The 72,089-nt window shown below is 33.8% G+C and overlaps 2 protein-coding genes across 5 annotated transcripts; both read right to left on the bottom strand.

Annotated features, from left to right (window-relative positions):
• Positions 1-46,140: 46,140 nt before the first annotated feature.
• On the bottom strand, positions 46,141-69,370 carry LOC140054784 (uncharacterized). Of its 4 annotated transcripts, none has more exons than XR_011846574.1 (13): positions 69,133-69,370; positions 67,603-67,759; positions 64,484-64,620; positions 64,240-64,375; positions 63,958-64,053; positions 63,009-63,139; positions 53,217-53,308; positions 52,038-52,197; positions 51,518-51,616; positions 51,080-51,238; positions 50,651-50,746; positions 49,260-49,397; positions 46,141-46,377 (listed from the first exon to the last, which is right to left on the bottom strand). XR_011846574.1 is itself a non-coding variant. In XM_072099875.1 (13 exons), the coding sequence occupies exons 1-12, from the start codon at positions 69,328-69,330 to the stop codon at positions 49,323-49,325; spliced, it is 1,536 nt and encodes a 511-aa protein (XP_071955976.1). In that variant the 5' UTR covers positions 69,331-69,370; the 3' UTR covers positions 46,141-46,377; positions 49,278-49,322. The 4 variants fall into 4 exon arrangements, 3 of the variants coding, with proteins under 3 accessions (XP_071955976.1, XP_071955975.1, XP_071955974.1); XM_072099875.1 differs by having other exon boundaries at positions 49,278-49,397; XM_072099874.1 differs by lacking the exon at positions 46,141-46,377 and having other exon boundaries at positions 48,389-49,397.
• Positions 54,748-56,106, bottom strand: LOC140054840 (uncharacterized protein YqhO-like). The gene is made up of 4 exons (XM_072099936.1): positions 55,909-56,106; positions 55,298-55,454; positions 55,005-55,141; positions 54,748-54,894 (listed from the first exon to the last, which is right to left on the bottom strand). The coding sequence occupies exons 1-4, from the start codon at positions 56,104-56,106 to the stop codon at positions 54,748-54,750; spliced, it is 639 nt and encodes a 212-aa protein (XP_071956037.1).
• Positions 69,371-72,089: the final 2,719 nt, after the last annotated feature.

Raw genomic sequence — 72,089 nt, 5'->3', positions numbered from 1 at the left:
GCTAATAGGCAAGCTGCAGTACCATGGCCTCTAAAGAGAGAACATAGGATTATCGGGACAGAAGAATTCATCAAACATGGATTGCTACCATTGTAAACAAAATGAAATTATTATCCATTTTAAATATGCTTTCATTTTTTTTTTCTGACATTTTGTTTTAACAAAAGTATCCCTACTTCAAAGTTGTATTGTAAACCACAGTATGCAGGTTACCTGCTGTATGTTACAATACAAAAACATTAGGCCATATGAAATTATTAAACAACCAATTGTTATTTTTTATCTTTAAGATAATTAAAAGGAGTGTCAAAAGTGCTGGGTATCCATGGGCCTGCTGGCAGATCACCTGATGCATCAATACCAAGTAAAGTACATAAAGTCAACACACATCAGATTCCATTATGCTTAATTTGTGCAGCCATCCTTGAAATGTGCATTGATAGTATCTGTTTCAAGGGATTGTTCCAAATGATCGAATGTTATTTCTAAAAACCTTTCTTTTATGCTTACAAAAAAAAACTCTGGATAAAATATATTAAACAGTCTGTTCCACTCGCCAAACTTTTAATTAAGAGTGCCTCACAAATTTTAACTGGATTCATTTGTAATTAACATTTTTACCAGAAGCATTAAAAAAAACCAACACATTTCTAAAGCATAATGGGTGATAGTTATTGTTAAGGTTAAAAACAAAAGAGTTGTATGACTGGCTCTAAAGTTGATTTTGAATAAATATTTTGAAAATAGAAAAAGTTTATTTTTTGGGACAATTATGTGTTTTTAAATGAAACACATTATTTTTTAGAGTGTCATGCCTTACTGCTTGGCCCCTATACACCGCTCGATATTTGATATGTAACTTTAATAGCACAATGAAATTATTCACATATTTATCACTTGTCTTTACCATTGTTTTTCCACAGATAAATCTTGATTTTAAGATCACATATATGGAGATGACATTTCAGATGGATTTTTATCTAGATGGAACGTTTTTCTTTTAGAACCTATCTTGAAATACGCAAAGAATCAAACCAATGCAAATGTGGTTGGCATTCTTAAAAGTTTTGAAGATGGTGGAGATTGTAAGTATGCTGCCGTGCACAGCCTAGGAGTAGTACACAGTATTACATTTTAAAAAGACGATTCTTTATTTAAATATTTACAATACCTATTCACAAGTCAAATGGCTTAAATTGAAAAGTTAGGTATATAAACTAAAAACATAGTACTGATATCTTGTATGTTTATTTACAGGTGACATATGTGCCCTAAAGGTTTTAGCCCTGATGCTGCCATCTTCAAATGCACATTGTACAAAGAAAGGCAAAGGAAAATCAAAAGGAGCCAGTAGGGAGGAATCACTTGACTACCTTATCCAACATCAACCAGTAAGTAACAAAATAGAAGGTCTTGTTTAAATAATTCTTGATTCACAAGCAGTAACAATAATTGATTCATCTTTTGTGCCTAAATAAATTTGCTGTTAACAAGTTTTGTTTCATTCACACATACAGTACATTTTGTCAAATGTCCTATTATTAATGCCCTATTATGTTTCATCAATTGCGTAGTTTCATTTTTATTTTATGTACCTGGTTTATCAATTTGACATAAAGTACACAAAAATAAATGTACTTTTTATTCTCTTATTTTGATTAAACAAATAAGAAAAACGATATTTCTTCTTATTTTTACAGATTGGCACCAGTGTAGACACGTTTGCCAAAAACAAGAGTGAAAAGTTCACCCAACCATTTTTGTTGGTACTTCCACAAATCCGGAACAATATTTTCTTGTCTGTGACCATTGTGCTATCGAAGCTAGTTCGGCAGTAGTGTTAGCTTTTGATTTAGTTTTTAAGTCATTTTATACTTTTAATGTTTCTTTTCCTGGCTGCCTTTACTCTTTTTATACTTATTTTGCCACGACTTCGTATAAGTGCAGCAAAACTTTTACACCGCAAGTGCGAACATTCAATGCAATTTTAAATACAAATTAAATGTAATCTTAAAGTTGCATTCTCTGCAATTGTTGTTTTTTAAAAATAATGCATATATATAACTTTAAATTGTCCATCTAAAAATTATTTTTTTTAATTTTTTTTTTGAATATGTTATTTTAATGTCACATAGTTATTCACTCTCACAAAAAATTGGGCCTGAAAAAAATTTATTTACCTGAGAAAAATGTAATTTAAAGCAAAAAATGGTCAAATTGTCTAGAAGACAATGAGTTTTTGGGTAATTTAACTGTTTATTTTGTCTTTTTATAGGTGAAATAATTTTTTCCCCCGTTTTTTTTCTTATGGAAGTGAACAACTTCATTAAAACTGCAAAATGGCCTATTCAAAGTTCGATTTTAAAAATCTTTATTTTTCATGATTTTGGGGGACAATACATCTTTAAACCAGGTCATTTCTTGTCTTAAATGTACTTTCTAAGGTTAATTATGATAACAAGATGCATTATGGGATTTATAGCGGGCCGCTTTAATAAATTATTAGAATCGACTTACTTTTCCCATTTTTAACAGTTTAAAGATGAAAAGGGTTATCGAAATAGGATCATATATTATTTATTTTTACATAAAATGTAGTCTGTGACCTTAAATTAGGTCGAAAAAACGTAGAGAATGCAACTTTAAATATTACAGCCATTTAAGGTAAAATACGTACGTAATACATTTTTTAACTTTTGTTTTACTATTGCTGGTTTGGTGTTGTGTATAAAGTCAAAGATTGCCTTACATTCATTCAAAATTTGTATTAATCTTTGTATGCTTTAATTCAAAAATTGTCTTTCTTAATATACTTTTCTCTTGATTTTGGTTAATTTTTAAGCACTATAGTTGCCCAACATATTGTGCTATATTACATTGAACTTTATTATTAATTAATAAATGCTACTATTTTAGTGAAATTAAAGTTTTTTCTATTTCATTTATCCTGTGTGCGTAATCAGTCATCTACAGCAGTACACTAGTAGTAACAATTTTGCACTATGAGATGAGAAAAAAATAATATTTGATTTTATAATCCATCTTTGGTCGTATTATTGTTAGAGATATTTCCTACATTGAACCAGCAGATTTAAAGTACATTTTAAGATTTCACTACAGTACTGCATTTCAAAAAAGTGAAAATACTATAAAAGAGTGAGCTCTCACTCTTTTTAAAGAGTGACTATCACTCTTTTTCCACTCTTTCAAAGAGTGAATAGTTCCACTCTTTGAAGAGTGGTCCTTAATACCATCAAAAGAGAGAAAATTCACTCGAAAAGAGTGGATTTTCACTCTTTTACATTAAGAGAGTAAAGTATAAACTAAATGCGTTTAATATAATACAATAATATTATAATTCAATATAATAAAAAATGATATAATAATATAATATTTTGAATACTTCAGACAGCTGAGGCTTGCCATATTATCAATTCAACAATAATATATGAACGTTCTTTATAAAATATGATCTTTCAGGTCTACACAAACACAGGTGACTTTGATGTTGACATGGAAGCGGTTGATCGATTTATTAATCCCGAAAAGGTGTCGGTTCCAGAAGCTAGAGGAAGCCCCATAAAAAAGAAGGCTTTCCATAGAGGGACCCGTCCTAGAGGAAATTACCGCAATTTTCAGACTATTTATAATACAACTTCCGCCACAATTTCCAATCCTATTAAAATTTACTATTCAACTATTTATTACGTAACAACGAAATTATTCTGGATGTATGAAAAATCGGGGGAAAATCAATGCGTTAGAGTTTCGTTTTCATAATTTTCCAATTAAATCTTTTTACATCTTTGGTTATAACATACAATTTCTCATTCTAAAATAAAAATCACAATGTTGCCTTAAAATAATTCTATTTCTCTTTTAGATCGGCCAACTGACCGAAGCGCCTATGTATACACGAAGAACGCTGATTATGGGAACAAAGGAGGCCCCCATGAATATCACACTATGCCGCCGTTGTCATAACACAGAAGGCCATGCCTCAAGCACATTATCAACTAAATTCCCGGTAAATTGCAACCCCATGCATATACCAAACACATCATTATCAAAAAGTATGGAATTGAACAAGTTCTGGGACCACTAATAAGGGATATTCAGATACTAGAGACAGAATGTATAACAGTCAAACTTGATGGGAATATCATTTCTTTGGGACAATTTCGTTTGTGGCTGCAGACAATTTAGGTGCTCAATGAAGTGTAGATGTTGCAACTCCAGAAAGCACAATATGCACAATAATATGATGAAGACATATTTCGGTCAAGGGCGAACAAGGAAACCTGGAATGAGGAAGCTGAAGCTGGTAGCAATAATTTGGATTTAGCTTGTATTTATGGAATAAAAAAGAACTCTCCCTTTAACCAGTTGCGCCATTATCATATGTCTCAGGGGTTACCCTCGGACCTATTTGAGGGAGTAATTACTTTGATTCTAAGAACATTAATTGAACGCTTTGTCCAATGAATTGAATCATAAGCAACGTAAAATCGATGTACTTGCATTTTACCTACGTTGAATTGAGCATTGGTATTGCAAGTTTTAAGTATGTAGAGGTTGATAAGAAAAATGCTATTCCTAAACTTGAACAATGAAGAATAATTCTATGTCAGTAGACTCATGTTGATGCTATGGTAGACTCATGTTGATGCTATGGTAGACTCATGTTGATCCTATGGTAGACTCATGTTGATGCTATGGTAGACTCATGTTGATGCTATGGTAGAATCATGTTGATGCTATGGTAGAATCATGTTGATGCTATGGCCATGATTGGAAACATTGAGTCCAGTAAATAGAGGTTAGTTACTCTATATATAAATAATAAATAAAGAGTAAGATAAAATATAAAGTTAAAGTAATTCTAATTCATTTTGAAAACAAGCATGAACATTTTAACCCTGGGTGGTGATGACACAGCAATGATTATTAAAATCATATGTACAACCTCATCCAGTGAAGAAAAAAAAATCTACTTGATTGCTCTCATATTTTATATTCTAAAATATATCATGACAAATTGTGTCATAAAACCTAGACTTTTTTCAAAACATCTTCAGAAACGGTTAATACTCGCAAAATTTATGATGGTGTACTGTTAAATTTATGGCAGATAAAACCAGTGAAAAAAAAAAAGCTGAATACAAATTCACTTCATAATTACACAACTATGAAGAATAGAGAACTGGATCTTAAGAAAAAGGAGTTAGAGGTTAGAAGGCAAGAGATGCAATTGCAGAGGGAGGAGGCGGTTTTCAGAAGAGAGAGAGAAAAAGAGAGGGACGCACTAATAGAGCGTTTGAAGGCATTTGCCAATAAATAATTTATTTATTCTCACTTCAACTTATAAACATTAATAAACATTAAGCCTATTCAACTAATAAACATTAAGCTTAATTAAGATTAAGATGGTGTTTCGTCATGGTCGTGTGAAGACGTAGAAATTTCAGCTCCGCCATAAACCTGATTTATTCCGCTAATAATTCACAACGTATACTGTATACTTTGTGTAATAATTTGATTATCACTACTAAAATGAGCGTAACAAGATCAAAAGCAGCGGAGCCAAGGCCAGCCTGCACCATCATGAGGACTGTGTTGGAGCATATGGGAAATATAATTTTGTTTGCAAGGACTACCAATAATCCTGGTAGCTTAATAATATTCAATCGAAACACTTGAACAATCATCACAATTTTCCTGGACAGTAATATTTTAAAAAAACAAAAAAAAATAAATAAAATAAATTAAAAATAATGTTTTTCAGGGAAAGAACATTTTATTGATCAAATTTTAATTTGTTTAGTCTGTAAATCAACAATGTAAATATTCATTACTATTATAAAAGGGTCTTTACGTCACAATATTTTTTTTATCTTCTAGTAATGATCCTATTATGGTTTCTTTATATCAAATCTATTTTATATCTTTTAACTATTTGTTAGTTATACTGAGCCATTGATGAAATAAATTTTGTTGAATTGAATTGAAATTGTAATTATTTGTATATTAATTAATCTAATTAAATATGAAAATTAGCTGCATAGTAGATAGACTAGTTATAATTTTAGTAATTAAAAAGTACTTTTAACCTATGGTAGTAGTAGCGCCATAAATATTTTGCAATTGATAATTATGTTGAGGATCTATTATAGTTTTCAATTAAGTGTAATGTGATTGGTCTGTAGTGTGTTTATTATCGTCCTATTAACATTAAGTAATTATCATGAATTAAGGGGAAGATATCCAAAACCCCACGTTACAACTGGTTCCCACACCTATTTGAACCCAACGTAGCCAAGCAGGAATATACAATACACCAGAGAAGGAGAACACACACACATACAGTAAAGAAAAACTACATACGACTGATAAACATGTGATTATAGGAGGACAAAACTACTAACGTTTGAGGAGCAGAAGGAAGTGAGATTGAAGTGAATTAGATCTGAAAAAATACACGTCCAGCCCCAATTTCAGGAAACTGAGGACAGAAAAGAGTGAGAAGTAAGTCCTATAAACTTGGAAAATTTAGACCTACTTTCTCTTGTTTTCAAAATGTTTTTACGTTCGCATACCATCACAGACACTGACTCAATGGCTACTGCTCAGTGTCAACAGAGACAGGCTAGTCTTCTGACCCAACCATTAACAACTGTCATTACCTCCACCTCTTTACTTACCCGTCCCCTTCCATTGTTTCCTTCTCCTCCTGTCTCGCAATCTCCCTCCGTCACACATAACATGCCCTTTAAGATTGACTTAACCCCATTTTTTTAGGTAACGGCACTGAAGATTTTTGTGTTTGGTGCTGCCGACTGAAGTTGCATTAGACGCCACAACCCTCCAGCTACCCTATTGAAAAAAGTGTGGATATTGCCATCCCGTCTTGCTGACGCTGCTGTCACCTTCTGGGATAATCTCCCATCCCAAACAAAGTTTACCTTTACTGAAGTCAAACATCAAACAAAAAAAAACAACAAAACATGTGGCACCTCGACTGCAGGTTTATGCAGACATTCTCAGCAGAAGGGGAAAATTTTTAGGCAATTCCGGGCAGGACTTGAGCATGGTGTTTCAAATATTTCTGAAGCTTTAAAAGTCGCTCAAAACATTGAATATTCCCATGAAGCTAGTAAATTGTACCCACCCGCCTCAATTCCCATTAATTCAGTAGGTTTTAGAGACTGATATGTTACGAAAAGAAATTAGCAATTTAAAATTGAGAGTAGCCCAGCTTCTGACAGACCGAAAAAGTCGTAAGGATTCATTTGAATCAGATTCTAAATATCCAAATTATTCAGCTCGTTCCTTTAGCCTCAGAAACCATAGTCCCCATCCTTACCGACACTACCAATACCTGTCTTTATAATTATCGACACCCTAGCTCACATCATAATCGTAACTCCAGTCCTTACCGCCCCAATCGATATAGAAGTCCCAGCCCTTCTTATAATCGCTCCAACCAGTTTCAACGAAATAGATGCAGTCCTAGTCCTTATCGTCGTTATCTTTCATACTATGCCTGGACTGACAGGTTTCTCGGACGCAAAGAAGGCACATCCAGTCCCAATCGCTCCCCCTACAGCACTGGAAGAGGAAGAACCTCTTACTGATCTTCATGCTAGGCCAGTGGGCTATATTCCCCCGCAAATGTTTCTCACTTTCTGGAAAAGTCAACAAACTAACATACTGACCAAGGCCAAGAGAGAGGAGTTGGTGGCAGGTCTTGCATCTGATGCATCGGTAAAAGCCTTCTTTGAGGCTCCGAAAGCCGACCCGGATGGAAATGAATGGGTAAAAAGATATTGATAAGCAGGAAAAGAAAAAGCGAGTTGTAGCAAAAGCTATGGGAAGTACTTTTCCAAAAACTACTATGTCAGGAACTCAAATGGAAGGGAAATTCTTTTCGTCCCTATAAGAGCTACAGATCTAAACAGACCCAGCAATTCCTTTTGAAGCAACACAACGCAATTCGAGTTCCAAGTGTGCCCATTTAGACTCAGCTCAGCACCGCAGGTTTTCACCAAAATGATGAAGCCTGTCATGAGTCACCTCCGACATTGGGACTCAGGCTAGTGATATACCTAAACAAAATTCTACTAATGATTCATACGAGCAATGTATAGCTCAGAGGAACATGGTGGTCGAATGGTAAGACCAACTTGGTCTGCTCCTAAATTTGGAGAAATCGTCTCTGATACCAGTCACAGAGATCAGGTTTTTGGGTCACATGGTCAACTCAGTGACCATGAAATTATCGTTGCCGGAGGACAAGCTCCTTGTCAGCCCTTTGTTGCAACGCCAGCAAAAAAAACACGGACCGTGAGTGCCAGATTTCTGTCCAAGATTCTAGGCAAGATGAAGTCCTCGACCAGTAACAAATGCTTCCATGTCTGGGCAAATTCCTAATGAACTGCGCCACCTGATAATACGAGGCATAGTTAACAACATGGTATCAATTGCACACAATTCTCCGTGGACAAGACATGTAAGTGATGATGCGCAGTTGGATCTCGCCTCCTGGAAAGCTTATATAATCTCAATTATACTTCAGGAATTATACTTCAGGTATTAAATTTTGTTAGGAATTTCATGAGCAGAAAATTATTGTTGAATATTCTGATAGGAAAAGTGATTTGCCAGTATCGGGAATGGGTGTTCCAGGTGAAATTGCCTGAGTACACAGTGTACCAGGATAAAGATGTAACAAATGCTTCTATGTCTGGGCAAATTCCCGATGAACTGTGCCACCGAATAATACAAGGCACAGTTAATAACATGGTATCAATTGAACACAATTCTCAGTGGAACAGATTGCCAACCAACGACGAGATTATGGAAATGGCAAAAAGCGTGATTATTACTTATCCCTCTTTGAAGGACGAGGAAACAAGACATGCAAGTTTCATTTTAATAAGTGATGATGCGCAGTTGAATCTCGCCTCCAGGAAAGCTTTATAATCTCAATTATACTTCAGGTATTAGTAGCCTTGCATAATTTTCAATTTAATTACAGAACAGAGGTGGAGAAATTGTAAGGTCCCATCTCATAACACCACATTTAACTATCAAATTTACCATATTTTATGTTTATGGGTTTTTTTTTTTTAATAGATGGCGGTTTGACTAACGATGATCTGAAGCACCTCTGCTATGAGGCATTAGGGGAACTTATCCCAACACCAGGAATAAAAGGCATCCTTTTAAGGTCCAAAATATGGAAAGTTTTATCCATTGTATTAAGTACTGACAAAATATTATTTTATTTTCATCTACTGTTTTTTCAGTAGTAGGCCTATGGGTACGCCTATTGGTATGTATTTAAATTCAATTGTTCAAACAGTAAATTATACTGTACATCAAAAAAGTCAGAAAATCACTTAAGTAACACATTATATAACAGGTTATGGACTTTTAAAACATAATAAACCACATTTTTCCCTGAAACGCTTGTCACACATGTGATATATTCATTTTCTATGTGAAAGGAAAATCACATATGGATAAATAACATTTGTCTTATATTTTTACACCACAAAATCTAAGATTGCACGCAATCCTAGTCACATTTGCATTGACAGTAAAAGGAGACATGTCACATGTAATCAGCATATTGTTTTCCTATAGATGTTTTAATTGAATATTTGTAAATAAATTTTGTTAGGAATTTTATGAGCAGAATTATTGTTGGATATTCTGATAGGAAAAGTGATTTGTCAGTATTGTATACCGTCTACATCGTCTATCCGCACAAGGGAATGAGTGTCCCAGGTGAAATTGCCCGAGTACACGGTGTACCAGGATAAAGATGTAACAAAATGCTTCTATGTCTGGGCAAATTCCGAATGAACTGTGCCACCGAATAATACAAGGCACAGTTAACAACATGGTATCAATTGCACACAATTCTCTGTGGAACAGATTGCCAACCAATGATGAGAATATGCAAATGGCAAAAAGCGTGATTATTAATTATCCCTCTTTGAAGGACGAGGAAACAAGACATGTTAAGTTTCATTTTAATAAGTGATGATGCGCAGTTGAATCTCGCCTCCAGGAAAGCTTATATAATCTCAATTATACTTCAGGTATTAGTAGCCTTGCATAATTTTCAATTTAATTACAGAACAGAGGTGGAGAAATTGTAAGGTCCCATCTCATAACACCATATTTAACTATTATCAAAATTACCATATTTTATGTTTATGGTTTTTTGTTTGTTTTTATAGATGGCGGTTTGACTAACGATGATCTGAAGCACCTCTGCTATGAGGCATTAGGGGAACTTATCCCAACACCAGGAATAAAAGGCATCCTTTTAAGGTCCAAAATATGGAAAGTTTTATCCAGTGTAAGTACTGAAAATATATGATTTTATTTCATCTATTGTTTTGTCAGGCCTATGGGTATGCCTATTGGTATGTATTGAAATTCAATTGTTCAAACAGTAAATTATACTGTACATCCAAAAAGTCAGAAAATCACTTAAGTAACACATTATATAACAGGTTATGGACTTTTAAAACATATTAATAGCCCACATTTTTTTCTGAAACGCAAGTCTTTGTCTGTGTAGAGCATCTTGTGTATATGTTTGTCTTATATGTTCTAAGTGCAGTATATGGAGAGCCATCTCGATAGTGCTTTGCACTCATGGCAATCCTCAGGGTGCTGCACCGCTGTGTTGTCATATATTGTTGTGCCTGAAAATTGAATAAAATAAAATAAAATAAACACACATGTGATATATTAATTTTCTATGTGAAAGAAAATCACAAATGGATAAATAACATTTGCTTGATATTTTTACACCACAAAATCTAAGATGATGAGCAGTTGAATCTTGCCTCCAGGAAAGCTTATATAATCTCAATTATACTTCAGGTAGTAGTAGCCTTGCATAATTTTCAATTTAATTACAGAACAGAGGTGGAGAAATTGTAAGGTCCCATCTGATAAAACCATATTTAACTATTATCAAAATTACCATATTTTATGTTTATGGTTTTTTGTTTGTTTTTATAGATGGCGGTTTGACTAACGAAGATCTGAAGCACCTCTGCTATGAGGCATTAGGGGCAGAATTATTGTTGGATATTCTGATAGGAAAAGTGATTTGTCAGTATTGTATACCGTCTACATCGTCTATCCACACAAGGGAATGAGTGTCCCAGGTGAAATTGCCTGAGTACACGGTGTACCAGGATAAAGATGTAACAAAATGCTTCTATGTCTGGGCAAATTCCGAATGAACTGTGCCACCGAATAATACAAGGCACAGTTAACAACATGGTATCAATTGCACACAATTCTCTGTGGAACAGATTGCCAACCAACGATGAGAATATGCAAATGGAAAAAAGCGTGATTATTAATTATCCCTCTTTGAAGGACGAGGAAACAAGACATGTTAAGTTTCATTTTAATAAGTGATGATGTGCAGTTGAATCTCGCCTCCAGGAAAGCTTATGTAATCTCAAAATATGGAAAGTTTTATCCAGTGTAAGTACTGAAAATATATGATTTTATTTCATCTATTGTTTTGTCAGCAGTATGCCTATGGGTATGCCTATTGGTATGTATTGAAATTCAATTGTTCAAACAGTAAATTATACTGTACATCCAAAAAGTCAGAAAATCACTTAAGTAACACATTATATAACAGGTTATGGACTTTTAAAACATATTATGGGTATGCCTATTGGTATGTATTGAAATTCAATTGTTCAAACAGTAAATTATACTGTACATCCAAAAAGTCAGAAAATCACTTTTAAGTAACACATTATATAACAGGTTATGGACTTTTAAAACATATTAATAGCCCACATTTTTTTCTGAAACGCAAGTCTTTGTCTGTGTAGAGCATCTTGTGTATATGTTTGTCTTATATGTTCTAAGTGCAGTATATATATATACATTTTCTATCAGGTCGATGATTCATTAGCACCAGAGATGAAAACCCAGAAACACTGTCGTGTCAGACACTACATGTTCAGTATTTACTCAAATGTACTGTACTTCTGCTGCCGGCCTCATAGACTTCCTGCAGATGTCTTTAAACAAATCCATCATCTACCAGATCCTGTACCTGATGGTTGACACATACCTACAGTTTGATGCAGTTTATGGAAAGGTACAGTATATCTATTAATACTAAAATCAATCACAAAATAAATGTATTCATCACAGTATTGTTTATTTAATAAATACACTACCTTTTTTTATTCTGCAGAAAGATTCTACTGACCCAGGAAGTAAGGGTCATGGCCTCTCCTCTAACCCTATTGCTCAAACAGCAAAGTATTGTTATTCAGTGCGAAGAATGCCTAAAGTGGCATTGTCTTCACGCTTAAAGCACAACCTAAACGTCAAGACAAGAAATTGAAAATTCTCTACAGCAGTTGTGGTGCAAGTCTCCAAAATATGGATGACAATGCAGACAAACAAAATGGAATTCGGGAGGTAAATGTTCGCGTAAACATTAGCTGTAACACCCAGATAGAGTTTACATTATTCAGTATTTCTTTAAATATTGATGTGATTTATTTGAATTCCTGTCATATAGGTAAAACATGATATGTAGAGGAATACACATGCATCATTGATGATAAAACTAGCTGTTGAAACTGAAGATGTTGATCTAGTTTTGGATCTGCGCCATCTTAACAAGGGTCGTCCTGGTGATACTTTCAATGATTTTTTTTCAAGAACTGGAAAAGTTGGTAGAACAATTGACTGCTGCTGATGATAGACGGGCATGGTGTTGCTAACATGAGTGCCTTCATAGGTATACGGAATGAGATAGAGCAGGTTAAGAAAAGAGTTCCTGGTCCTATACCATCTGAGGCAACAGTTACAATTTAGCCGATGGTTTCAGAACTAGAAGAAAGAATTGGCCGAATATGCCTCAAAGAAACACCATTCACATTATGTAGTTCTGTTTCACTCTTAATCTGTAACAAATATTAAGCCAATGTTTGGTGACGAGGAATATGAGGAATTTCTAGCCAAATCAGCAGAGATGACTCGGTAGCTCAATCTCATTCAAGCACGGTCGTGTTAAGAGCGAGCTCCGCTAGGCCCCGATAGTTGCTTTCAACTCAAATATTCTCGCCTACACCATTGATTGTAAAAGGGGACTACAGTAGATGCCGATGACCTATCGCAACCGGCCTGAGCTATGACTGGAATTAATTCGCTATCACAAACGCTATTTTATGCTATACCTGAACAACTTTTATTACATTTTAACCTGCTGTTTTTTATGAATTTTAACCTGCTGTTTTACCGAATCTTAACCTGCTATTTTTTTAGTATTGATTGTTTGTATTATAGTTTTACCGGTAGTTTTACAGTGAAAGTTTGGACTCTGTAACTGTAACTGTAACTGTATTTCGATTGATTGTGTATCTGTGATGTTTTTCATTTTGGTAACCCTGCTGAACATTGGATAAGGGTACTAACTAAGAATCTAGCTATTGACTTTTAACAACCAAACGACGAAGCGAATTCACTTGCATTCCATGACCACCTGGACACATTGTCATTTTGTTACCGCATAACTCGATACATTCCGCTGCAGAGCAAGGATGTGCTGGCCTTTGTTTTCGTCAAGCACAATTGGTGAGTGTACTTTTCCTTTCTATTTGTGTATAAGGATACATCATATGGCGGGAAGTATGAATGGTATTTTTCTGGCGCTGTCGCTATATGTTATGGTGTTGAAAAGATCACACCATCATCCTGAACATGAACAAGTCATTCATAAGTTATGCCCTTCTTCAATTTATCTGGATAACCATACATCGAATGATTTTAAGAATGTAGTCGGTGAGTGTTATACGTACCTATTTACATCAACCAAAAAATTCTCGCATTATGATTATAATTTTCATCGGAACCCCAGACAGCTTGCATGTAGAACTTTAATTATCTGCTTACTATGGTGTGGTGACATCGAATCCAATCCTGGACCAGCGAATGTACCTGTATCAAACAATTGCTGTGGTAAATGTCAACGGCGCGTCACTACCAGAAGCATAGCAATATCGTGTGATGAGTGTAATAAGTGGACTCATATAAAGTGTACTGATGGTTTCATGACGCCCAAAAGATACAAGTACATTGTAAACAACAATACTGAATTTGATTATGTATGCGTGGAATGCAGCTGGAAACATCTCCCATTTGATTCCTGTGGAAATCATAACGATGACATAGGATTAAGAACGCCACCCCCATTATCTAATTATAATGTCGCTCCTGAAGACTTCATGCGGTTTAAACAGAAAGGAATACACATTCTACACTTAAATACAAGATCAATGATCCCCAAACTACCGGAACTGCGCGATATTGCATATAAAAGTAAAGCTGGTATTATCTCCATTAGCGAAACATGGATTGATGATTCATGGATTGATGATTCGGTATCTGACAACGAAATTAAAATTGAAGGTTACTCAGTTCTACGAAGAGATCGCGACCGCAAAGGCGGTGGCGTATGTACGTATATAAGGGATGACATCGCGTTTAACCGGCGTTCAGATATTGAATCCGACGAAGCTGAAGTACTTTGGATTGAACTGAACCTGCCTAAAACCAAACCCATTATAATTGGAACATGTTACAGACCACCAAAGCAAACGAACTTTCTAACTCTGTTTGAAAATATGTTATCTAAAATTGGATGGACAGTGAATTAATTGTTGTTGGCGATTTTAATATATGTACTTTAACAAAGTCATCTTTATTGAATAGCTATAATCAAATTCTAAGTATGTTTAGTTTAAGTAACAAAGTAACTGAACCAACTAGGATATGCCCTACAGTTGCTTCATGCCTCGATCATATATTATGTAATAATGAGAATAAGATAAGCCAATCGGGTACAATCGCAACAGGTCAAAGCGATCACTTAATGACATTTTGTACACGGAAAACTATTAAACTTAAGTTCAATGGACATAAAAATGTATATATCAGATCACTAAAAAACTATACCGTTGATTTAGAATTTAGAAACATACTAATAGATATCGATTGGTCAGTAGTTACCTCTATCGGAGATGTAAATGAAGCTCTGTATAAATTTAATGCATTACTTTTGGCTGCTATTGATTCCATTGCCCCCCTTAAACACATTAAGATGAAACAAAGAACGGAACCATGGTTAACTAGAGAAATAATACAAGACATTGAAACCAGAGATAAATTATTAAATATGTATAATAAAAACAAGAATAATACCGACTTATTAATACAATTTCGCAAACTAAGAAATAAAATACAGCGCGATATAAATAAAGCTAAATCAAATCATTTGTTAAACAAGGCTGAAGAAAATAAAAATAACCCTAAAAAATTATGGAAAATGTTTAAAGGTCTAGGCTATAGTAATATGTACATCTAAGGATAGTGCTAAAACGGTTATTGACCTGCCCAATGGTACTAAATGTTTCGACCCAGCCAAAATTGCTTCTTGCTTCAACGAATATTTTACTACTATTGCAGCCAATTTGGTCAGTAAACTTCCATCCCCTAAGATTAAGAATGTGTAGACTGTACGTCGTCCAAACTTAAGGATTTCTATAGAACCGTTAGTGGAAATAACTTTATGCTCAACTCAGTGGATGAAGACTTTATATATAGTGAATTAAACAAACTTAATGCGACAAAAAGCACTGGTGTCGATAAGATACCTGCCCGCTTCATAAAAGATGGGGCTGAAATTCTAAAAGTTCCCATTACCTACATAATTAATTTATCAATTAGTACCAGTACAGTCCCAGAAGACATGAAAAAGGCCAAGGTCATACCTCTTTATAAAAAAGGTAGTAGAACCGATATTGGAAACTATCACCCTATAAGTATACTCAGTACAATGTCTTAAATTTTAGAGAAGGCTGTTTTTATTCAAATCAAAAAATACCTTACTGAAAACAACGTATTGTATAAATATCAATTTGGATTTCGAGCTGCCTTCTCTACTGACACATGTTTGATAGACTTAGTTGATTCCCTTAAAACCCAAACTTCTAAGGGAAATTTCTCGGGTATGGTATCATGACATTTTATGTAATAAGCTTAAATTAATGGGTATTGGATCTATTGAATGGTTCAAATCTTACTTATCAATAAGAAAGCAAATAGTAACTGTTGATGATCATTGCTCTCAATCTTGTACTGTTACATGCGGGGTTCCTCAAGGAAGTATCTATCCTTGGACCCCTTTTGTTGTTATGTTTTGTTAATGACATGGTAACTTGTATTGATCCTGATTGTAAACTCCTTCTATACGCTGATGACAGTGCAATTGTGTGATTGGCTTGTAGACAATAAATTAACAATTAACCTGGATACAACTGAGTGTATACTATTTGGTTCTAAGAGAAAAACTAAAAATGTTAACAATTTTAATGTCTCAACAAATGGTAACAATATCAACACTAGTAATTGTGTCAAGTATCTGGGTATTGAAATAGATCAAAATTTAACGTGTTCTGAATATGCATGTAAAACCATTAAGAAAATTAATAATAGGCTTAAGTTTATGTACCGCCAACGTAAGATACTAAGTTGTAAGAATCGTAAACTATTATGCTCTGCTCTCATCCAATGTGTTTTTGATTATGCTGCATCTTCTTGGTTCTGTGGAACCAGTAAAGCTATCCAAAGAAAACTACAAATTACTCAAAACAAAATGGTTAGACTCATAAAAGGAGTTGAACCCAGAAGACATATAGGTGCTGATCAATTAGACGATTATGGATTGTTAAATGTAAAATATCGAGTAAAGTTCTTGCAAATTAGCCAAGTTCATAAAATATTTATGGGCAGAAGTGCTTCATACCTAAGCGAAAACTTTCGTAGAGTTAATAACTTACATGGTCACTTCACTCGTGGTAGTAAACTCAATTTTGTTGTACCTAAAGTCCAAGGCATAGAAAGTAATACATTCTATTTTAATGCAATCAGAGAATGGAATAACCTTCCTGACTATATTAAACACATTTCCAACACATCTAAATTTAAAACTGAATTGAAACAGTATTACAAAATTAAACATAGATAAATTATTATTGTGCCATTACTGTATATCAGATGTTTTGCTTATATGCTTATAATTTATGAACCCCGTCTTATAATGTTTGTTTTGTTAAAATTATAATTACTATCTTTTTAGGGACCACATTAGAATTAAGTTGTTTTACTTTAAACAACTTTATGTATTTTCCTGTGCATCGTCAGACTTCATTAATCCCGCCATTTTTATTTGCTTTTTTGATGTATTTTAATATTTAAGGTGATTATTTATATTATTGATGTATTTTTAATGTTATATATTGAGATGCCAAATAAATGAAAGAAAAGAAAAGAAATAGATGAAGATCTTCCTGCAATGCAGAAGGCTGGCAAGCTTACAAAAACAAATCTGACAGACTGCGGAAAACAGCAAGACAGTAGATGCAATCGGCATAAGAGCAACTGACGTCATTTGTTTGCGAAGTCACAACTCCAGACAGTATGTAGGCGAGGTTCTGAATAGGACGAACAACTAGAGAAAGGTAGAGTGGACATCTGGAACCAGTGGACCTCAAGTATCTCCAACCTACAGTATGTTAAAGTTCCTCATTGGATGAAGTTAGAAGTAGCTGTGAACACCCAACTGCACATGTACAGTTCGGAGAAAGGTTATGCAGCGGTACCATATTTCAGAACAACATTGAGAAACAATGATGTTGACGTAAGCTACGCTATAGGAGAACATATCAATTCCACGACTGGAATTGCTGGAATTGTAAGAAGAGAAATTGAAACTAGCCGAGACAACATTTTGGTCCGACTATCAGCTGCCAGTAATTTACTGTAAATGTTACAAGTAATTGTCAATAGTGTAGTACACCAGGGTAACCCTCTATTCTTTTTAGAAAGATGTACTAGGTTCTTAAAGTACACACAAGCAGTGTGTGTATACTGGACCTAAGGTTTAATCCTTATCCGAGAAAATTTGGTCCTAACACCAGAATATTGGAGATAGTGAGCTATGGTTTGTGGCGTGGAGCCTTAACGCTTGGCCATACACCGTAATTTAACACAATAACAACATACACATATTGCACTTGCCTTTTATTGTTTTTCCATAGATAAATCTTGATTTTAATATTAAATATAGAGATGCCAGTTCAGATGGATTTTTATCTAGATGGAAGGTTTCTTTTAGAACCAATATTAAAGTACGCAAAGGATCAAACCAATGCAAATGTGGTTGTTGGCATTCTTAAAATGTTTGAGGATGGTGGAGATCGTAAGTGATAACATTTGAAGACTTTCGGGCGTGGAAACATGTAACCAGAACATTTTCGTGCACAGCCTAGGTGTAGTAAACAGTATTGCATTCTAAGACGCAGTAACAATGATTGAGTCATCTCTTGTAGCCTAAAGAAATTGATTCAATTCACACTTACAGTGCATTTGCCAAATGTGGTTAGTTATAATATTGTTATTGTTCATACTTTTATATACAGTAATGTCATTCCTGTTTTTATAGTTGGCACCAGTGTAGACATGTTCGCCAAGAATAAGAGCGACAGATTCAATCAACCCTTTTTAGCTGTAGGTCCTTCTACAAAAAATGACAAATTGGAAAGGATTGAAAAAAAAAGTCCCATCAAAGCAGTAACCATACTGACCCACCTACTAAGAATTTAAGAACCTCATATGACTTTTATTTTATGACACATTGTTTTTTTTTTGTAAATGTAAAATAGGAGCAAGAGACAAGAAAGAAAATCATTATTCTAATTGTGAGACAATTGAATGGTAACAAAGTATTCTGGCTAAGTGTATAAAGAGGGGAGAAAGTAAGAAATTATTGACTTGCTTGCAGCAGAGAGCTGGGTATCACCAACAGTGTGATACAAACTTCTTTGTTTGAAAGCAGGAGTAAACTTGCACCAGTACCTGTCGAGGCCGAAATACAGGATATTGCTGCCCCTAGCTTGTCAATATCATATACATGTATTGTTAAATCAAGATATGTGCAAACCAAGCCAGGCAACTTATTCAACACCAAATCAATGCAAACCCCAATAAGTGATATAAACACAATTTTAACTGAATCACCAGCAGAAATTCCAGAAAATTTACCAAACTCTGAGTCCGACCCTAATCTTTGTCATCGTCATCGGAATTGGGTGATTACTCAAGTGATGATTACGAGCCAGAAAATGACTTTGAGAAGATGTTGAATATGATGAGGATGATTGTGACAACTACCTATCATCTCATGCTGAACCTCATCGTGAACACAAATTCATTGTTTATGAATCATTGCATCCGTGAACTTCTTTCAAAGTGCAATACTTGCAATGCAACTACACTGGTGAAGATAGCCGAAAAGAATGGATGTGCGGCGGTGTTCCACACAATCGATGATGTACAAGCAAGATTCTAGAAACAATTTGAACGTATTGTCCAAGAAGAAGAAAGAGAACCCCTAACTTACACAAGTGAACTAACACAACTCATAAAAGCCTTGACAGAAAAACTAGGAACAAGTGACACCAGGCACCCAATAAAGTTACCAGGCTTGCCTCCACCCAAATAGAATAGCACGCCAAGGAATTTACATTCGTGGAAAATAAGAATGGAGCAATATTTTGAATCCTGTCAAGTCAGAAATGATAAAGAAAAGTTGGTAATACTACTGAATGGCGGGTGGGTGCTGATGTAAGTCCATTGAGTTTTAAGATTAATGGAGGATAAATTTGAATTAACATTTTTAAAGCAACAATTTGTTGATAATCATCGGAATCAGGTGATTGCTCAAGTGATGATTACGAGCCAGACGATGACGATGACTTTGAGACAGGAGAAGATGAATATGATGAGGATGATTGTGACAACTACCTATCATCTCATGCTGAACCTCATCGTGAACACAAATTCATTGTTTATGAATCATTGCATCCGTGAACTTCTTTCAAAGTGCAATACTTGCAATGCAACTACTGTACACTGGTCAAGATAGCCGAAAAGAATGGATGTGCGGCGGTGTTCCACACAATCGATGATGTAGAAGCAAGATTCTAGAAACAATTTGAACGTATTGTCCAAGAAGAAGAAGAAAGAGAACCCCTAACTTACACAAGTGAACTAACACAACTCATAAAAGCCTTGACAGAAAAACTAGGAACAAGTGACACCAGGCACCCAATAAAGTTACCAGGCTTGCCTCCACCCAAATAGAATGGCACGCCAAGGAATTTACATTCGTGGAAAATAAGAATGGAGCAATATTTTGAATCCTGTCAAGTCAGAAATGATAAAGAAAAGTTGCTAATACTCCTAAATGGCGGGTGGGTGCTGATGTAATCCATTGAGTTAATTAAAGATTAATGGCCAGGATAAATTTGAATTAACATTTTTAAAGCAACAATTTGTCATCGTCATCGGAATCAGGTGATTGCTCAAGTGATGATTACGAGCCAGACGATGACGATGACTTTGAGACAGGAGAAGATGAATATGATGAGGATGATTGTGACAACTACCTATCATCTCATGCTGAACCTCATCGTGAACACAAATTCATTGTTTATGAATCATTGCATCCGTGAACTTCTTTCAAAGTGCAATACTTGCAATGCAACTACACTGGTGAAGATAGCCGAAAAGAATGGATGTGCGGCGGTGTTCCACACAATCGATGATGTAGAAGCAAGATTCTAGAAACAATTTGAACGTATTGTCCAAGAAGAAAGAGAACCCCTAACTTATACAAGTGAACTAACACAACTCATAAAAGCCTTGACAGAAAAACTAGGAACAAGTGACACCAGGCACCCAATAAAGTTACCAGGCTTGCCTCCACCCAAATAGAATGGCACGCCAAGGAATTTACATTCGTGGAAAATAAGAATGGAGCAATATATTGAATCCTGTCAAGTCAGAAATGATAAAGAAAAGTTGCTAATACTCCTAAATGGCGGGTGGGTGCTGATGTAATCCATTGAGTTAATTAAAGATTAATGGCCAGGATAAATTTGAATTAACATTTTTAAAGCAACAATTTGTCATCGTCATCGGAATCAGGTGATTGCTCAAGTGATGATTACGAGCCAGACGATGACGATGACTTTGAGACAGGAGAAGATGAATATGATGAGGATGATTGTGACAACTACCTATCATCTCATGCTGAACCTCATCGTGAACACAAATTCATTGTTTATGAATCATTGCATCCGTGAACTTCTTTCAAAGTGCAATACTTGCAATGCAACTACACTGGTAAAGATGGCCGCAAAGAGTGGATGTGCGGCGGAGTTCTCCGCTGAGTGTGAACAAAACCATTTTACAGACATGGGGGTTGCAGCTCATGCTGGAAAAATGGCACATGGTAATGTATGCATGGCTGCAACTACGGGTACACTATTCAGTGGAAGGAGTCCAGAGAAGATAGTTTTGTTTTGTATTTAAACATCTGAACTTGTTATGCTTCACTAAAAGGACATTTTTTTCGTTTACAACATGAATATCTAATTCCGTCTATCACATGTTTAGAACCGAGAACGGCAAATGGCACTTGATTCGTGTAGAGGTACTGTACACAATAACTATTAGAGGAGATGGCAGGTGTGACCTGATCATTCTGCCAAATATGGATCATACACAATAATTAACCTGGATACACAGCTACTGTACTGTAGTTCAAGTGAAATATTGTTTTTGATTTCCACTATATCATACATCACTGCCATATTAACATATAACAGAATAAAAATTAACTATACAATCAAACATAGTAATGACAGACAGACAAATGCCATGGAATTGGAGAGTTTGAAAAGATGCCAGGCAACCTTAGATAAGGAAGGAATTGAAGTTGATGCATCAATGGTAAAATATAATCAAAGTACTAGTAAAATCAACAGTTAAGATCCAAAACAAAATTTCTTTCAGGTCACCTTCCTATTGATGACCACACACATAGCCTATAAGGCCTATATGGCCGTGATTATTTATTTAATGATGGTTTTGTTTGATACAGTCAGGTGGAATCCCAATTGTAAAAATGCTACACATAACAGTACTTAGTAAACACAGTATTAACATTATTTCATTTGAAAAACAGCAATAAGGAGGATTTTAAGACTGTTTTACACTATTATAAAAAATGTAACATAGGCCCTTAGGACGGAGCCCATGCTACACACAGTGGCTTACAAACATACCATGTTAAATTTCCTCCTCTTTGCCCCCTTTCTGTTGCAACATCGTCTTCTACATCACTTTCCTCATCGGATAAATAAGTGTCCAATTCCACAGTCTTTCTTATGAACAGGCAAATTGTATTGAGGGCACAATAATCTTTGTGGTAATTGAATAATGATTGTTTTTTTTTGTGTGTGTTATTTACCTCCACCAAGGACATATACAGTATGTAGACGATCACATGTTTTTGCCTTTTGTTTGTTTGTTAATTGTTCCAGTTTTCAAACGTTGTTTGAATAAATTGTGTTTTAATAATCTACAATGAGCCCGAAAATTCTGCATCCTGAGAGCATAGTCATTGACAGAAGTTAGGATTCTACGAGTATAACAACATTTTAAGAAATTTTACCTAGAGAGTTATTGCAGCCAATATTTTTGAGATTATTAGAAAGAACAAAAAGGAAACTCTTACCAGAGCACTGAGAGCGTGGAAAAATCAAGAGAAAGACAGTGAAATGGAACTCCTCAGTCAAAAAAATCCAAAATACAAAGAATTGTTTGAAGCAGTTGAAGAGAGTTATGGAGAGCTTCTTAAAAAGATAGAAGAAGAAACTGAGTTTGAAGAAGAAGATGGATGGAAAGGTGTAAAAACAGAATTTATGACACTAACAGTACACTGGTGTCCCCCAGGGATGTGTTCTTTCTCCTGTTGTTTTCCCTCTGTACACAAATGACTTTAAACGCGAATAAGACCAAAGAATTAATTTTTGATTTCAGAAAAAAGAAAAGAGTTATTGATATTATTATTATATAAAATGACCAAAAGATAGAAACTGTAAAAGAACATAAATATTTAGAAACAACGGTAGATTGTGAATTAAACTGGAATGCAAATACTGTATTAACTGTTAAAAAATCTAATCAACGGCTGTACCTTCTTATCTCAGAAAGCTGAACTCTTTCAAAGTGAATAATGATATTCTTAGTGTTGCAACTTTCAACTGTGTTGTTTGGTACAATAGTCTGAGTACTAGTAATAAAAGAAACTTGACCGTACTATGAAAACTGCTATTAAAATTTTACTAATATACAGTAGTTTTAATGTATTGTATTGATATTTTTAAATGTTTTATATATTGTATGTGTTTTTAAGCATCAAGGAAAACAAATTTCATGTTTGCCTTGTTGTGTTCATGAAAATAAAGATTTATCTTACCTTATCTTAGATAAAAATCAATAAAGATTGCACTAGCATACCAAGAAAATAAACCTAGAGAAAGTACACAAGCAGTTAATGCCAATAATGTGACAGTAACACTATCTACACTAAAACTGAAGAGAATGGAGTTGCCAATATTTGAGAAGTCAAATCTAGATCAATTGGCATTTGCACTAGGGCCAGTGGAGATGCATATGACAATATGGGGAAGAGACTGGATGAGAGATATGGAAAATTGGAAGAAGCAATAATTAGTGAAGACAAAAAAGAAGTCAAGGAATGAGATAGAAAGAAATTACAAGAGTTCATTGATGTGGTAGAAAGTGGAAAGTGGAATGGTGGGTCTGCCCATCAAACCATGTAGACATATCCTCAGATGAAGAAACAGATGAAAACTATATAGACTGGCGTTACGTAATTGATAATGACGATCTCTACAAAATTACTGGCTGTCAACCGCTAGAAGAATTCAACTGGATCGGACATCAGTACTTGATAGAGTTGTACAACAAAGTCAACTTACTAGATGCAACTTCATGGGAGCCTGCTTCAACAGAAATTTATAATTCCCAGCAATGTTTTAACTGTATATATGAACTGTTTTATAAGTTGTTTTGTGACTGTGCAATTTGGTAGTAGTCACTCTCATACTGTACATTTAAAAGTAACACATCCAAATGCCCAATTAAAGTCAATGGCTACCGGATGTCTCTGTAAGACGGTTATTTGAACCAGTACCAGTATCAGTTTAGTAAAAATAAAACAAGGAGGTGAAATCTATAACATTAAAATTAAGATTTTGAGAGAGCGAATAAATAAAAAATAAAATAAAATGCAGACTAAGCATCAAGAGAAAGAGTGTAGAGTATGCCGTAGAATGCAAGAGAATTAGCCGGAGGCAAACACCTACAGTAAAGCAGCTGCAGACATCCAGAGGATACCAAGTATAACATGCTTATTGCATGGAAGTGCTAAGAATATTAACACAGGTGTGCAGATCATGTAGAACTTAAAGTTGAAGACAGAGTAAACATGATAAAACAGCATGTTTCTGCCTAAAGACAGGACATATATACTGTAGTGGCAAACTGCTCGATAAAGAAGCAATGTGGAACAGATGGGTGTACTAGAATACCACGATGGAGGCAATGAGGTATTAAGTTACACTAGTGGACGAGAGCAGCAGCGAGGTGGTGATAGCAGCATATGGCATCGACAAAACCACAGCTTTGGGACCCACAATTATAAATTAGAAAAATGATATACTTGTAGAACAAAATCGCGACTTGTTACGATTCACAAAGAAACCAGAGGACTTGCCCCATGTAACATCGACGAATATTGCCAATCAACGAATTATAACATCACAACTACAACAACAACATACAGTATAGCAACTAAAAAAGATTGTTATTGTTTAACATCCAAAGACAATTCCTGGGTGGAATTAATTAGACTGGAACATTAGAACTGGACCAAATATTGCCACTTTTAAAGACCAACTGACATCGAAAGTAATTCCCAAAAAGCACACTTCGCTATAAATTAATATTTATGCACATGACCCTTACCAACGTACGTGATAACCAGAGATGGTGTTTGTACTTTACAGATACAGATACAGGGTACTTCCGAAAGTTTATTCCAAATTATGCTAAGATTGCAGCATCACTACTGGGAAAAGACACTCAAATATAATCAAGTGGATATCTGAGGGCAAAAGTTACACCACAGACAATCACAAAAGTGTATTTTGTAAAACTTGATAAAGAGGTACAGTAAGTTTAATTTTCATTTTTTAGAATAAAGATCTTGCAACTTAAGTACAACCAATATACAGTAATCAGACTATCCTGACAACACCAATTCTGATGATAATGAGAAGATTGAAGAACTTTTAATGCAAGGAATTTTGTCATGATGACACTAATAAAGATTTGCCAACTCAAGTAGAACCTGTAATAAAAGAAAGAAGCCTTCCATCGCTGACAACAACATTCTAATGTTGATGAGAAGTTTGAACAGCTTGCAACGTGTTGTGCAAGGTAAAGGTATGTTGTCTATGACACCAACAAAGATCTGTCAACTCAAGTAGAACTTGCCAATAGAAGAAAGAAGCCTTCATCACTGACAAAACCATGTATTTTGTCCATGACACTAATAAAGATCTGACAACTCAAGTATTGAATTTAAAGAATGAAAATCACAATATTGTTTCCCTTTATTGTTGTTTCTGAAAAATGTGGTTCCTGAAAAATGATTAAATCATTACTAAAAAACTGTTTGTACTTTGTTCTGAGGAATATTGAGGGCGCTATATATATATAGCATGTAAAAATGCCGTTTTGGTGTAGGAATAAAATATCAAAAAGTTCTAGCGTATCAAATTATTTGAGTTTTCTTCAGTACAAAAAAATGGTAGCAGAGTGAGGTTAGAATAATTTAAATACAGTACAAATTAGGGCTAAAAAATGCTAGCTAAGCCTAGTTGCAACGAACCAGCGTGAGTGAATGCTTCTAATAAGGGTGCAACCATCACACGGCAGGCAGATCAACTGTTTGTATGTAGGTAACATAAGCGATACAAAAGTATTAGTAACTATACAGGACAGTGTTGAAAAGATACATAATTTTAAAAAATGGAAGACATGGAAAACGTAAAAAAGATCTCAAAATACTAAGAAATAGGAAAGGACAATTAACGAGGACTATAAATACAGTACACTAAATATTTTGTGTCAGAAGGAGGAAAAGGAGAGAGACTGTGACATTGAATTAAGAAAAGACTTGATTTTGAAAACAACCCAAACTAGGTATTTTAAACAGTAGAAGAACCACACGCGTTGATGGTGGAAATGATAGATTTGGAGGATGAAGATCAATTTGAGGAAGCAAAGAAGTGGGCATTTGTACACAATTTTGAAATAAATAGCAAGTAAGTTAGTTCAGATCATGCAAAATGACACCCAGTACCTTCTACAGTTATATAAAAAAAAAGGCAAAGGCCAGTATAGTAACGTAGGGTTATAAGCAGGCTTTAGAGATTCTTAAAAATCAATTGGGCAGCCCTATCTAGTTTTAAACTCATTGATGTTTAAGTTTAACAAACAGAAAACAGATTGATGAGGGTAAAATGAAGAGTTATGGGGACTAGTCAGTGATAAAATGTCAGGTAACATTAAGGTACAGATATGATTTAAACAGTACTTCCAATCTGTTGAGAATCCATGGGCTACTGTTGCATAGGGAATACTTTAATCAAAATAAAAGATTAATACTGTTCTACAAAACTCAATCTCATTATTTACAAATTTCCGTAATATTTTAGGAGAAACCATTCTCCGTCCTCAGCGGGTGTTGGCTGACTGACGACTGATTGACTCCCTACTTCTGGACGTACAGTAGATGGTGTCCTACTCGGTGTTTCTAGTAGAGTTCATAGACTTTTGAAAGTTCATGGCCCCCGTCTTTGTTTAAGGTTGGACTGGATTCTTTCTTAATATAAATAGCCTGCCATATTTTCCTTCTTTTCGTTCTAATGCCGATTTAACATGTTTAATTTCATTGTCTTTATCGACTTGTTGTGTAACAACAGTATCAGCTCAATGAAAAAGAGTCCTAATCACACTAAATTTGTGCTGTAGTGGGTGATGGGAGTCAAAGGCCAGATATTGGTCAGTGTGAGTTGGTTTTCTATACACACTGACCTCTAACCCCCCATCGGATTGTCTTTTCACAAGCGTATCAAGAAAGGGCAACTGTCCGTCTTTTACAGGATTGTTGGTGAACTTTATGTGTGGATTCTGGCTGTTAATATGATCAGTAAATTCTTGAACTTTGGATTTTTCGATAATTACATAAGTATCACCCACGTATCAAAACTTCTTTCGCGTTTAAATATGTCCTCTTCTTCCAGGTAATATCCGTTGACAAAAGATCTTTAACTACTGCTATCTCCCCATCTACAGGTACACTTGTAAACAGGGCAGTAATGCCGTATGATAATTGTATGTCAAGTGTCCAACAATCGAATGTCTTTCAATTTGGAAACAAAGTCCTGCGAATTTAAAATATGGTGGGTGGATTTTCCGTGGTAATATAGTTTTTATGAACTTTCGGTAACCCCTATACTGTATACACGGGACCACGCAACCAATTGGTCTTAGTTAATCATATACAAGTATTATTCAATAAATCCTTTCTCTTTCAGTTCCTTAAGAAGCTTAAGCAAACAATTCCTGTAAGTGTTTTAGTAAGGTCTTTACTAAGCTTAGAATAGGTGTTGCTGTCACTTAGCAAAACATTGACCTGTTTCTCATATTTGTCAGAGTCTAAAACAACAGTTATTTTCCTTTTGTCAGCTGGCAGAACAACTATGTTATTGTCCTTTGTAAAGACATTTAACGCATGTCTACTCTAGATCGTATTAAAGTCCTCTTTCTCCTGCTGACTGAGGCGGTCACAAACCACTTCCAAGTCCACTACCGGAATCGATCGCGATGAACAGCATACTGTAGTTTAAGCCTTTGTTGAGCACTGATTCCTCATGCTCATTAAGCTTATGTGACGATAAATTGACAACCCAATTGTTCTTGAATATTTAATGAAAGAGAACCTAATATGTTGGATATGTTAAAGTTTGTAGAGAGTCAAGCTGCTGTAAACAGCAATATGTTTGTGATGAATATTTGCACCACAGCTATGGCAAATAAGAGTAGTAAATTTCGAGTAGTAAACACAGAAACTAAAAGAAATTTAAGACTTACAACAGTCACAGTTGTACAACTACAGTATAAAGGAAGAAAAATTGTGTTTTAAGTGTCTTGGTAAACATAGGACAGTTGATTGTAAATGGGATGTCATGTGGGGTATAAATGGGTGTAAGAGTGACCACAATAGATTGTTGCATTGAGAAAAAGAAAAGATACTAAATTGTAGAGGCAGGAGTTGTAATGATAGCATAATACAATTTAGTGTAAAGTAGAATGAGCCCTCTATAGTTTGTAAGCTTCATTGAGCAAGACCTCATGAAGACAGAGAGACATCAAAGATGACGAAGTTAATAAAGAATGTGTTAGAATAAATGGCTTAAAACCTCCAGAATCACTCTGGAGTAAATGTCAGTAGTAATATAACAGACGAGTTTTACAGCTAGTGGCCTAGATAGAAGAAAGCCAGCCAGACACTCATTGCATGTGATAGGCAAGGAGGCGCTAGACATATTTAACACACACAGACAAAGATGCTAAAGATGTACCTGTAGAGGTAATTCTTCAGAAATTTAAATCGCATTTTGAGCCCCAAAGAAATATAAAATATGAACGGCATAAGTTCAATACAAGAATACAGAAGGAAGAAATTCATAATCGCTTTAAGAAGTAAACCAAGACGTGTGAATTCGATACCTTACTTGATAGTTTTAAGGACAGAATTGTAGTAGGAATTAGAAGCGATAGTGTGAAACTGAAAGGCTACTTCGTGAAAATGATTTAACATTACAAAAACCAGTTGAAATATGCCAGGAAGCAAAAACCAGTGACATTACAAAGAAAGATGTGTGATGAAGAATACAAAAATTACGGGCAACATTAAGGCGATAGAAAAGAATGAAATAAATAAACTTAAAAAAGAATACAGAAAAGTACAAACAATCTACTGTATTTGCTGTAAAAAGTATGAGTAAATAGAAGTACTACAGTAAATCATAGTGATACAGTAGTACAAGCACTAATGAAGAGTTCTAATAATGGATGTATTACAAAAAAATGATACTGTAATGCTAAAGAATGGTCAGTAAATTTCAAGATCCATATTACAGTGATAGTAAACATAAGATATTCAAATTATAAATTGATAAGGAGCTCAGTGTAATTCCGGTGAAAAGACAAAACCAGTTTGTAAAGTAATACTACTTTACTACTCTGTGAAAATAAAGTATTATGAATTAGAGTTCGAAGTCATGAACAAAGCAGTTCATCCAAAAAACTTAAATGATGCTTTAGAACAACAGCATTACTTTACCTTATGAAAGAATAGGAGAGGTACATACTGTACTGTATACAAAATTACCAAATGCCAAAAGTATTTAGCATTTTAGATGCTAGTAGTGTGTGTTGACAAAAAGTGATAGGTGGGCTCAAGAAAATTATAAATTAAATCAAAGGAGGATAGTGATAAAAGCGCCAAACTGAAAGATGTTGTCACATTCATCATGAAAGCAGCAGCGTGAAGTAAATGATACTGTGTTTGGGAAAACTCGTGCAAGCACTCGCCGCAATAACAGCCAAGTTGCCAGTGGTACTGTTTCTGCGAAGACTGCTATACGGATAAATCAGTTTAGCGCAGATAATCAATCAAACGGACTGTTAAGTGTTGGATCTACAAGTCCAATGATCATTGGCCAGACCAATGTGAAGAATTTAAAGGAAGAAACCTTTAGCATTATGTACTAATTATGGAGGAAGGAGAAAACCATATTGACTGTTCCATAGTTTCATGATCCTAAATAGTACAGGAAAGATATGCTCAGAATCAGTAAAAGGTTGAAAAAATTGCAACAGAATTTTTTTCACCACAATGCATTTCTATAAGGTCCCTATATGAACATACTAAAAGTCTAGAAAAATCCAGGTAGGTAAAATAGGTTTTTTTAAACAAAATGGCCGCCAATGGCGAAAAATGTCTAAAAATGAACAAAAAACATATATTGTATATCTAATTACCACTTGATACTGATAGTAGGTATCCCAATGTAAAAATTCAAATTAATGATGGTACTTTTTCTTTCAGTTAATCAGAAGGAACTTACTGAACATAAACTTTTGCAATTTAAATGATTGAAATCGGATTATCCATTCAAAAGTTATGGTCCGTTAAAGTGCCCAAAAAACAGTGATTTTTGCTTGAAAAATGGCACTTTTTCTAATTATATTTGAACCCATTTTTGAAGGGTTATAACTTTTATACTAATAATTTTAAAGTTCTTATTTTTTCCAAACCCATAGATACAACAGAGTTGTACAAGAAAAAAATTTTTTTGGGTGTCCTCCACATTTTTTTTTTTAGATATCGCCCTACAAAATTTGTCCGAGGGCTTTTTACGCGTGATTTTCCCAATGTCTCAAAAATGCCCAAAAAGTTCCTGTCTTTAAATGATTCATAACTTTTGAACCAATGTGTGAATTAACTTCTTTTTTTTTGCATTGCATAAAATGTAATATGTATTTTAGTAAGGTTATTTATATTGACAGGTATGTAATTCTGAAATACAACATAAAATATTGTTAAAAAATGTTAAAATGTGAAAAAAAAAAATATTGCGTTAAAAAACTGTGTGGGTATTGTTTCTTTTCATTAAATATTATTTTTCGTAAGTATACATTTTTTTAATAATTCTAGTATTTAAAGTTATATTTATAATCATATATTATTTAAATTGATTTTCGAACCGCCAAAAATAAGAATTAAGCCCGTGCTTATTATGTGTTCGATTCCATTTGGAGCGCCGGGCCGAACGTAGACTCGGCCGCGCCTACTACAAGTTAAGATAGGCCCCTAGCTAGCTAGCAAGGTCTAAATAAAAGCCTGACGCTAAATTCTGCCTAAGAAATATCGGGAAGAAATTTTTTATTTAACAAAGTAATTACCTCAATGGTATAATTGTAGCATGTTTAATTTTATTTCCCTTTCGATTATTCTAACCGAAAGTTGCACTTTGAATTGAAATATACGGAATAAAATTTAGGCCTAGAAACAGCGTAGACATACAACGGCAACACAGGCCAAAGCGCGTTTCGGCCGCCTACATACAATGACTTACGGCCGCTGCATAGCAAAATCAAAGCTTCTTAAATTTCTTCGGTACATTTCTTCCTAACCTACTTGCTTTATATAGTAGATTTATAAATATTCCACTTATTAAATAATTTAATAAATCGGTAAAATTGACGTTTCGAAGCAAATATTCCATGAGAGGCGACATTTTTCGACATGCCTCGTGTGCGGCGAAGACTAGTTCAGAAAATGGAACAGTCCACTGCAGGGGTTATCCAATCATTAATTAACGCGCTAATACATGCATACCATGCACATTGTGTGGGCGACGATAATTTAGTAATAAGCGGAGAACTGAATCCCCCCCGTAAGGAAAATGGTAAACACTGATATTTATGGTAGGGATTATTTTTTTCAGTGGTTGGTCTTGTTGGCCTCTTCGCACGAGGTCCACGCAAAGTCAAATAAAACGATGTGGTTTATCAAACAAAAATATAAATTAGCTTCAATTCAATACTAAATTAGCCAGATTTTGATAATGAGAAAGACTAAAAAATTCAATTTTTATCGTTAAAATTGACATTTGAGGCGGATGTACATAATAATAATAACCGATTTACATATCAAAATAAAGAGTATTTAAAGCCTGATAACATACAACAAAAATTACTCCACCACCTATTATGGACCTCGTGCGATCGTGTTTTGAAAATGGGTAGGTGTTTTCCAAAGTTATTTTTAGCGCGCGGATTTCGGCTCGCCGGCTTTTGTACCTCATTTTTAACTCGCGTTTTCTATTAAAATATTTAATAAACATAGATTAAAAATATATGAAAATAATCCCTTAAACAAGATCTTTCCAGACATATAATTTTTATTCACATGTGTATATCAGAAATAGTATATTTTTAACTTCAAAGACACGTCACTTTTTGAAATTTCACGAACGTGTTAAAATCGCGGTAACGAAAATCCGCTTCATTGGGATACCTACTGATAGCAGTTTTTATAATGCTTTTTATATTTCTTTAGTGTCAAACATTTAAACTGCAATATACATATTAATTTAAGGGCTATTTAGCAGCAAAAACACACATTTAAGTATCAAGATATCACCATGGTTATAATAATAGACAACGTAGTCTTATGCATTATAATGCAGGACTACGGTGTCTAATAAAACAGTTCATTTACATTTGTACTGTCACAACAATAGAATTATACAATCTTACAATCTATACTCCATTCATTTTCATTGTCCAGTTATCATCCTCTGTCTATAGGTAAGAATTAAGCATGTGCTGATGCCGTGGTATTCGTCACAAACAGTGGCACTGGTGGTAAATTTGTCATCAATGGACATATCATGCCATTTGTAACTTTCCATCCCCCAGTCTGTGGGTTGAAGAGTATTTTCTATCCATTGCTGTACCATGGTAATATACACGCAGGGAATGACATTTTGCAGCATTTGTTGTTGGGGGAATAGACTTTATTTCAAGTGCTGTTTTGCTTTTTGCTAACTTTCTCCCAGAACGTATTCCTCCATACAGTATATAGCTATACCAATGCCAATTCCTCTAATGCGATGGTTTCTTTTTTTTTGGAGACGTTTGGTTTTACAGAGTTTGTAAGCATACTACTGCCCAGGTGTTATGACTTTTTAAGACTAAAACCTTTTCCTATACCAAATAGATGGGATGTAGTATCACATCCCTGGATTCCATGTATAAAAAGCAAATTAATTTTTACAGAGCTTCACACCAAGGAAAGACTTTACATGCATTCACAGTGCTCCCCCATCGAGAACATATGGTATTAAATCAATGAATGAAGCAACCGTGACAGAATATTAATTTAACATATTATTACAAATGGGTAAAAATCAACCATATTCATCAATAGAGAAGCAGTGCACATTCCCTCACATATACTATGTCATCATTGATGGCTATGTGAGATTTCAGACAGCCCACTTTTCTTTGAGAAAGTTGCAAAAAGCAAATCTATTCCCTTGCTGCAAAATTTCCTTTCGTGAGTCTTTATTACCAGGTATACAGTAGCAGTGGATAGGAAATACTCTTCAACCCACAGACTAGGGATGGAAAGTATTGATGACAAATTTACTACCAGCACCACCAGAGAAACTATTAAAGTTGATTAGATGTACCTGTAAATAAGGTTGTAGTAAAATAAATTGCAGCTACAGAAAATATGGTTTGGACTGCTGCTCCACTATTTTTTAAGAATGCCACGGCATCAGCACATGCTCAATTCCCCACCAATAGATGGAGGATGAGATACTGACAAGATGAAAGTGAAATGACCACATTTATTTGAATAAATGCCCTTGGTGGTTGATTTTTAAGGAGGGTAGTTGGGGCGTGTAATCGTCGTGAGGAGTTTATTCGGAGAGAGGCGTTTATTTTTGTGGGTGTAATGTGGTATATGTATAATCAAATAAATACACCCTTTAGATATGAACAAATACAACACCATCATGTCATTCATCAGTGAATTCTATTACAAATAGAGATGTGTTAAAATACAATATTGTGTATAATATGCATGTGGCGGGGCGTACATTCGAGGAAATAAATTCAAAATGATGTCCGATGGGGGGGGGGGGGGGGGAGGGGTTGCGGTGGCGTAGGTTATTCAATTTTTCTAAATGTAGCGTTTATCCGAATAAATACGGTAATAGATTGTTGTCCAGTGATGGCGCAAGGATTTTCCCGATGAGGGGGGGGGGGGGGGGAGAGCGCAGCTAGCATCAATTGGCTGGGCCATCAATAATAATAATAATAATAACAGGATTTTTATAGCGCAAATACCACTCAAGAGTGTTCAAGGCGCATTCAAAAAAATAAAACAAATCATACAAATGCCCGACAAATAAAATGCAATTTCTTTGGAGGGTCCCCATCCGTTCTCGTTCTGTCGCGGTCCCGGACCCCTACCTAGGTGACCAAACAAAGGAACAGGATACACATTTGCCTTGCCACAGACGACCGGGTGCTCAGAGACAACAACCAAGACAGAGGCACCCCAAAGATAATGCTGGTCAGGAAAAAGTATACTATACAATTCTAGAACTTTAAGAAACCTCATGATTTCCATATGCCTTAATGAATAAATGTGTTTTTAATAATTTTTTAAAAGTATCAACAGTTTTGCAAAATCTGATAGAGCTCGGTAGAGCATTCCATGCCTCCCCATGAGTGGTGAGACTTAGGTTGATGTAGAAGCAGCGTATCACTAGAACGCAGATTCCGTCTGGGAACATACAGCCTAAGCATGTCAGAAATATAGAAATATATTCAGGAGCCATGCCATTAATAGAATTAAAAACAAAGAGTAATATTTTAAAAACAATGCGGTACCTAACAGGAAGCCAATGCAAAGTTTCCAAGGTATTTGATATGTGTGCATATCTTGGTAGTTTTTAACAACTCGTGCCGCTGTATTTTGAATCAGCTGAAGCCTGTGGAGTTGTTTTTGTGGTAGCCCATATAGCAATGAGTTTCCCATATCCAGTCGTGAAGTGACAAAAGCATGAACAAGTTGTTTAGCTGCTGCCTCATTAATAAACTTTCGAATCCTTCGGATGTTTCGTAAGTGAAAAGACGACATAGAAATAGTTTTTGAGATATGAGAAATCATAGTCATACCCGCATCCATTTCAACCCCTAGATTTCTAACCTGCCTAGCCGGGTCTATTTGGGTTTCACCAATGTAAATAAAACTTGGTGGCAGTTTTTCCAACTGCAGCTTTGATCCAAAGAGAATATATTCTGTTTTTTCATAATTTAATTTAAGAAAGTTGTTTTTCATCCAGACACGCAATTCATGGATACAATGTTGGAGCAGTTCCAAAGAAATGTCAATGTGTGTCATTGTAGGTTTAAAAGAAATATAAATCTGAGTATCATCAGCGTAAACATGATAGTACAGATCATATTTACTAATGATATCCCGTATTGGGTGTAAATAAATTTTGAACCATTGCGGCCCAAGAACAGATCCTTGTGGTACCGAAAAGTTTAAAAAAGAAGCTTTTGATAGCATCACCAATACATACGTGTTGAGGCCTTTTTTCCAAATATGACAGACACCAATCAAGTGCTTTTCCTTCAATACCAATATACGTACTGAGTCTATTTAACAACACGGAATGGTCAACCGTATCAAATGCTGCACTTAAGTCTAATAATACTAGAGCAGTTAGCTTACCATCATCCATCGCACGTATGATATCGTTATTTACACGAAGTAATGCAGTTTCAGTACTATGATGCACTTTATAGGCAGATTGATACGGATCAAGTAGACTATGGTTTTGTACATGCGACAATATCCGTTTAGAAACAACATTCTCAATTATTTTTCCTAAAAAACTAAGATTCGAGATACAGTAGGTCTGTAGTTTTCAGAATCTCGGGATCTAGACCTATTTTTTTCAATGTGGGTCGAACATGAGTGACTTTAAGAGACTCTGGGAAAGAACCACTTTCAAGAGACTTATTTACAATATGTGTGATTAATGGAATAAATGAAGAAGTAAATTTCTTTATCAGTGAAGTTGGTACCGGGTCAAGTTCACACGATTTTGAGGGAGAATTTTTGACAATATTTAGAATTTCCTCCTCACTTGCAGGTTCGAACTGAGAAAGCTGTATGGACCTAGTTAAATGATAAGATTTATTTATATTTATACATTTATGGGAGCGCACCCAGAAGTTCCGACAATATTATAGAGGTAAAGGGTAGTTTTAGTCACTTTAAAAAATGAAAATCCTTGAAACAGCACTCAATTGTTTTATATTAGGAAATATCATATTGTCTACATACAGTATACTCCCGAAAATAGCCAATTGGGGAGAGGGGATGGGGGGCCGGACAGACTCCCTCACCCTTCCCATATGATCTCCCATCCCTATACTCCTCTCCGCTGGCACCACCAATGTTGTAATATATTGTTATAACAGTACAAATGTATTATTGACACCGTAATCCTATGCATTAAGCATAGGAAGGACTGCGTTTTATATTATAACAATAGGGATATACAGTATCTACATACTTAAACATTGGTTTTTCAGCACTTAAAATAATGTGTATATTGTAGTTCAGATCTTCGAAACTGTAAAGAAATATATAAACCATTGTAAAAACTGTTATAAAGTGGTAATTAGATCTATCATTTATGTTTTTTTGTCCTTTTTTAGGCATTTTCGCCATTGGCGGCCATTTTGTTTTAAAAAACCTATTTCCCCTACCTGGGACCTTATAGAAATGCATTGTTGTGAAATAAATTCTGTTGCAATTTTTTCAACCATATTTCATAGTTTTCCTGTACTAAAAGTGTAGTGTAGTTCTATTTATATAGCATACAGATTTAAAAATTAAACGTTTATATTGTTTAGTTCATAAGTTTCGATACGTTAATTTATGATTGTATTGACAACTACAGTAGGCCTGTGTTAATTCGTTTTTCTATTTACCAACTGTGGTACATCATGCCTCGGGTCTCATTATAGCTACATTGTTGAAATTGAGAATACTTTCATTAAATACGGTATAACTGGTTTATGCCGTTGCCCAGATTATATTTTTATTTAAATCTTTATTAGTCAATTAATGTTTAGAGGTTGAGTAGCCTAGGCAACCTTCAGCAATTATACTACAATTACAGTACTGCTATAGTCTCTAGAGCTACAGTAGAACACCTATAGCCGACGATATACCTGTAAAAAGTACAGATTCAGCAGATGCAGATAAGGTGAGTAAATGAATATGGGAATGAAGAGAAGCAACCAGTCCCCGAACCAGTCCCACATAAATTGTCGCCAAATTCTACACCATGGAATTCAATACAGTAAGAGCAAATCAGACACAAGCTACAGTACACCAGTTCCTGACAGCAGATCCACTACAACATGCACCTTACCCGACCATGGCAAAACCTACAGTCTCCGAACTTGGACATCCCAACTGAAGGTTCACACGATGGTGATAAACCAACCTTAGCTATTGAACAGGTCAATAATTGCTACAAAACGTGATTGAAAGGCATGGGGAAGTATTATCTCAATGTTAATACAGACCAGTCTCCCTAAAAAGGGACTTGTACAAAAGGAGGCCAGAATTCTCAGTAATCCCCCATTTAGAAACGTAAAGGATAAATGATACAGTAGTACAAATTCAGTGTCATTGACTGAACAGAAATCAAGTTTGACTGTAGCAGATGCTGCTGCATCGATTGAGTCAGCAGACTATAAAACAAAGTAAGTCATATAATACAGAAAATCTGCTGAAAACTGAAAGAAATATATTAACATTAATTATATGTTTGTAATTGTACGAAAATGACACACAAACACTGCAGGTCATGAGATAAAATATTGCAGATGATGATGGTTGTTTTAAAGGAGAGAACCCAGTTGGGTCTGGAGACATTGAATCTTCTGTTGTCAAAATCATTTCTGGTATCCAGTTGGCCCTTGATGGAAGATTCCAAGACATGCAACATGTACAGGTATAGTTACTGTACACGCTTTACGTACGTATTAGCAGCTTTAAATGTTGGCCTGCTAATGTGAAAGAAACAACAGATATTATGAATTCATTACACTGGAGCAATCCTGGAAATATTCAATTATTACTGCACTTTTATTAATGAATCTGTTTATTTTTTTAATAGATTTTGGCAAAGAGGAGGTAAAACTCATATGACAGAAGTTTAGCACATCTTTGAATGCTGACAATGTATCTTTAGATGACTTGAGTATCTTGTGTGCCATTATAAATTTAAAAGTTATTGTTTTAATTAAGTGCTATTTCACATAATAATCATTTATGTTACTTTACAGATACAACAGGATAGCCATTGCAAATTGGTAAAAAATCATTCCAACAATAAAGGATGAACTTTCAAATGCAGACCTTGATTTAAAAGGAGCGCCATGGCGCTGACGCTCCTTGGCGCTCCTGAAAACGATCAAAGGAGCGCCTAAAATAGCGCTCCCCAACCTGTTACAGTGCGTCATAAAAATATATAGGCCTATAATGATAAGAATATTAACCCCGAATACAACACACAGTCTATATATAGTCGCGCAAACGATCTTTGTTATGGCTACCCCCGATAGGCTAGGCGCGCCTTCGATCTTTGATGTTGCATGAAAAATATTTTAAACAATTCATTCTAAATAATAGTATCAGAACGTTCAATCGGTAGCTCAAAAAGACTGCCGTCAGAAGACCGTAATTATACAGACCTAGTTTTTTTGGTCACATGGCATGAAACGCGATACTCTCTGCTTTACACCGCAACATCTCACATGTTTTTTTTAAAACTCAGTATGTGTGGCTGCCGACGATAAACAGTAATTAAGATCGTGTACCTGGATTTTGTGTCACATGACATGAAACACTCTCTCTGATCTTAATAACTGCTCACATGTTTTCCCCTCCAAATTCTGGTCGGGCCTTTTCTTATACACATGTCGCCTTTATGTTAAATCTTATACAGTAGTAATTAATATGGAATATATATATATTTATTTTGCATATACTGTATTTTGTTGGTGTCCTAGCCTAGGTGTCGTTGTTTTTATAATTCGCTAACCCAAGGTAGGATTAAATAATTTATAGTGTAGGCCGCCGAAACTAGACTAGATAGATAGCCTCGACTCTCTCTCTCTGCGTGATCTGAGAGGTCCACGGACCCGATGTCGTCTCGTCGGCGGATTTCCGTCCAAATTAGGATAACCGATGCTAGCTAGGGTGGCTACAAAAATTGACGTCTACTATCTTTAGATAGGATTTTAATTAGCAAACAATACATTGTTTGTTTGCATTGTCCATGCTTCTAAAGTAAAGGCGATGACAATGGTGTTTACTAACCCTACGAACCACCCTACGATCGACGCGTAGATAATTTAATATCATAACAATACATCGTAGACTACTACGTTCAGAGAACAATGACCTACGATGAATTTTACGTGCGAGAGTACCATTTCCGGCCATCTAGAGGTGTCATTTATCAAAATTCGGCTCGCCACAGGCCCAACCATGGTGGGCCTGTGCCTCGAATACTTAATCAAAATAATGGCTCTCCTCAACATATTGAGGAGAGCCATTAGGAGCTATCCTCTTATATTTATAAATCAAGGTCTGCAAATGTGTCGTCTTTTATTAACCTGTGCTTGCCATTCCAGCTAGTTCTGCTGAGGCAGAGAGGGGTTTCAACAAAATGAAACAACTGAAGACCAAGTACCGATCATCCTGGGAAGATCGGGTGACTGACCAGATGGTCATCATGATGCAGTCACCCACCATCACTGATTATAACCTCCGTACCAGCTATCAACCTACAGTATGGAATAGTGGTGGAGTTTGATACTTAAATCGAATGCAGGTAGTAGAAGAAGAAAAACAAGAATCAGATGATGAACATCAAGATGAATTTGAGAGTGATCAAGACAGTGATTTCTAAATTGAAAAATAATCATCTTCCATGCACCAGACCTGTCTAAAATTATGATATTATAGTTTATACTGAAATTAAAATAATTCAGTAGTAGAGTTATGTTTTGATTTGGTGTGCAGCTGCGCAGTATTTACCCAATAAGATTTTAGCTAATGAGTGGACTAGTGAAACTCACAGCCCAGTGGTCTAGCTAATAAATTTTCAAAATTTGAGCCCTGCATTATGCCTTCCTAGACCCTAGGAGTACCATATCATTCTGTTCACATGCACCCTTGACAACAGGGCTGTGGAGAAGTGGGTGTGGCAGATACGCCTGGACTATACAGTAGAAGCATTTTTAAAAACAGGGAAACACAATTAAGAAATCATGTATCATACACAGATAAATTCAGCTTCAGAAAAAAAACGTTTAGATTTAAGGCAGATTTATGCAAGTGACATATTTGACACGGTGTCTGTAATTGAATCTATGACAAAACAAGTGGATACCAATTGAGTGGAAAAACAATTCCTGTGAAAGCATGACAAATATTTTAAACTCTCTGTAAACTGGAAGACGTTAAAAATCAACGACTTCATTTAATTGATCATATTGATAGAATTGTGAAACTACAGCTTTATGATATGCGAAGAAGCTGATATGGTACAGTAGTAGTGGCAATTTTGTTTGATGTGTTTTAATCATGAGCAAGTTCGCTAGAAATAAGCCATAATTACTGGGCAGCAAACATGAGGAGAAAGATCGATTGTTTAAAAAATTCATGGAAGACCCAACCACAAAACGAACCAAGATTGCTTCATCTAACACTGACAGTGGTACATATTCCAATTGTTCCCAAGTGTTGCATAAAACCAGGCAAAAAGGTGCCATGTGAAATTTGCAAAAACAACAAAACAGTATAGGGGCCAAATTAGGTAGGCCCATCGTGCGTAGGCCAACATCTACAGTACCTGCAAATCAAATTTCTATTAAAGTATAACTATAGGCCTAGTTTACCGAAAACAAAAATATTCATTTTTTTTTATGTTTTCAAATTGACCCTGTGTGTGGTGGTGTATTTAGCTGTGAGGTGAGTGTGGACCATCCATGGCATGGTGGATTATTAATATTAATTATTATTTATTATCATATATGTCTGTCAATTATTTATCTACAATTTACCTGAGCCGGTCCATGTTATTTTAATTTTATGGTCATCTTCACGCCATCTTCACTGCACCGCCATACACGTCGCTGTCAATGTCATTTGATCCTGGCTTGCTTGTTTGTTTCTTGACTGTTTCTCTACTTCTACTACTCTAGGTAGGCTAGGCCTAGCTATAGGCAGGCCTAGCAAAAGAAAGGCTAGGCCTAGGCTAGTGATAGCAATAACATTCCTGACAAAAGGATCATAACTTCATAAGCCTAGTAAAACTAGGCCTAACATAAATAATTAATTTGTTCTTTCGATAAAATATTACAACAATTTCTCAAACGATTTCTTATCGTTGTGTTCAATTCAAACGCAACACGTTGTACTACTACTCTAGCAAAGAATACAAGAATGAGTATTCCGTGATTTTTTCATGAGAAATTTGTAACAGAGAGCTCCAGAGAGTGATGCCCGCCCTCATAAGGGCGGATGTATACATACTAAATAAGACTTGATTTGATAGATATTATACATCCATTTTAAACAAATTTGATTTGCAAATGTTTTTCAATATTGATTATTGTAATAAGTGGCTTAGTGGTTTTAAAGAAAAAAATATTATAGAAGATAACATAACATGGTTTAACAAGGCTCAAACTATATTATCCTTAACAAATTACTTAAGATATAAAAATGAACCTAAAATGGAAAAATACTTATTGGAAAAACGTAGCTACCATGCATCAAGTTAAATTCAAAGCTCGTTCTAACTCATAACCACTCGAAGGAAGAAAGAAAGCTGTGTCACCACAACATTTAGGATCATGTTTGTTATGTAATTGTGGTGAAAAAGAAACAATTTATCATTTTGTATTCAATTGTACTAGATTAATTAATATTAGAAACTCAATATTTAAACAACTTAAAGAAGGTCTATACAACATTGATTTGCATAAAATATGGGACTTATTCACGTCAAGTTCACCTGAACTTAAATATCACCTTTTTTTTTTGACGACCTAGAAATTCATGAAGAATATCAAATCCAATGTATAAACAATATTAACTATGTATTAGCAAGTAACATCTTTGATAAACATTGTAAATTATTTTTAACAACTGCATGGAAAGAACGCAACGAAATTTATAATATCCGTCCATATAGTCCAGATCCCTATGTATTTTCGTGTGCAGATCATGGGGAAAGTGTAAACATTGTGTTTTATGAATATTTGAATCATGCTGGTTATAAAAACCCATGTTGTCAAATTTCTAAAATTCATCTTTGACCTCTGACCTCAATTTGAATGTTTTGACCCATTGAAAACAAAATGATCATATCTTTGCAACGCTGAGATTAAATGAAATAATTTTAGTGTCAAATTATTTGGGAGATGCATATTAATATTCGTTCTAATGGAAAAGTTTGTCAAAAAATGGCTGATTTTTGGCATATTTGACCTTTGACCTACATATCATATAACTCCGTAACTAATAGTTGGACAAACTTTAAATAGGGCTCAAATTAATCTGAAGGTATATGTTTCTATTCAGTATAATAAGAACTTTTACAAGAAAATGACCCGAAATATTTTTATTGACCTTTGACCTGTACTAGGTAGTACATATTTCTATAATCTCAAAAACTATTGGCCGTAAAATGGTTGTTTTTGTGAAATGGTTCGAACAATTTACATTTATATGTTTTATAATAACAACATTTTATAGAAATGTAAACGAATTTTATTTATGATCACTAACTTTGTAATTTATTAACATCACTAGCATTTGTTATAATATTAAAATGTGTCATATTTGCTGATTTTACGCACTTCACATGAATTTATCAGAAAATATGTGTATTTAATATAAAGTTGTTTTTTTTTATATAAAGACAATTTAATTATCTATCAAATAAGACTATTTTCAAATTATTATGGCTAAAACTTAATTAGATACAGGCAAAAAAGTGTATTTTTACTTGTGTGAACAGCGCCCTCAATCTTCATTTTTTCCCCAAAAATACCACATTTTTATGTGGTTTCATAAACTTAGCTGGTTGTAACTTTTTAAAAGATTTGTTGTCAGTGACGTGTAACTTACATACACCTTCTACCATATACTAAGTAAGTTTCTGAGATAAAATGAAAACAATATTTTTATAGCTTGATATTTTTCCTGAGGTTATTACATGGTGCATGCTAAAAATATTTTGATTTTGTGCTCAAAATCCATCTTTTTGGTCCAGTACAAACAATCTTGTACAGCCATTCTTACACAAACAGCATATTTTATTGGAAAGATAATCATAATATCTATCCAATAAAATATGAATTTTGTGTATTAATATCTGCTAGATAGCTTTTATTAAACCAAAAAGATGGATTTTTAGCTCAAAATTAAATTTTTTTTGTGTGTGTATCATGTAATAACCTCAACAAAAATATCAAGCTATCGAAATATTTTTTTCAGAAACTGACCTAGTACGTTATAAAAGAGGTATGTAAATTACAGGTTACTGTAAAAAGTCTTTAAAACAAAGTTATAACCTGTTTAGTTCAGGAAAACACATAAAAATGTGGTATTTTTTTGGAAAAAATGAAGATTGAGGGCGCTGTTCACACAAGTAAAAATACACTTTTTTGCCTGTATCTAATTAAGTTTTAGCCATAATAATTTGAAAATAGTCTTATTTGATAGACAATTAAATTTTCTTTATATATAAAAAAAAAAACTTTATATTAAATACACTTAATTCTGATAAATTCATGTGAAGTGCTTAAAATCAGCAAATATAACACATTTTAATATTCTAACAAATGCTAGTGATGTTAATAAATTATAAAGTTAGTGATCATAAATAGAATTCTTTTACATTTCTATAAAATGTTGTTATTATACAACATATAAATGTAAATTGTTCGAACCATTTCACAAAAACAACCATTTTACGGCCAATAGTTTTTGAGATTATAGAAATATGTACTACCAGTACAGGTCAAAGGTCAATAAAAATATTTTGGGTCATTTTCTTGTAAAAGTTCTTATTAGACTGAATAGAAACATATACCTTCAGATTAATTTGAGCCCTATTTAAAGTTTGTCCAACTATTAGTTACGGAGTTATATGATATGTAGGTCAAAGGTCAAATATGCCAAAAATCATACTTCCAGCCATTTTTAGACAAACTTTTCCATTAGAACGAATATTAATATGCATCTCCCAAATAATTTGACACTAAAATTATTTCATTTAATCTCAGCGTTGCAAAGATATGATCATTTTGTTTTCAATGGGTCAAAACATTCAAATTGAGGTCAGAGGTCAAAGATGAATTTTAGAAATTTGACAACATGGGTTTTTATAACCAGCATGATTCAAATATTCATAAAACACAATGTTTACACTTTCCCCATTATCTGCACACGAAGGCACTTTTTTTGACATAGGGATCTGGACTAATAACACAATCTTTTACTTTTCGCTCAAATACAAGGATACAAGGATACAAGGATACACGGATACAAGGAAACTTTATTCATCCCAACTTGGGAAATTGTGTTGCTGTCTTATAACAATGCCGTAAAGGAAAGAGAAATGATAGGCATAAAACATAAGTGTGATAATAATAATAATAACAAAAATAGTGTATTCGTAATAAATTCCCCTATCTTTGAAATGTTTCATTATAGTCTCGTATGCCCCTTGGGAGGAAGGAGAGATGATGGCGTTCAGTGGATCCCCGTGGCGGTCTCAGTCTACCAGTACGTTTCATAAGGCAGTCGGCAATGTCCGAGTTAAGTTAAATGTATTGAATGTATTTTTATAACCTAATGTGTATATACTTTTTAATGTAATAATTTATAATGTTTGTATTTGAGTGTGTAGTAAAGATAAGTCCATATTTATTTTTTTTTTTTGCACATCTCTTGAGAATTGTGCCTCTGTTATAAAAGAGAAATAATAAAGTTATTATTATTTATTATATTACATAGAATTATGATAATATATTTTGCAATTGTAAACTATTTTATAATACATATTTATTAACAAACTAGTGTACATTTACTTTTACAGACAATTATTTACTAACATGCTAAATTAGTTCACAAAAAAGGCCTAATACAGCCACACCTAAAATCAACGAATCGGCCTATTCTTTACCACGTACTACACTACGCCCGGTAAATTAAGTATTGTTTTTATGATATAAATTAGTATAAAATACGTGTTATTAATAGGATAAAATGTTAAATGTCATTAAAATTTATTTGTTTTACCAGAAACAAGTTAAATATAGGAATATTATTAAACTATCCTTCGTGAAAACGCGTAAAAACCAACACGCCCGGTCACGCTATCGTAGCGCCCGGTTGATAAAGCGAACTGTTTATACGGCAGTTTTTACTAAATAAATTGCATAAAACGAACAATTAAATATCCAAATAGCATTTAACATGATGTTGGCATGTAGTTGATAACATTTTTTAGCATGAAAATACCGGTGGTCCAGCCTTTGATTAGTGAAACCGTCACAAAAAGTTGTATACGTCCCAGATACATCCTCACTCATGGCGGCGCCCTACCACATGGACAATATTACTGTTACAGGGAAAATCGCGGATTACTCATTCTTGTGATGTTATATTCTTTGCTACTAGCAAAGAATATGGTTGTTGTTTTCATGTGTGTCAAGCTTAAACCGCCGTTAGTCTTGTTTTCCAGTCGCTTACCGTGCATTGACGATGAAAGTACGTACATACACCTGCAGTAGTATTCTATTAATATATGCAAATAAAACTGATACGTAGGCATTTAACACCGTTTATACTTTAATTCTTACCAACGTGAACATACAAGCAACATAAGACAAAATAAATAATTTATAAATAGCATTTTTCCGATGTATTTTTCAGTTGTTTTTATATACTTATAACAAAAACTAACAATATTATATAAACTATTTAGGTTGCTGATTCTTCCGACATGCTGAAGAAACGAAAGAAATAAGTAAGAAAGTTAGTAATGTCGCTTCTTTTTGTACGCCTACAGCCACTCGCCTTATTCAATATATCTGCTATTGTTTCCAACTTCACTTCGGATTTCTCATCTGCCAAAATCTCTTTCGTAAAATTCTAAAATAGAAACAAACATTGGAAAACAGATAAATAAATGGGACGATCAATAGCACCTACGAACTAAGTGCTATTATTTAGAGTTTCTACAATTGGAGTTTATAAACCAATCCCCCAGGAATAGGAATAGTAGGAATACCAGCACATTTTGGGTTATTGTCTCTCTATCTCTCTGTGTGTATATTGTATAAACCATTTTTGTTTTCAGGAAACTTACCGACATTATTTCTTTTACAAAGGCCTTATCTGTACTGACCCTAGCCTTCTTTAGCGGGCTAACAGCGGGTCCTATCCATGTGATAAATGCAAACTTTGCTCTTCTGGTCATCTCGTCGCCAGTTTCTACTCGAAGTTATACATATATGCCCTCACGTCATCTGAAAATATTCGAGTAAAACTAACGCTTAGGCCTACTGTAGCACACGCATAATCATCTTTATATAAACACATGATTATGATTGTGCCTAAAATGAGTAAAGAAAAGAAATGGATATGTTTAAGAAAATGAATACGCTAAGAAATTAATACGCTAAGTGAATGTGAAATACTGTACATAGAAATGTGGCTCCCGTATTTTCACCTATGGTTCACTTTACGAATATCCTGTGTTCAACAAACATAGCCGTTTAATATTAGTTACGCACCCTTGCGCGAAGACCGGCAGTCTCTCCCTCTCATGTCTCGTGGCGCGCCTAGCCTTCCTAGCTATGACCTCGCATCCAAACGCCGCTTTTACCACAGCCATTGTAACCCAATAAAAATGTTATTTTATTAAACAATTAAATTAGAATTTCACGCTAATTTACGATTTATAATACTTTTTTAAAACTGTCCCTGTTATAGTCGATTGAAATAGTAAAGTCCATGTAACGACATCACTACGACGTTTATATTTTTTATAATTATTAATTAATACAAACGTTGAGAAGCAACTGTCAGTAATCTACCCACAGTCACAGTAATAAAAATGTTCTTTTTATATTTTGTTTATATATCTAACCGTAACCACATTCACAGTAAGACAATTTCTATTCAAATGGCGACCAAAAATGGTTAATACATACAGTATTTACAATATTGTAAAAGTATTGCAATACTATATATAAGATTCATTCTCCAAGGCCCATACATTTATCGACTTGTGTTAAACCAAGGGCTCATAAATTTACCTAAAAACTGGGAGATTGGAATGTTACATTCATCGCAAATCAATACATTTGCATAAAGGTATATTAAATCTATCAAAATAGTATTTTTTAAAGAAAATCGGCCTGTCTTCAACATTATGATATACTGTACTCGAGCTGTTCAACCACTTTTCAGCTATTAACAACAATTATCGTAGGAGGAGATAGGAAAATGCGAAGTATCCTCGTATTATTGTGTGCAGGTATTTTTTTATGAGCACATCCATTAGACAGTGTATACCACGATCGGAAAACACCCCTATTTGGGGCAAAGCGTTGAACCTAAATTCGTTTTAATTGTCAATAACTAATTATCTAACTAAATTTAATTAGTAAACAGGGTTACATCAGGTGGTTAAAATCAGTACCCAGATTCTATCCAACTTTATATACCATCGAGTAAACATTCTAGAAATAACACGCGATTTACAGAATTTTGCCCTTACGTAAATTTATATATAGATGAATGAACTCTTTTTTTCCTGTGATTTGGTGATATTTGATTAAGACCAAATTATAACATTTTTAAAAACCAATTACCCGACCCATGATTTCTTAGTTTAAATCGTGAAATAATTTCTTCTTTTGTTACCCAGGTCCTATATTATTCTTCTATGGGGTTGTCCTGGCCTTTGCTTTTGATGAATATCATGTATCTTAACTTTTGTTGGTTATTGAAAACTTGTAAAAGATAAAGAAAAATAAAGATCATTAAGTGTACCGCCCTCAATATAATACAAGGATTTACGAGGCGCTCTTTGGAACATTGTAACTTTTCCTGTTTTCAACCGTTACGATGTTGTAAACTCACTGTCCAGCAAACTGCCAATGGATGACCAGTAAACAATTATTAAGAGATATTTTCACCTGCAGGATGTAACTAAATACGCGTTACTATGATTTATAAATCAATGTGTGTTAACAATAATGTGAAAATACCACCTGTATAATTTGTATTTTGTGAATCAAGTATTGTAAAAGTGATCATAATCGTATTAAAGATGCATTTGGGGTGTAGATTAAGTTATAATACATACATGCAATGGTAAAGAATTCTTATGCTGACACAATTAACTTAACAAGAGTCTTTTTAGGTATTTGTTACGCATTTCATAAATTAAATTTACAACTAATTTAATTAAATCAATCGATAAAGTATATACAATAGTATATTATTATATTATATTATTTAGGCCTACACAATATTGTAAAATCAGGTAAAACCCATAACATAAGGAAAAAATCTTACATTCTCTCTGCTAAAACTAAAAAAAATAAATCAATATACAGACCTTCGAAAAAACACAATACACACATTTTTGATAAAGAAATTTTACAAAGTTATGCTTGTGACTTAGTGCAACTTTGCGTGGATAGATAGTAATTATTAATAAATAGTAAGTACCAATTTACTTATTTGTATTATTTTAGGACACAAATGTAAAAGTACAATACAATAATTTAACTTTAATTTTACTCGAACAGGGTTGGAAATTTTGCACGTTAGTTATGAATGTGAAAGTAGGTAAATGATCATCTAATGTTTCTAATGAAACACGCAGAAGCTCTCACTTTTTACATGATACCTCGTGTGATACCGTAATGATATTATGGTAATGAACTAGAACATGTAATTTGCAATGTTATTTAGTTTATATAGTTTATATATTAGCTTAAATATTTATAAATCGTATAAATAAATTTATCACCTGGGAGTAATTCTATATTTTCCGTATCTTTAAATTTCTAATTAATGTTCGACTCCAGAGAAATATTTAACCTGCCAGCGACGTTTGACAGCTCAGTTAAAAGAATAAGAAAACATACTCAGTTTAATTTATGATGAAATTGAATTTGATAACTGATTAGATAAGAGAGTCGACATTTTTTTTTTCACACTATAGTAACTAAATTTAATATCGTATTACTCATTCAAATAGCTGTATAATTATCGTTTCATTTCCAGTGAGAATACTAGTATGCACTTTCTCCTATAGAAAAATCAATCAACCGTATTATCTCAATCAATATTTTAAAATAGGTGCACCAAACAAATTTAACTTAATATTAACTTGTTTTTTCTGCAGTACCGTAATCTTCTACTTTAGTGATGATCTTTTAACCCCAAATTCAATCTACTTCTTTTTCTTTTTTGGTTTTTCATTCTTGACGTATTCCTCGAGAAAAGCAACCGTTGCCCGAAATCCTTGCTGTAAAATAAAAAATATATAATTGAATGAAGTGATGTTTCAAAATTCACCTGTGCAAAATTCTATTGATACACTTCCTTATTTCCAATGTTATAATTTTTTGGTCGCATATTCGGATTTAATAACACGGTGCTTGAATCGGTTGAACTTGTATTGCGTTCAAACGCGTTTGATAAAGCTAGTAAATCCGATACAAATCTCGAAACTATCGGAGTTATATCTGAGGTATATAAAATAATATGGTTAATTCCGACATAGGCGAGCACAATGGAAAAACTTCGGTACAATTCTCTGCCTTGGATACCTACCTGATCTATCTCATATTTTCCGTATTATATTTCCATATTATTAAAACTAAAAAATTAAACATATTCCCTCAAATAAGCACCTCCCACAAATGAACTCCGCCTTCCCCCTTCCACCCTATAAGGGCCCTACCAAACAAACACTATACTTAAAAATGTGCTTAACAGCGTAGGTTTAGTTTTACGAATGTCAAGCATTTTCAATAATGGTAACCGACAGAAAACGTACAAGGAGAACGTCCTTCTAAAACCGTTTTACCCGAATCATTATCATTCCGAGAACCATCGTCTACACTTCCTAGAGGGGGAGCGAGCGAAGCGAGCTCAACCTCTATAAAAAGAGATTTATCGAAGTTAACAACATGGACGCATAAGAAGGGTTAACCGAGCACTAAAATATGATTCTGAATATAAAAAACTCCGTTTATGAACCTTTAACTCTAATGCGCATAAACAAAACAAATCTGTGTAATTAATTTCTTCTGCTTCACGCAACGAAAATAATTTGATCAAATGACATACGGCATCTTGTCACTTCTTGTTGGTCAAATGTGGACAAGTTGGGCACATCAACATAGAAATGATGATTGCAACCGACTGTGATGTGTATACGTTCAAACAATGAACGCTTGACTCATTTCAAAGACGGTTCTTACAATTACACACACGATTCATACAAACGATATAATGAAAAAAAGAACTGGCATATCCGATTCTTCTTCACCGACTAATCAAGTCATGATACTAGTGGCTCGCTTTTTCTTATAGCTGTGATTACAGCTGTGTTGCATGCGACCATCTAGTAGTTTAATATATCGATGGTGTATCTATTATACAAATCACTGTTTACTGGGTCTAGGATATCGATAGAAAGACGCTTTGATTAAGTTTTTTGAGACGCAAAAAAGGAGATTAGGCCTATTTTTATTTAAAATACTGTAGGCCTACCTCATACAGAAAATTCCTGTCTCCAATTTCAATAGCAAAGTCCGTTCCGTTAACATAATAAGTATCTACACCAACAGTACGTTTCACATCAGTTGGCTACGAAAAGGAAAATAAAGGCTTACATTTTCCTTTCAGATAAAATGGCTTATGACAAACTTGATCTGCAATTATTGATATAGTGTATAATACAACCAATATTATATTTTCAAGGCGTAATTACACCAATGCATTTCTTTCCTGCAATAATAACGTATGTAATAATGTATTGTTTTCTAAAACAAAATAAAGATAAATTAATTAAAACAAATCAACAACAACATGATTTCGCTTATAAAGTAAAGAATATTTGTTATGTTACATTAATTAAAAGAAAGCTATTTTTAAGGGGACGATAACAAGTAAAGTATGGTTTATAATTATCTTATTAACCTCAACGTATTCTCGCATAGCATGGTTGAAAACACTATTTTGTAAGGCCGTCAAATAGCTACCAAATCCTGTAATAACTTGCCGTCGATATCCAATAAACTCCGCCAGCATGTGAACACCTTTGCTCTCAACGTAATCTAAGATTTCTCTTGAATGGAGCTGAACAGATTTTAACAAATAATTAAAATGTTATGGTAAAGTCTATAGTCTCGACTTAAAAGGCTCGGCTGTTATAAACTGTAGTTTTCATTTTAATTACGAGTCCTTAAGTGAAAAAATGTAGCCCTCCTAAATCAAAGTAATACTTGGACTTGGACATTTAGAAATGTTGTTGCCATATGTATATACACCACCCCGAAATATTATTTTTAAGTGTGCGTTTGTTTGTGGTGTAAACTGATTGTCATACGCATACAATCATACGCATACAATACTTACCGTTCCATTCTTGTTTTTGTCGATTTTGTCGAATACGGTTTTAACATCTTCTTTCCCAAATAACGTACAATAATCTTCTTGTGTAAAATCATCCGTATTCTATTAAGAGGCGAGATAAAAATGCCTACATCATTAAAGTTAATAAGTATAACCAAGCCTGTAAACACGATCTAAAACACAGCAACAGATACCCACAGCAGGCAAGGAGAACAAGGCAGTAGACTTTAGGTATAGTTAAGAGGATGACATCGCCATGTCTACTTAACCTTTAGAATAGATGATCAGAAGACGATTTAAATTACTAACGTTTACCTCTCTCAAATCAATTGTAAATGCGTATAAATTACGATAGATGTCCAGTACGTATTTTACCTGTGTGTTTGGAAGCTTTTGATATTATTTAACAAAAAAATGACAAGGTTCTATAATAATAATTTATTTGAACATACACTTTTGTAACAGTGGCACACTTTGATATGAAGGTTCTGGTAAACAAGCTTCAATTAGAATAATAACTTACACATTTGAATATATCACTGAACTCTGCAAAACTAAGATCACCGTTGTTATCTTTGTCAAACTTTTCGATTACTTGAAAAAACTTGACAAATGCAGATGTCAACTGTTTACACTCATCTTCTGCTCTGTAAACCTTGTTTTTGATAACATCTTTTCTATCTCTATAATGCACAAATAATAATTATTATTGTTAGCCTAAATAACTTGTCAGCTTACAGTTACAAATGCTAACCCGATAGTGACATATCTGGTACTAACCGGTTCTGCAACATTTTCAATCCAGCTGTTATTATTAGGGCAGTACATTTACAAGAATGAATTTGATTTTATATTTGTTCATTGCACTTTGCCCTGTTTTTGTATTTGCGTCTTTGAGGAAGGCAATCTTCAATGTATATATTACTATAGAGTATAACACACATTGAAAATGTCATGTTTATATAATATAAATAAATACATTTAAATGCGAATGATATTTCCATCAATGAATGAATGAATGGTTCAAATTTAAAATTTCTAAATATTGCAATGTATTTATATTTTATTAACTTGTTTAAAGTTGAATCAATTAAGAATTTTCATTATTTTGTACTGAAATGTTTTCGATTTACGGGAGTTAAATTATCACACAAAAACATATTTTATCGTTACTAAAGTTTAGAAACCGTTCACATAGAAATCATCAAGACTTATGCCCACGGTGTGTGTTGGTTAAAAAACTGAAATCTATAATTATATGTATATTTGTACCCGTGAAATATAGACATAACTAAAATGTGGTAACGAAGAATCGTAAATGTTTTTAACTTTACTTTTTGCCGGATATATAAATATTTTTTAACAATCCGCCAGAAAGTTTTATATATTAAGTTAACTAATGTTTGTGCTTGGAATTGTTGTGGGATTCTGTGAAATTAATGAATATTCATTCATTCATTCATTCATTTAGGTTTTATTTCGGAATACCATAGTGGCATAATATATCCATAGCAAAAGAGAGAGAAAAAATCCTAATCCAAGAGCTCATAGAACGAAAACAAATATATATCTATATATATATATATATATAGTGTCAATGCAACAATGCATTCCGTTGTATGTGCATTCTTGACACATTAAGAACGTGCCGATTAATGTCCATGATCAAAGAATTGCAATTTAATAATAATGACATAGTTACCTTGCAAGTTTCGTATCTGGAATTTTTGCAAATTCTCCTTTGTTCCTTTCGTTGAATTGAAGTTGCATAAGACTAGATTCACTCTCGGTGTACTGAAAAAAATAATATAATTAAATATCTAACACGAAATGAACATTAATGAACTAATCAAAATGTATCATATTAAAAACTATAATGGATTCAACCCACAGAGTTACCCAATTCAATTTGTTACATAATAATTGCGTTTATATATCCATGTTCCTAAATGGAATAAAAATAAGTTAGACGATCTCCTTATTTGTTTGTATGCGTTATAGAGTTTTTCCAAACTTTCTTGCTCCTTTCCAACATCAAATCTACTATCACAAATAAGGAAAATAAACCTCGAATTCTCTAAAGTCGTCTTTAAAATTCTAAATAAAAAATTCCTATAAGGATATTCATTCTACATGAAGTGATTAGCATTTCAAAATTAAAATTAATGAATAAATTATGAATGGATTAACCATAAAAAAAATAATATATGTCCAAACTCACTAAACCCAGTCCAAGTGTCTCCTTGTTCTTCTCTTTGAACCGTTCCTTGGTATTAAACATCATAGGAATTGATGCCGCCGGTTGTAATCGTTTGAAGAACGTATTGTCCTTTTCCATTGACAACCACCAACCTTGGAAATAACTAGATGGCTTTATTTTTAATTTTATCATGCACCATTATTTATTGATTCTAACTTACCATTGAGCGATTGATATTATGCGATTAGGTCACCTATGTTTATTAGAGATTGGTCTTTTGTTGTGTTGGTAATGGATAGGCGGATATAAGAGGGCTTAGCATTTTTCATTCAATTTTACTACTGTGCCAAAAAGCGAAAAGCTTTAAAACCAATGTATTATTTATGAACTGACCATTAATTAGTTAGAAGATATGTTTAAGTAGACACTAATTGAAACAATCCTGCTGAATCTGAATCTGAAAACAAATTTCATATTATATTATGTTGTATAGTAAAATGATATAAACCTAATTTGCATTTTTTTTTATTATATTAATGTTTTTAGAAAAAAGTAAAATATTGGAATTATCTTCTTACCGTCGTAAACATGGATTGGATAGTTACATAGCAGGCCTCCATCTACGTACACATCTTCGTGGTCTCTCAACGTATACTTTACCGCACACAGAAGCGCTACAATTTTAGAAATGGTATTAAAGGAAACTAAATAGATTAATAGAAGCTACACAACTACAGAGATAACGTCAGGCAGTGAAAATATTAAAGCATAATATATGCAAATCATTGCAATTCTAATTTTACAAATTAAGTGAAGTCAATGCTGTAAAATAAGGTATAACACAGTCAACGAATGGCTGCATTACACCTTACTTTCATTATCACTTAATTATTGGATGTTAACATGGAAACGCAAGGTGAAATTCTATTTCGGACAACTTTGTATTACTTTAAAACAACCAAGATAATAAATATTTATTATAATATCGATACAGACGCCTCGGATGATCCAACGTATTACAAATGAGGCCTAATCACAACTTACCCGGTAAAGACATACTCATTCTCAGGGCCACAATGATCGGCATATCCGGGGTGGTTTTCACATGGCAGTATTCGGCAGCCATAAGATTGAGGTTAGTTGCAACACAACACAACTCTTTACCGGTCTGATCATACAACTGTCGAATAGAAAGATATTAAATATGAATAGTTTAACTTGGTATCATATTCGTCTCCTGTCGACAAGAGCTTTGTCATCTTGTATACACAAAACTAACTAGCTATTTACCTCCTTGAACGTCAGTTTTCCTTTACCACCGTAGTCTTCTATATTTCCTTCAAGCCATTTTGTATAAGCATTAGCTGGATGCCAGCCAAAATCAGACTTTAAGTTAAAGTATAAACTGAAAATCCCCCATCGAGCATCTGTAAAATATGAATAATAATCATAAATCAAAGAAAATGCAACGGTTTTGTAACCTTTTTTTAAAGTTGTTATTTATTGAACTTTTTACGTATATTTTCAAAGAGATAATATTGTCGATGGACAGTTTTTTTCAACAATAAACGTTAATGTCATACCGAGTAACATTTTCTCAATGTTGCATCTTGCTTTCTCCACTTCCACTACCATCTGATGTGGGGTTAGTCCAAGTGCGGCAAAGCATGCTGTCAATGCTCCTAGACTAGTTCCACCGAATCTAGTGACCTTAGGTAATATACCAACATCTTGAAGAACCTAGAAAAAAAAACAATCGTACACAATATCATGTATATTTTTTTCTATTGACTTGTTTGTCAGTTTCGAATGCGATTAATACAGTTTGGTCATTATCGCAACTCTTCTTTCTTACCATGGGGCTCGAAAAAAATCGCAGGTTTATTACGATGATATTTTACAGTATGAAACATTTTTTTTTACTTTTCGCATCTACTTAAATTGTAGTGGAGGCAGCAATAGTAATAGTGGTAACCATACAAATTCAATTACAAGATTTACACTACAAAGTTCGTTTTCCAACTTTAAAATATACGTCGGCCGAAATGATAATAATAATAATAAAGACACATTCTATATATATATGCTAATACTGTATGCTGGTTTCACTTTACGTGGTAAGAAATCGTTGTGTACTGTAAGAATTAGGAATATAAATGTTTAATAATAGATTTTATTTTGTTTATATTATTACCTGTAAAGATCCTGCATACGCGAACAGTCGATTTCCACCACCTCCGAAAATCAGATTGCGGTAAGGATATTCATACTTTGCAAGTTCTTTGACATTTTCTAAAAGGTCACTTGGAATCCTAATGTCAGAAACATCAACGCCTCTTAAAGTTGCTAACTCCTCATGGTCCAAATCTCTAACCCTTGGCTTTGTAGCCATATTGTGGAAGTAGATATTAGCGTAGGTACTGAAATGCACAAAAAAGTAATATTTTAAAAGATGGAAAAGAGGGCTAGATTGTTACTGTTCATTCATTCATTCATTCATTCATAATGGTATATTTATTAAAATCATCTTCACAGAAAAACGGAATTGTGACAATTTTTAACATTATTAAAAGGTACTTAAACTATTTAAAATGAATAAAAAAGATAGCATAAAATAACATCAAAACGTTAGAAACATACAATACATCATAACATCATAAACGATAAAATGAACAAGCACAAACTAGTAAAAATCTAAATGACTGGCCAAGTGAATTGAAAAAATTACCTAACATATTATTTTTTATTCTTTACAATAATATCCAATTTTACTTTGTTGAGTTCGTGATAATAACAGGAATTTAAGTCGTGTAATCCTAGTACAATGAACTGTTGGCTGGGTACCGAGTTCGGACTAGGCCTAGCGGTTTCCGCTTCCAATTCGTTCAGTATACGTGCCGGTACTGATAAAAATGAATATAAAGATTACTATAATAATGCACTCTAATGACAACAATTTTGTTGACAAACTATTGAATACCTATGTTATTTTTTATTTTATTATCATGATATTTTTGTATTGACTAATTGTAAATTAGAGGATCGTAACAATGGTCCATCCTATATCAATCGTAGCTATATCCTATTTTATATTGAAGATGACCTGACGATATATTTAGGCCTATGTATATCAACTGTAGAGTTGAGAGAGAGAGACAGAGAGAGAGAGAGAGAGAGAGAATATAAAGAAAGTAGAATGGTGTGGTAGGCTGGAGTAAAAAAAACCGATTACCTCAAAACTGATTGTATCAATATCGGTGGATGTTTCGTTATTTTGGTTTGGTACAGAGCCGCATTCTAATATTCAAGCTAATATGGTTCTGGTTTCGTAGGTGTGACGTGACGGGTATTGTAAGCCGAACTGCAAGGGCAATTTGCATACACATATTCAGGTGTAGAATCGTATAAAAGATTCGTTGACGAATTAATAAACTCACCACCTCAACAACCGTATACAAGAAAGGTGTCGCACTTCAGCCAATAAAAAAAGATTAACCATTTGAGAAGATAATCAACTAAGTTGTACTTTAATTATTATAACTAATTATAATGTATTTCTTTGCTTACGTAAATCTATGGGAAAAAAACCGTTAACGTAAGTTTATAGTGCTGCCCGTTGGGCTGGAGGTGTTACCGATGTAAACATACTGACACACAATTTGTGACCAAATCGTACTCACCACTGTTAATGATTGAATTTGTCGTTGATAAAGCATAACACACAATTATGTGTTCTCCTATCTATCGCCATTTATATTATGTTCCGTTCACTTTGTATTATAATCATAATATCATATCATATCAAAGGAGATATTGGTAAATACTATTTGTAATCGGATTCTCAAAATTACGATCGTTTAATTCGTAAAGTGACATTCGTGTTGACGAATATACCACCAATCATAATTTTACATAACCAAACAAAAAATAAATATTGGTTTTTAAATCCTTTATATCCCATGCATTTAGAATCATTAATAGATGGAGTTTATTAAACTCCTCATTCGCTCTGATCCTACACCAGTCATAGCAGTGAAAAATCGGCTGTATGTTTGCAAAAACATCCATATGTAATGTAAAGATTCTATTTTTAGATTAAATAATTTCTACGGATTTAAGATGTAAATCTAGAAAAACTGTACCAAAGAAACTCTCCAATATTACCATACCATCCCTGTCGTAATTATAAATGATAAAGATGAACAGTAGACATAAATGTACGTATATGGGTGTATCACTTAATGGCACCATTATATAATATTATATTAGCATAAATATTTATAGATTATCATATAAATTTATCACCTGAGAGTAATTCTATATTTCGTATCTTCCTAATTAATTCTCGTCTCCTGAGAAAATATTTAACAGGTCGTCGGTTGGCGACGTTTGACAGCTCATTTAAAACACCCAAATCTTACTCAGTTTAATTTGGTGCAACTATCCTGGATTAGATAATATTTACAGATTAGACAATTTATTTGTTCACACAAAGTGAAGCAATTTGGTATAATATTCAAATAATAACTGTATACTATCGTTAATTCCCCGTCAGCTACAGTAAAATCATTCAACCATAATATTTCAATCAATATTAATGTGTAGAAAATAGTTTAAACGGTATCCTCTTTTCCGCTTAGTAATCCACTTTCGAAATGATCTTGTAATCTCAGGTCTACTTCTTTTTCTTTGGTGGTTTTTCATTTTTGACGTATTCCTCGAGAAAAGCAACCGTTGCCCGAAATCCTTGCTGTAAAACAAATATTATAATTAAATGAAATGATGATCTCTATCTGAGATATTAACACAGTTCTTGGGTCGGTTATCTGGAACCTATCGGAATAAAACCGGTATATCTGATTGGTCGATAGGTTGAGTTTTTCCCACTGTGATCGAATGCGTTACAATACAATGTTGCTATATAATTCTAGGATATCGATGGCGTTACGCTTTAAACTGCAAATATATATTTATTAATTACTGTACCTCAAATAGGAAATTCCTGTCTCCTATTTCAATTGCAAAGTCCGTTCCGTTAACATAATAAGTATCTACACCAACAGTACGCTTCACATCAGTTGGCTATGAAAATGGACAAATATTATAAACTATTGTTGTTCTTATCAGATAAATAAAACCATCTTTGGAATTTTGGCATGACTTTAATATTAATAGTTCATTTGTTTACTAGAAGTTTTTTACACCAATGTATTCAAATACGTTGGAAAGGTTACATATGTATATTTTTCCCCAAAACATGACAAAAAATAAAGATAAATAACATCAAACTTTGAAAAGACCATTTTGTAGGTTTATATAAAGACCAGTGATAGGACAACTTCCCTCCCTTAAATGTGTAGCTTCGGGTTACGTGTTCGGTCAACAGATTACAGGGAATTGACATGAATTCCTCGATGTTTCTATACATGTGGTCTGATAGTTGCTTTTGATTGTTGCGCATGCGTCGCGTATGAAGCGAATTCCGTCCACTGATTCAACAAAACATCTTTTAAAATGTTCTTTCCAAAAGGAAAATATAATATCGTATGATAATTTTATAATTTCACCTCAACATATTCTCGCATAGCATGGTTGAAAACACTATTCTGTAGGGCCGTCAAATAGCTTCCAAACCCTGTAATAACTTGCCGTCGATATCCAATAAACTCCGCCAGCATGTGAACACCTTTGCCCTCAACGTAATTTAAGATTTCTCTTGTTTGGATCTAAACAGATTAAAAAAAAAATAAAAATATTATGGTAAAGTTTATAACACAATTAGTTATATAGTATAAAATCAAAGTAATACAGTATAATAATATTATGACTGTGTGTGTGTTTGTGGTGTAAACGGATTACCACAATCATTAAATCATTTAAAACTTACCGTTCCATTCTTGTTTTTGTCGATTTTGTCGAATACGGTTTTAACATCTTCTTTCCCAAACAACGTACAGTAATTTTCGTATGTAAAATCATCTGTATTCTGTTTGGTAAGATTAAAGTCATTACTTCCTTAAAATTGATATTGGCATACTAATAGCTGTAAACTCCATTGTAAACACTGAATAATAGATTCTAATAAATACTGAAGGCAAGAATAGATAGGGGAAAAGCACAAAGTGTAGGCCTATGTATTCAGAGAGCAATAGTATTGGTAGCCACCCTAAGCGATTGATTTCTGAACCACTCAGCTTGAGATAAGGGGCTGCATCTGGGTTCACATACCTCTTTCTCAAGCAAATCCTAGATTTTCTGTTGTTAAATAGTGTGTATGAGATATTTTAATGATTATAATTAATACACTATACTGTAAATTAATGGTGTTAAAAGGTGACCACAGGCGTCATTAAAATTCACCATTCCAGTTATTGTTTTTAGACTTCAATTGAACTTTCCCGATGATGTGTTGTAATTCTAAATACAGCGGATTATAGTAAAAACCCAGGTTTACAGGGCATCATGTAACATTGACAAGGTTAAAGCGTTTGGACATTTTCTGGTGCATTATGGCCAATAATATTTAAAGATTATTTTGACCATTATCCTAATCCGTAGGCTTAAGTGACTAAAAATACAGTTGAAGCCAAGTTGAAATGCTGACTTGAATTTGTACCTAGCTACTATAATTCATTTCCATTCCATCAATTAAACGATACCGGTTTTCGTTTGTTGTCTGTCTAGTCAAATATTCTTCAGGGAACAATAATGTGTTCTGACAAGTTCGATAACACTACGAATAGGCAGACAGTTAAAACGCGCGTCTAAAGCTTGGTTCCCACTAGAACGTAACGCAAGGACGTAAACGCAACGCAAGCGTTAATTTTAACCAATGACAAGCGAAGTTATAGACAGTTAGCAATCACAAGCGAATAAGCCATCGCTTGTGATTGGTCAATTCACTTGCGTTGCGTTACGTCCTTGTGTTGCGTGGCTAGTGGGGGAACCACGCTTAAATCACGACGGTACGACTTCCGTACGCGCATGTCCACCTGTTTTTGTTGTTGTATTGTATAGCGTATTTATGCAGAATTGAAGCTTAAACACCCGGAGATGATAATCAGATTACGAGATCATGGCATCGTAAAGTATGTAATTTACAGTATGACGAATTCGTTGTTTTACTTTACTTAGGCCTACTTTTATCTCTTTAAAATCTCTCTCAAACCAGATGTAAATGTGTACAAAATAATAACTGGGCGCTGTACAGTATGTATTTGAGCTGGACACTAATGTGAAAGGTTTAGTCGCATTAAAAAAAAAAGATGATCACAGAAGTTTATCTGCTAGAAAAGCTTCAATCATGACTTACACATTTGAATAAAGCACTGAACTCGGTAAAACTAAGACTGTCGCTGTTGTCTTTGTCAAACTTTTCGATTACTTGGAAGAACTTGACAAATGCAGATGTCAACTGCTTGCACTCATCTTCGGCTTTGCACACCTTGCTTTTGATAACATCTTTTCTTTCCCTATATTTAAAAATAAATTATTATTGTTATTATAATTAACTAACTAGTTCAAAATAATAAAAGTTATAGCCTAGTACACTGTTAATGACCCAAAACACTAGTCTTAATTACAACAGTTTGTATATAATTTTTTTAAATACAAACAAAAAGCTAGGCCGACAGTATCACCAAGATCTATTTATGAGGTGTGTTGTTAAATAATAATAATAATGTTCAATTTAGGCTACTATAGCGCAAAATGCTCCTCTAAGCGCTGAACAATCAACAGAAAAAAATAGCAAAAACTAAAGAAAATGCAAATTAAACAGGTGGGATTTCAGGATTGGTTTGAATGTGGTGAGTGATTCAGCATTCCTGATATAATTTGGAAGGGCGTTCCAGAGAACAGCAGCTGACCAAGAAAAGGCACGTTGTCCTTAAAATTTTGTTGAAGGCCGTGTAGGAGGCCTGAGAAAAACCTCAGATAATGACCTCAGAGTTCGTTTTGGCTTGTATGGAGAAATGATATCATATAGAAAAGTTAGAGCCATGTTATGAAGTGATTTGAATGTAATGAGAAACATTTTAAACATTATTTTCTTCTCAACTGGCAACCAATGTGGTGTTATGTTTTGACATGTTGGGATGCGAAGAACCAGACGGACAGCAATGTTCTGAACACGCTAAACCTTATCGATAGTTTTAGCTGGAAGCCCGCAAAGAATGAAATCTGAATTTTGTTCGCTAAACCATCTTTGTACCTTATTGATATTTAAGCCGATTTTCCACTAGGCGAATTTGTTCGCGCGAATCAAACGTTTCGAAGAGAAAAAAATCGCCTACTCTCTTTCCTCTACATGAGCGAATAGCTGCGACGTTCATGTTCCTCGCGTGGTTGCTGAGCATTTCGATTCGCATGACTGCTCATGAAAGCGTCATAGCTCATTTCCTGAGCTCTGATTGGTTGCGCAATATTTCGCTTCGCAAAAAGTAGAAACAATTCGAACTATTAAATTTCGCTGCAGCGAAAAATCAAGGAACTAGAATTCGTCGCAGAAGGGAGTATGGCAGACAGAAACTCGAATACGCATGCGCAGAGCATGACGCTTTTGATTCGCGCGAACAAATTCGCCTAGTGGAAAATCAGCTTAACATATCCATATCATGTGGTAAAGAAAGATACATTACCTTGCAAGTTTCGTATCTGGAATTTTGGCAAATTTTCCTTTATACCTGTCGTTGAATTGAAGTTGCATAAGACTAGATTCACTCTCAGTGTACTGCAACAATTTAAGTTATACATATTAAATATCTCAACCGAAATAGAAACGGCATAAAATCTTACTAAAGCAACGCTATATACGAAATACGAATTCAATTTATATTAAGTAATTGAATTTGGCCCAAAATTAATTTATTTATTTCAAACGATTTAACGTTGTCCTGTGGCATGACGACAAAAAAACCAATCTACTTTTCCTACATTGGTAATAATTAGCAATGTTTATTGTATAATAATTATTATATTGAATACAAATATGGCAGCCGATCTCTATGTTTTTTTATACGGGACGTTTTTTTTTAAATTTGATTTACTCCTATCATCTTCTAATCTACTATTATTATAGTAGGTGAATTTTTTTGACAGCACTGAATGAAGACGTCATTTTTCTTTATCCGTAAATTAAAATTTAAAATTATCTTTAAATTATAAATACAGTACAACATTCTTATAGGCCTAAAATACATAAAAAGATATCCTTTCTATATGAGGTGATTTAGAAAACTGGATGTAAATTAACATTGGATTACCAATCATAAGGTAATAAATTTCCAAACTCACTAAACTCAGTCCAAGTGTCTCCTTGTTCTTCTCTTTGAACCGTTCCTTGGTATTAAACATCATAGGAATTGAAGTCACCGGTCGTAGTCGTTTGAAGAACGTATTTTCCTCTTCCATTGACAACCACCAACCTTGGAAACAATTTTCAAATCTATCATGTTACAGTCAGTGGTTTATTGTTTTATATTTCAGTGATTGATTATGAAATTCGCAAGTCGATTAGGTCACCTAGTAATGTTTATTATTTTTATAGAGTGGTCGTGGGTATAGATATGCAAACAGAGCTTCTTTTTTTTCATGCGGCTACCATAAAAAGCCAAGTTTCAAGTTACGGTAACTCATCCTAAAAAAATAGATAAAAAAAATCTTCTCCTAAACATCATTTATTGTTCCCAGTGATCACTGGTTTGTTTACTTTCTCCGTCAATCTCGTATAATATAACTACATGCATATGTGCCAATGAACACACTATCAAGTTTCTAAATACCACTGTGCCAAAAGTTACGACAAGCAAAAATGCAATGTATTATCATAGGTAACAAACTATTTGTTGTCAAGTGGCCATTAATTATTTTTAAGAGTGTGTCACGCTTAAGTAGAAACTACTAAATTTTGTATATATAGAACTTTTTGAATCATGTTTTATTGCAATAGTGAAATTATATAACGACAAGATTTAAACATTGTATCACCTAACTAAGGTAACAAACCATTATTAGTCGCGTGTGCAACGCGACTCTACAGCTCAGTCGGTCGGTTGATCGGCCGGTAAACACTAAATTGAGCACGCGACTGCAGCTATGTATATGGCCTTGTTTGTCAACTGACCAATAATAGTTAGCATATAGTGTCATTTTATATTATATAGTGAAAGGATATGCATATTAATTTGCATTTTTCTATGTTAGGTGTTAAGGAAAACGTGTAATATTGGAATTATCTTCTTACCGTCGTAAACATGGATTGGATAGTTACATAGAAGGCCTCCATCTACGTACACATCTTCGTGGTCTCTCAACTTATACTTTACCGCACACAAAAGTGCTACAATATTAAAAATGGTTTTAAAGAAAACTAAATAGAAAAATAGAAGCTATATGCCTATACAACGACATAGATGTCAAATTCGATTTCGGACTACTTTTTATTACTTAAAAACAAACAAGATAATATATATATATATAGGCCTATCAACAAACATATTAAAAATGAGGCCTAATCACAACTTACCCGGTAAAGACATACTCATTCTCAGGGCCACAATGATCGGCATATCCGGGGTGGTTTTCACATGGCAGTATTCGGCAGCCATAAGATTGAGGTTGGTTGCAACACAACACAACTCTTTACCGGTCTGATCATACAGCTGTCGAATAGAAAGATATTAAATATAAATAGTTTAACTTTGTATCATATTCGTCTCCTGTGGAAGAGTTTTGTTATCTTTTATCCAAAAAACTGATTAGCTATTTACCTCTTTGAACGTCAGTTTTCCTTTACCACCGTAGTCGTCTATATTTCCTTCAAGCCATTTTGTATAAGCATTAGCTGGATGCCAGCCAAAATCAGATTTCAAGTTAAAGAATAAACTGAAAATCCCCCATCGAGCATCTGTAAAAAAAAAGAATATTAATAATCTATTTTTCTAAAGCTACAAAACATTTGTGGACACGATGACGTCATAGAACTTACATATTTGGGCACCGTCACACTGTTTTGTTTGATAGTGTAGACACAGCCTTATAGAGTGAATGACAGACAGTATGTGTTAGGTCATGGAGACTTAAGGCTGGTTTCCTGTCGACGTAAGAGTCAGTTTTTCTAACGTCAGTTACGATTGTTACGTCGATTTTACGTAAGAAACCAACATTTGACAGGAAACCGCTTACGACAATATTTTGGTGAAATCGACGTAAACGCAAGAAAAATAGACGATCGACAGGAAACCGGGGTATCGAATCTCCGTCTGATACGTCGATTTATCGCGAATTTACAGGAAACCGAGATTTTATTGCTTGCGATCACTTGCGTTGCGTTATTAACGATTCTTACGTAAAGTTGACTTGGAGTCAACTTTACGTAAGCGTAAGAGTCGTAAGCGCAAGATATACAATGGAAAAGGATAGGCCTATTTTTAATAGATACGAAAATACGAATTTCATTAATAAAAGCAGCTTTTTTACAACACCTCTTTACCAAAAAAGGATAAAAATTAGCCCTATATTAAAAACGTACAATTATATTCAAGTTCTTTCTATTCACACTTTTCTTTATTTTATTGCCATATTCTCCTTCCGGTAATTAAGTTCATTAACTATTCTTTTATTAGGAGAAATGATTCGATGTTTTTAAACAATTTAAACCGGCACTATTTGCTCCATCTGAGTTTTTCTAATCAATGTTTTTGTTGTTTGTGTTGTTATAAGAAGCATGCTATTAGACTCTGATGCAGTAGATGTAATATTAAATACAGAAGGTAAGATATTTAATAACAATTAATAATAATAATAATAAAGTTATTAAATAATATTGCCATTCAATATCCCTCCAGATCCACACTTAATAAGAAGCATACAGTAAATACTTGTTAAATAAATTTATTTACAAATACATTCTGCACAATACTATTTTATGGATTAGGCCATTTATATAAATTCTCAAAAATAATAGATGCATACACCATGGCATACAGAATATATAATACCGACAATCAAACCTTTAACTAAATACTATAATTACTTACTTATTAACTAAATACATTTTTAAAAAGCAAACACAAACACTTTTACTGATTACCTTAAGTGATATACAGTAACTTTCTTTGCATACACTGTGTCACACAATATATATGATACAGGAAATTAAACCTTTAAATAAATCTAAAAAGTTGAGTACTAAAACTATAAACATATTTTTAAACTCTGAAACTGTGGTACACTGTACTGTAATTTCTCTCTTTCAGATGGGGCTGAATTAAGGACACAAGTTGATTCAATCTTTCTGGTGTCATTCTTGTATATCTATTTAATAAAGCAAAACAATTTGTAAAGGCAACACATACACTTTCAATGTTGATACATTATCAATGTTAATATCAATGTTTTGTTTAATTTTCAGTGGTACTAGAAGCAGACTTTCTGTTCACATGTAAAAATGTTAATAATAAATAAGTGTGATATTTCCTATGTACTGGGCAGTATTTACTTTGGAATCATTATAGGCCTCATTTTGTGTTTAAAATTTGCTCTGTAAAAATATTTAACATTTTAAAACTAGTGTGTTGAAGCTTTTCAATAATTATTTTAAATCAAAGAAAAATAATTAAACATATTTAAAGTGTTTTTCACTTGTTTTTCTTAAGTTAATGACTACAAATTTTTAATTTTATAGCATTTTCCTGTTAAGCAGCTGAACTACTGTTATTAGTTATAATTATGTGTACAGTATGATAACATTTTTAGTTACAAACATTTAGTTTTTAAACACATTCCAACCAAAGGGCATGTAAAAGAAGAGTTTCACTGTAGATCATTTTTGTTGCAGTTTAGAAGTTGGAATTATTGTGTAGAGTGTGTAGATCCAATACATTAAAATGTTAAAATGTTTTTTTTTTTAATTTGGCCTATCATATAAAATAAAGTCACACTAAAAAAAAGAGAGATTTATGCCTAATTCCAAAGCTAGCCTAGGCCTACAGATGGTGGTCCACTTAATTGGGATAGGCCTAGTACTTGTTTGTAGGGCCTAGCCTAGTAGGCTAGTAAAGGAGGCCTACTACTACTAAGTACTAGGGGCCTAGGCTATATAGTAGGTAGGCCTAAAAAAGGCTTTTAGTAGTAGACTAGCCTAGGCCTAGTATTAATAAGTAGGCCTAGGCTAGGCCTACAAGAAGGCTACGGTCTAGGACATTTTTAGTACAGGCCTCTTGCCTATATTACAGTAAAATAGTAGTGGTTATGATGTAGGACTGGGCCTGGGCCTAGCTAGGCATGTTCCGTTTTATGTAGCTAGGCCTATGTACAGTATATGCCACACAGCATGTATGCCTTTTTCTAAGCCTAGGCTGCCTACCTGAAAAACAATTGCCTGACAAGGGCAACCATCGATCGAGCAAACACAGAAGCGTAAGAAAAAATTTCAACTTTACGTAACGATCATAAGACGACCGTAAGCGCTTGAAGTTAAAAAAGTCAACTTTACGTAAGGGTCGTTATCGGCTCGTGAGCCTGCGGTTCAGAACGATCAAAACGACGTTCACTTTTGCTCAACTTAACGGAAGAGACGTAACAAACGCAACAATCGTAACAAACGTTAGCATTTCCAAATCTTACGTCGACAGGAAACCAGGCTTTATTTCTCCATGGTTAGGTTCAAGAAAAATGGTATTTGCGTAGGAGGGTTAAAACAAACTTGAGTGGGAATATTTGATGACAATAATTGTTCATACATGGGTTAAAAGGCCAGTATTATACTAAATTCAAATTATGCCTATACGATCCTATTTATATCATACGATACTTTGCCAATTTCGAGAAATATAGTCCTGTTGATGACATCAATTATCTTTTTGCCAAGTACAAACATTAGGTATACCGAGTAACATTTTCTCAATGTTGCATCTTGCTTTCTCCACTTCCACTACCATCTGGTGTGGGGTTAGTCCAAGTGCGGCAAAGCATGCTGTCAATGCTCCTAGACTAGTTCCACCGAATCTAGTGACCTTAGGTAATATACCAACATCTTGAAGAACCTAGTAGCAAAAACAGTCGTACACATGATATATATATATATATATATATATATATATATATATATATATACTTCGTTCCACAAATTAAATTCCTAAACGCTTAACAAATATTTAAAAATATACATATATTATTATTGATTGATTGATATTTGGTATTTATTTATATTTACAATTTTTGCCTATAGGTAACCATCTCAAGTTTGTAAATTTCGAACGTTGTGGAGCAAATATGTTGTATGTACATAACACTTTTTTAGTTGCGAATGTAATTAAATTTAACATTATTGACACATTGATTATTATTGCGACATTTTCTGGTTCATAAGTAGAATTAAGAACAATACATAAGGTAAGATAACTTCTAAATACAATACTGTGCATGCAGGTTTTATTTAGTAATACATAACATATTTAACAGAAATGCATGAGGCATCATACTATTATGCATGTAGGATTATGAAGGTAGTTTTTTACCTAACTAATGCCCAATGGCATGTTGTTTTAAAATATTTTAAATCTCTGTTGATCTAGTTTGAAATGAAAAGAAACTGATTGACAAAATCAAAACCTAAAACTTCGAAAACGGAGTGAAGCTTGAAGCGCCTTTATTTACTGAAAAATACTTTGCCAAAAGTATTCTAAAGAACGTTTCGGATATAAATCACCTAAGTTGAATATATTTAAAAAAAGAAGCCTATATTATAAAAGTTGAAATGTTTTTAGTGTTGTGTGCCCCTCGTACTGGCCTAATACCTTTCTGAACGATAATAATAATTGTATTTTTAACGATCATTGTTAATGGCGTGATGGACTTAAATGTTACAACTGTTTCTCTCATAAGGGTCACGTCAGTGCTGCAAATTCTCTCTCGTTTGTGCAGTGGCTGCGACAACTAGTACACCTACTCTTTTTTTAAAGATGCACTAGGTTCTTATCCGAGAAAACATTGTTCTCCAACACAACAAGCAAGCAAGTGAGTCTCAAACCCTTGCCACAACGTTATGGATTACAGCCTCCCTCCCCCTCTTACCACTCAATATGAGCAGACTTTTCCAAAAATCTGACCTACATATCTAATCTACAAACAAAAACATTAAATATACAGTAATCCATCATGCACGTTAATTTAGAAGATGAATATCATTGAATAATTCATGTTGATATTCAACACAATTAAGTAAATTTTAATAGTGCAATAATACGGTCAATCTCTTAAATAAAGTCACCCTAAGGACTAGGCTGTTGAGTTCAATTAACATTTCAGCCAGCAGTACCACTTCGTCTGCAAATCTCATGGTTCCACAACAATTAATTAAGGTATAAAGTAATTCTTCAGAGAAATAGAAATAGAAATGTTCAAAAACACGTATTACCTGTAAAGAGCCTGCGTACGCGAACAGTCGATTTCCACCACCTCCGAAAATCAGATTGCGGTAAGGGTATTCATACTTCGCAAGTTCTTTGACATTTTCTAAAAGGTCACTTGGAACCTTAATGTCAGAAACATTAACGCCTCTTAAAGTGGCTAACGCCTTATGGTCTAAATCTCTGACCCTTGGCTTTGTAGACATATTGCGTAAGTAGATAGCGTACTGCAGACCGTAGCTCTGTTGTCGGAGTTAAATATCTAATTGAATAACAAAGCATAGATCGTTAACTTTATTAACTTTAATATAGCCTACTCAGTAGTTTAATGCACTTTAAAATATTATTTAAAAAATAAACGCATACTTGAAATATATTTACGGTGGCTTATACGTGCGATGGGGTATAGCCTATACGAAACTCGTTTTCCAACTGCTGAATGTGTTGGCACTTTCGAACCAGTGTAACTAGGCTTTTGACAGATTTAAACGGGTCATCTTCAATTGATAAATAATGTATTTGCAATGTTTGTCTTTATTTTAAATACATTAATAATTATCAATCAAAGTAAAAAAAAATTACATAGTAATATAAATTGTTTTGTTTAAATGCACTAAAACAGGGATATTTATAGGACAGAGGAAAGAACTAAACGGTTACTGGTTTTCTGATTCTACTTTGTGAATTCATGTTAAGGACGTCTTATTTTGGATTTAAGTTGTATATCTTAAGTATAATGAACGGTTTCCCGAATGTGTTTGACATTGGAGACTGTCAAGAAAATACCGTTCTTTCGAAATAAGGTATTTTAAATCCATATTCTCTTGATCAGCATTAATACATAAGTGCAATGGACCGTTTTCAATTCATTACCCCACCCGCAAGTATCTAAATTTGATAATCAGTCATGGCGATTTATTGATTACGGTAGTATAAGATAAGATAAGATAAGATAACTTTTATTGATCCTCAAAAAGGAAATTCATTTCTCGTCATAATAACAAAGAAAACACAATAAAAACAAATATAGCATAAAACCATTCATATAAAAACATCTAAAAAATTACAAGATAAAATTATCTTCTTGACTTCCTGTTGTACTGGATGATACCGGAGGGAATAAAGGATTTAGCAAATCGATTTGTTTTCACACTGAGGAGCCTCAATCTACCACTTGGATTAAGTTGGTCTATGATCACTTTGTGGAGAGGATGAGAGGCATCCGACTCAATGCGTTCGAAATCTTTCTGATGGTGTTCTAGGTGCACATCGGTAAAGGAAGGCAGTTCCAGACCAATCATTTTACCAGCCCGACAGTGGACCTAAACATCGTTTTCAAGTCAAGAAAAGACTTCTATAATAAGAATAGTAAGCTTCTATTATATAAAAAATATCAAAACAGAACGAAAAAAAAATCCCATTAAACAAATTATTTGTAGTCGTGTTACTGTAAGCGTCCAATAAAAAAAATAATTTGGAAGAAATTTATTTTTTAGATACAATAAATATAGATGTTCATGTAGAGTTCATGTTAATATAATTAATTTAGTCAGTAGTCGGGCGTACTATGTAAGTAAGAGTACCATCGACCTACTTAAAATGGTTGTTTATTCCTGTTTTGTAATTATTTACTCAAATCGTACTTTTTGATGGTAGGTCACGTGTTATTCCATTCAATTCAAGTTTACATTTATTTAGACCTTATCCAAGAAAGACCATAATCATTTTCTAGTAGCAACGAGTGAGGAACGCTTCAAAATGTTTATAAACATTATTAGGATAGCTGGCCTATGGCAAGCCTCAGCTGTCTGAAGTATTCAAAATATTATATTATTATATCATTTTTTTATTATATTATATATTGTATTGTAATGAATTATACGTTTTGCATTATATTACTTGGTTTTAGCATTATATTATATCTATTTCTAATATATTATGTGAAAAATGTAACAAATTATTGACTTTTTGTATTATATTATTTGGTTTTAGCATTATATTATGAACATTTAATATTATATTATTAATAAAATACATTATATTATAATATAATTGTATTATATTAAACGCATTTACTTTACTTTATAACATACAACATTATTATATTATACGGATTCGTTAGTTATATTATTATTTTGTATGATGTTTATTATACGTCACGGCTTATTTCAGTTCTTCTAACTCTTTCTCTCCCTCCCCCTGTTCACTAGCAATCAGCGGCTGGCAGAATCTGAATTGTGTGACTGTTGAAGAATAACTACGTACTAGGCCTAGCCTAGGCCTACTAGGGGATCTAGACAAGTGACCAAGGATCACCGGACAGCTACAACTAATACTACAATACAATAATACTACTACAATAACTACTACAATAACTACCTAGGCCTAGCTAGTGAGTAGTAGGTAGCTACTAGGCGTATGTATGATGTTAACTACTAGGGCCTAGGCCTAGGCTAGGCCTAGAGGCCTACTAATACTAGGCTAGGCCTAGACTTAAGTTGTAGTAGGCTAGGGCCGGGCCTGCTGCCTTAGGCTAGGCTACTACTACTACTACTACTACTACTACTACTAGGCAGCCCATGATGGGTACGAGTAAGCCAAAATTTTGGATACATGTAAACCAAAATTTGGGTACGAGCGTGTCTAGCTAATCGTACTATGCCTAGGCCTCAAGTAAGTCTACGCTACCCAGTCCGGCTACAATATGGTCTATTTTGTTTTATATAGCTTTATTGATAGCTGGGTTCAAATCTGGGTTGGGACGGCTTTTTCTCATTCTAAAACAGATTTCCTTATAATAAAATAATATATGAATTTATTTGTAATATTGTAATGTATACATAATATAAGTAATTGCCATTGCCTTTATTACTATTAATTATGTATTATACGGTTACCCCTTAATTATACTATAGTATAATTTCCTTGTTATATTTTACAATATTTTCTTCCTAATTCTACAATT

The sequence above is a fragment of the Antedon mediterranea genome, chromosome 7 (genome assembly GCF_964355755.1).
Source record: "Antedon mediterranea chromosome 7, ecAntMedi1.1, whole genome shotgun sequence".
NCBI classification, from domain to species: Eukaryota; Metazoa; Echinodermata; class Crinoidea; order Comatulida; family Antedonidae; genus Antedon; species Antedon mediterranea.
This window is presented reverse-complemented; position numbering and strand designations above follow the sequence as displayed.

Coding starts and splice junctions, on each gene's coding strand:
- LOC140054840 (XM_072099936.1), bottom strand. CDS start 56,106: ATGGCTACAAAGCCAAGGGTTAGAGATTTGGACCATGAGGAGTTAGCA. Junction 55,455..55,908: donor CGTATGCAGGATCTTTACAG/GTAATAATATAA, acceptor TTTTTTTTCTAG/GTTCTTCAAGATGTTGGTAT. Junction 54,895..55,004: donor GAAAACTGACGTTCAAGGAG/GTAAATAGCTAG, acceptor TCTATTCGACAG/TTGTATGATCAGACCGGTAA.
- LOC140054784 (XM_072099875.1), bottom strand. CDS start 69,330: ATGTCTACAAAGCCAAGGGTCAGAGATTTAGACCATAAGGCGTTAGCC. Junction 63,140..63,957: donor TCCAATCCATGTTTACGACG/GTAAGAAGATAA, acceptor ATTGTTTCCAAG/GTTGGTGGTTGTCAATGGAA. Junction 53,309..63,008: donor AGACACTTGGACTGAGTTTA/GTGAGTTTGGAA, acceptor TATTTTTTTCAG/TACACCGAGAGTGAATCTAG.